Source organism: Taudactylus pleione, unplaced genomic scaffold (assembly GCF_031769625.1).
Source record: "Taudactylus pleione unplaced genomic scaffold, aTauple2 ptg000644l, whole genome shotgun sequence".
NCBI classification, from domain to species: domain Eukaryota; kingdom Metazoa; phylum Chordata; class Amphibia; order Anura; family Myobatrachidae; genus Taudactylus; species Taudactylus pleione.
The window spans coordinates 959,569-1,031,657 of record NW_028285046.1 but is presented as its reverse complement, the minus strand read 5'-3'; the positions used below and the strand labels follow the sequence as shown (position 1 = coordinate 1,031,657).

General features: G+C 43.8%; 1 protein-coding gene and 7 non-coding genes across 9 annotated transcripts; 4 read left to right on the top strand and 4 right to left on the bottom strand.

Annotated features, from left to right (window-relative positions):
- Nucleotides 1-20,639: 20,639 nt before the first annotated feature.
- TRNAK-CUU (transfer RNA lysine (anticodon CUU)) lies at nt 20,640-20,712 on the top strand. The gene has a single exon. It is a non-coding gene; the product is annotated as a tRNA-Lys (tRNA).
- Nucleotides 20,713-28,822: 8,110 nt separating this feature from the next.
- TRNAG-UCC (transfer RNA glycine (anticodon UCC)) lies at nt 28,823-28,894 on the top strand. The gene has a single exon. It is a non-coding gene; the product is annotated as a tRNA-Gly (tRNA).
- Nucleotides 28,895-35,218: 6,324 nt separating this feature from the next.
- On the top strand, nt 35,219-35,290 carry TRNAG-UCC (transfer RNA glycine (anticodon UCC)). The gene has a single exon. It is a non-coding gene; the product is annotated as a tRNA-Gly (tRNA).
- A 4,266-nt stretch (nt 35,291-39,556) lies between these two features.
- Nucleotides 39,557-39,628, bottom strand: TRNAE-UUC (transfer RNA glutamic acid (anticodon UUC)). Its single transcript has one exon. It is a non-coding gene; the product is annotated as a tRNA-Glu (tRNA).
- Nucleotides 39,629-39,856: 228 nt separating this feature from the next.
- Nucleotides 39,857-39,929, top strand: TRNAM-CAU (transfer RNA methionine (anticodon CAU)). Its single transcript has one exon. It is a non-coding gene; the product is annotated as a tRNA-Met (tRNA).
- A 710-nt stretch (nt 39,930-40,639) lies between these two features.
- Nucleotides 40,640-40,711, bottom strand: TRNAE-UUC (transfer RNA glutamic acid (anticodon UUC)). Its single transcript has one exon. It is a non-coding gene; the product is annotated as a tRNA-Glu (tRNA).
- A 456-nt stretch (nt 40,712-41,167) lies between these two features.
- Nucleotides 41,168-41,239, bottom strand: TRNAH-GUG (transfer RNA histidin (anticodon GUG)). The gene has a single exon. It is a non-coding gene; the product is annotated as a tRNA-His (tRNA).
- A 5,858-nt stretch (nt 41,240-47,097) lies between these two features.
- On the bottom strand, nt 47,098-59,246 carry UBL5 (ubiquitin like 5). Of its 2 annotated transcripts, none has more exons than XM_088455116.1 (5): nt 59,162-59,246; nt 58,268-58,331; nt 56,234-56,317; nt 53,919-53,956; nt 47,098-47,328 (listed from the first exon to the last, which is right to left on the bottom strand). In XM_088455116.1, the coding sequence occupies exons 2-5, from the start codon at nt 58,324-58,326 to the stop codon at nt 47,285-47,287; spliced, it is 225 nt and encodes a 74-aa protein (XP_088311242.1). In that variant the 5' UTR covers nt 58,327-58,331; nt 59,162-59,246; the 3' UTR covers nt 47,098-47,284. The 2 variants fall into 2 exon arrangements, with proteins under 2 accessions (XP_088311242.1, XP_088311244.1); XM_088455118.1 differs by lacking the exon at nt 59,162-59,246 and adding an exon at nt 59,120-59,142.
- Nucleotides 59,247-72,089: the final 12,843 nt, after the last annotated feature.

Sequence of the window (72,089 nt, the reverse complement as noted above, 5' to 3'; positions counted from 1 at the left end):
CTATCTCATATTCTATCTATCAATCTCTGACAAACAAGTGCGCTAATTTAGATCCATAAAATATAAAAATGGAACAGGCCCCAGAATTGATTGCTTTAGGTGTAAACAACTCTCTACTTCAGTTGAAACCACCGTATCAGTCCTAGCATGGACCAAAGAATTTTGTTGCTGGCATCTTTCCCAGTAATTTATCCGAATCCAATCGCCTCACAGGAACGTCACTGCTCCAAGCGTGACTTGGCGTTGTTGTGACGATCCTGTGACGTGTTTGCCCAGGGAAACCTGATGATTTTACGGTGGTATCTCTGGTTGCCTAACCCTGACCCCCTAACCCTCCCACTCACATACATTTCCCACAGCCTAAACCTAACCCTACATAGCCCCCCTCCCCCAGTAGCATAACCCTAGCCCTCCCCCCGCAGCCTAACCCTCCCCCTAGTGCCTAACCCTCAACCTTAAACCTAACCCCTAAACCTAATACTTACCATCTGGATTGTGGGGCTGGTATTATGAGCCCCGGCATCCTGACCCCCAGGATGTCATCTACATCCCCTCTGTATGAATCTACTATGCTACTTCTTGTGCTTCGATTTTTGAATATATATATATATATAATATATATATAATAGTTGCGTCCAACTCAGAATCAGGCTGTCAGAGGAGGAATCCCGCCCCCCTCGATAGTACCCAGTGGCGTAACTAGGGGGGGTCAGGCAGGGTGCGTGCCCTGGATGCCGTGGGACCGGCGGCAGGGGGGGGCGCCGCCGGCCACGGTCCGGCCCGCCCTAGTTAGCCACCAGTGTAGCGCCGACCGCAGTGAGTGCGGTCAGCGCTACACATTTACACAGGACCGGCGCTAGGCTTCCAGTGCCGGTCCTGTGCTGCACAGCTGAGCCCGTTCCCTCCCCCTGAGCGCTTGCCCAATATCGCTAGGAGGCAGGCTCAGGCTGTGCATAACACACGCATGCGTGTGTTAAACAGCAGCCAATGAGAGTCAGATAGACTCTCATTGACTGCTGCAGCACCCACTGCAAGAGCCGGGCTTCCGTCCGGCTCCTGCAGTGGGTAATGGGACAGACGTCATGACATCATGACGTCTCTCCCATAATGCTGAGCGCGCCAGCCCGGGAGGACTGGCGGGCGGCGGCGGGAGCGGTGTCACGGACTGGAGCAGCAGCAGCAGCAGCAGCGTGGATTCAGGTAAGTATATTTTTATATATATTTTTTTTAAACCTGTCTGCACTACTGGGGGCACAACGGGGGAGGGGGGTGGCTACTACTGGGGGGACCTCTACTGAGGGTGGGGGCACAACGGGGGAGCGGTGGCTACTACTGGGGGCACCATTATTGGGAGGACCTCTACTGGGGGCACTTAATCGGGAGGGGGAACCTCTACAGGGGACTACTACTTGGGGGGGGGAACTACCACTGGGGGCATTATAAAAGGGGCCTACTACTAGAGGCACTCCACTGGGGGGACCACTACTGGGGGCAATAATAGGAAGGGCCACTACAGGGGGCACTGGATAGGGGGGATCGCTACTGGGTGCCTGCATAAGGGGGACCACTACTGAGAAAACTGCATGGGCGGGACTACTGCGGGGGGCACTATATAAAGGGCACTGCATAGGGGGGGCTACTACTGGGGGCACTATATAAAGGGCACTGCATAGGGGGGGCTACTACTGGGGGCACTATATAAAGGGCACTGCATAAGGGGATACCGCTACTGGGCACACTGCATTGTGGGGACTGCTACTGGGGGCACTGCATAAGGGGGAACACTACATGGGGCATTGTATTTGGGGGGACACTACTGGGGGTACTGAGTAAGGGGAACTAATTGGGTTTCTGTATAAGGGGGACCACTACTGGGGATACTGTATAAGGGGCACTACTATGGGCCTGCATAAGAGGGACCACAACTGTATACTGGGGGTACTGGTATAAGGGGTACTACTGGGGTTAAGGTGCATATGGATAGTAATGTTCAGCGTGAAAATAAAGGGGTGTGTCATGTTGACACGCCCCATTTTTAAGTGACCACGCCCATTTTTTTGCGGCGCGCGCACATGGACGGGGGGGGCTCCCTTTTCAAATTTGCCCTGGGCTCCAAATACCCTAGTTACGCCACTGATAGTACCCGCTCCCTCATCAGGGCTGCTTCCAGAAATTTCCCGGGCTGGTTTTCCAACCCAATCCACCCCTGATCACGTGTTATGCTGTGACAAACCAGTCTCCAGCAACTCCATTCACATGATTCACCCAGCACCTGTCAGTGCAAATGGTGCCCAATTTATACCAGGAACTGCTGATATCTCATTGTTAGTACATTTTCTCTTTCTAAAGATCACTAGCTTAGCTTCAAGATCTATTTTGAATTCTGTTCCAATTACCTGCTCCAATATTTGCTTAACATCATTCTGTTTCATACTGTACCAGTTATCTGCTTCAGTGTTCTGCTTCAGCCTGTTCCAGTTTCCTGCTTCAGTATTGCTTCCCAGCATTCAGCTCTAATGCACTTCTACAGCCTGCCCTAATTGTGCTCCCAGCACCAAGGACCTCATTCAGAGCCGCTCGCTAGATGCGATCGCGCGCATCCAGCTTATGCAAATCTGTCAAAGTGACGACATGGGAAGCGATCGCTCGCCAAGGCATAGGCACACCCACTTTGGCTGTGCGAGCGATCGCTGTGTGTATGCAGACACCCATTAGCGAATGTAGAGATGACCGCTAGCGCACGTCATCTCCAGGAAGTGTATTAAAACATTGGTACATCGAGTACCATCGGTTGTGATCGCAGCGCTTGTGGTTGCCTTACCCTGCCGCAAGCACTGCGAGGACTTCAGTGTAAAAGACAGGCATGTGACGTGTACTGTGATGCTGCCTGTTAATTATGCATGCCATAAAAGCTGCGTTGAAACACTCAGGCACGCCTGCGTTCACACCTCCACACCCCCAGTTATTAGTGCCCTGCCCCTGTTACCACCCACAAATGGCTTCTCCTGTCACTCATTTCACTGGGCTGTCTTTGCTGGGTGAGCGAGCGGGCTGCGATCGCACAGAGTAGTTCGCACACGCGCAGAATAAAGCGTGCGCATGCACGTTCACAAACCATTGGGCCTCTTGCGAGCGACTCTGAATGAGGTCCCTAGTTCTAAAGGTTCCTGCAGACTGTTTATATTGTGCTACAGCACTCAGAGCCTGATTCAGAGCCGCTCGCACGATGTGTATGCAAATTGCGTCGGCAGTGCTGTGCACAGCAATGCATTAGCACGCCCAGTATTTCTTAGAGAGCGATCACATAGTTTATGCAGACAGACACCAGCCTGTTTTAGGACGCCCACTTGTGCACGTCATGTCCAGGAAGTGTATGCAACCATCAGTATATCGGATGCTATCGCAGCGCTTGAGGTTGACCATACCCTGCCGCAAGCACTTCAGTATAAAAACAAGCCAGGTGGCGTTTACTCTGATGCTGTCTTATAATTATGCACACCTCTAAAACGCTGTTGAGATGCTCAGACACGCCTGCATTTGCACCTCCACTCCCCCGTTTTTAATGGCCAGCCCTTGTCACCACCTACCAACAGCTTCCCCTGTTACTCACTCTGCTGGGCTGTCTATGTGCAGTGAGCGAATGCATTGTGAACTTTCGCTAAGGTATGCGCACGTGCACTGGGATGCATACCATCAGCAGCAGCGAGAGTATGCATCTTAGCGAGTGGGTCTGAATCAGGCCCTCAGTTCCTATATCTCCAACAGCCTGTTCTAGCACCCAGCTTCAGTATATTATTGTAGTTTGTTCCGGATTTACCAATATGCTACTAGTACTGCCACCACAGGCTATCTTGATAGCGTGCACCTAGGGGTATATTTACTAAAGTGCAAGTTTTTAGAAGTGGATTCTACTTAACATTTAACTAGCACCTTCTAGAAGATAATAACTAGAATCTGATTAGTTGCTATAGGCAATATATCTACTTATAAAAACTCTCATTTTAGTAAATTTACCCCCTAGTCTCAGAATCTGTCCCTTACCATTCTGCAGTATCAGTCTCTGCTACTAATAGTCTCTGGTCTGCATGAGGAACAGTACACTCAGGTTATCTATCTTCATGAGGTGTGGAAGATTTAGGATATGAACAGGTGATAGATGAAGGCCATCAGTCATGCCTGTCTTTGGTGCTATGAAACCCACTTAGAACATGTTATGTTCTGGGTTGTTTGTGGACCCGGGGTGGTAGCAGGAGCGATCACAGAAGCGGGTTTGAATTTAAAACTAGGTTTTATAATACGTGCTTGAGTAGACATAAAATATGGCAGTAAATAAAAGTCCAGGTATATATAAACGTGCACTAGAGTTCTGTGGTGGGAGTAATGGGTTAATGTCCAAGTAGAAACAATTAGAACTGTCCAGGTGTGCAGGTAGTGAGACTGGAATAATCAACCAGGTATGCAGGTAGTGATGCAGGAAAATAATAAGCCAGGTATGCAGGTAGTGAACTAAGGCAAATGAGCAGGATGTCAGCAGGCTCAGGCACTCAGGTATGGGCAAGGGTGGTGGAGGAAGCGGGGTAGTCCAGCGGAAGCTAGGAGCTGACAGGCAGACAGTGAATTCACAGGAACAGGATAAGCAGGAGAACTCCCTCTCAGCTAGGCTGAGATACACGTTGCACTGGCAAAGAAGGATGGCACTGACCCTTCCTAAACACCCCATGCCGTGCTGTTACTGGCCGGAGGGAACATGTGACTCACCAGCATTGGCCAGCCGCATCACATGGCCAGAAGGTAAAATGGCGGCGCCCATGCCAAACGGAACGGAGACGCCGCCAGACCTTGCCAGCGCAGAGTGACAACAGGCCCGCACAACAACGCGCGCAGCCAAAGCCCCCCGCCAGACACCAGCTCCACCACCAGACAGCCCGCGCCACAACCACCTCACAGGTAACACCCACCTAGCGCCATGCTGAAACACCCTGGCCGTGACAGAACGTAGCTGAATATATGGGGTCTCTCCATCTGTCCTTCACATTTCAGCATCCCCATAGATTTTCAAGTTTTTATTGTGAGCTCTAAAGGTGTTATGTCCTTTCAGTATTAGCAAACAGCGGTAAGCTTAGATTATCACTGTTTGTTATTGTACTGCTTACGCCATCAGGAGATGGCGATAGTGATATAGTCTCCATTCCCGACAATGGGGACCAGCATCAACCTTTCTAGCCTCATCATAGCCTTCTAGGCACTGCCGAGTCCCCACTGACTGAAAGTGTAATGCGCCTGCTCATACTGGCCATCACGCATGCACAAGACACAACAGCATGTCGCTGGCAGGGATAGGCTGCCAGCAAAAGTGTGGAGGATGCTGCCAAGGATGGGGATGTCGCTTGACCTCAATAGAAGAGTAAGTAATGTTACATAACAAAGGCAAATGTGTTAGTATCACTGTAATACTAAACAAAATATGCCATTGGTATAAGTATTATTGTTAAATGGGACTCATAGTTTTGTTAAGTAGTCTATTCGGGGGCATATCAAGCGAGGAGGGGGCCCATGTGCAGTCTCTGTCCAGGGCCCCCTCCTCTCTCTACAGCAGCTGGCAGCGTACTGAGCGCAGCTGTTATACCCTATACTATGGATTTATTCACAATGTAATCATACAATATAGTATAGCAGTAAAGATGGCAATAGTGAATCCTTTCTTATGTTTATTATACTTTGCAAGAACAAAGAAACACTTGGCATATATCAGCAATGCATTTCAGTAGACAGTAACACACACATTAACACTCTTGTTTATTTTATTTTTCCGGAACCTGCAGATCACTAGCGAACTCTGGACTTCGAACCTGCAAACTATAAATGGGTAAGTATGCTCTAGTGGCAATTATCAAATGACTGATTTTGCAATTCCCTTAATATCTCTAAAATATATACAAAAAACCCTCACATGAGTATGAATAATGGATAAGTTTACATCAAGAATACACTCACACTACTGCACTTTACATGTCTCATACAATGCTAGTTCAGCGCTGAAATAGTTAATAGGGTGCACCCTTCGTTGCCCGGGATATGAAGAATAGTTCTTAAACTAGCTACAGTACTTGTCTGTATTTAATGCAACACTGTAATCCTCTGTAAATGATCCTGCTGCGATGGTGTTGGTATTACAGTCAGTTCCCTCTCTGCTTAGCAACCTTAGTTCATACTCATAGTATTACAGGTGCTGGCACTGAAGTGTCGCCCTAATACTGCTGGTAACTGTTGTACCTAACATCCAATATGTGGTATCAGGGGGTTAATTTTACTATTATGATGCAGTCTATAAACCCCACGCTGATCTCTGAAGGGACTGCTGTGCATATGTAAAGGTGGACAGCTGTAGGCCTCCAGTTAATAGGCGCTAATGTCACTGAGTGTCTATTTGGGAGGTTGCAGCAGTTTCTTACCCCTCCAGTATCAGCTCTCAACCTCCGGCTCCTTTACAAGCTCAGTCTCTATATTTCTGCAGCTCCGCTTGAGGCTCTCCCTTAGGGGTCATCTGACACACCCCTCTTATGCTGATTGTTCTCAGGAACCTCCCCGGATGATCCCCACCTCAGAGACCTCCGCTTCTTGTCCCGGAGTACAGCTGCAGCCCTCAGGTAAGCATCAAGGCAGCGCAGCCCCTTCTCCAGTCCAGCTACCTCACCAACTGCTCACACCAACTGCCATTTTTCTCTAGGTCAAATCCTTGAGCCTGCTACAGTACTCACTGGTCCCCTGACGTCCACCACCACTGAGGGTGCAGTGCAAATAGTCCCTGAACCTTAATGAAACCAGTTAAATCATGTCCTATATTAGACAATGGCAGGAGTCACATTAATATTTTATATTTACATAGAGGCACATCAGTGTGGGTAGGAAAACAGGGTGTTGGTGGGGTGCCACATACTTCCCCACTAGAATGATGCGTGTCCTCACGCATCTTAGACCTCTATATACTCCTGAAGACATCCACTTTATACATCAGTATCTTTTCGGAATTATTTAAATACATATTAGATACATTCTTTCATTGCATGACGTAGATCACAATTAGTTACAATTACCAGGTAAGTCTAGAAAACTTTAGCTCCTTGCTATAATGTAACAATAGCATAACAGATTACTACATTTGTTACATATTAACAGAAAGTTTCTTCAAGTTATGTACTTTTGAACACTCTACCTCACAGGCTAGTGTCTACATTTAATATGCGGGGCATTCTTGTTTTCCTTTTTTGATTTTCCCAGAACTCTTTGCATAATTAATGCTATTTCACTTGAACTTAGTTCAGTATACTCATGGACTGGGAATTTATACTCTGATGGCATAGACAGTAAGGGCTCTTTGGATACAAGACATGGCTCCTCCACTGGGCACACCATAATAGTGTGCAGCACTGGGCAAACCATTGTACTGTGCAGCACTTGACACACCATAGTACTGTGCAGTATGGGCTTACCATAGTACTGGATACACAATAATACTGTGCAGCACTGAGCATATGATTTTGGTGTGCCAGTGCTGTGTCCTGTATTATACAGGATCGTTTTGTAATTGAAAGGGACATGCTGCATTCCGTATTGTTTCGACATGGGACATAGGGCCTGATGCAGACCCGCTCGCGAGCGCTGAGCGATCGCAAGCGGGTCGATGTTGCCCAAGTGCGCATGTGCACGATGGAGGCTGCTCCGTCGTGCGCATGAGTGAGACCCGGATAGCGACGAGGAAGCCGTCACTCCGGGTCTCGCACCAAAGGGGGCGTGCTGTCGAAGGTGAGTGACAGCAGGCCCCCTTTGGTGGGCGTGCCGGTGGGCATGGCTGCCCAGACGGAGGCGTTCCCATGGCTGATAGAGCCAAAAGCACTCCGGGCTTGCGGATAACGAGACCCTACTGCAAGGGTCTCATCGCAAGCCCGATGGTTGCGATGGTCTTGACCATCGCGACCATCTTTTTGGCCGCTCGCATAAGCTGTGGGTGGTCACCCACAGCTATGCGAACGGCCAGGAGGCCGCTCCAATTTTCGATAGGACGGCCCTGATGCAGAGCGAGCGCTCTTGTCAAAGCGTCCGGCTCTGAATCATGCCCATAGTTTGTCCTGTTTTAGGTCTGGTGATGTTTGAACTGCAATGCCAATGCCGGGTATTGACTGTGTGATTTGTCCAAGTCCAGATTGACAGGTGCTTCAGCCTACATGTGATGCTGCGTGCAAGGCGTCAGCGTGACTGGGAGAGTCAGAGACTGAGCACAGACAGTCATCCAAGCTGACTCAGATCTACTCCTTCCTATTCATGATATACTTTCCAGTTGTAGCAGATGAAGTTGCAGAGTAAGTTAGCCTTATGTTTACTTGTAAAAGTAACACACTGTATGCTTAAAATAAATGTGCACTAATTAAAATGTATATATAGTAAAGAAATGAAATGTATATATTGTGGAGAGTACATGAGTTAGTGCAGAGCAGCAGATGCTAATTGGCAGATAATAGCTGACAAGCATTAAATCAGACTGATTACTTGTGCCCAACTGAGACACACGCTACTGACAAAGGGCCTGATTCAGAGCCGGACGCAATTAGCGCTCGCTCATCCAGAAAATAGGGGTGGCTATTCAAATGAACCGTTCGCTCTTTGCGGTCTGTTCACGCCTCTAGGTCTGAACGAGCGTACAAAACTTGTGGTAGTTTTTTGGGAAACTATGCCCCCTGGCCGCTCGCATCCTACGTCATGTCCGCTATTTATTAGATTAATCGAGTACATCGACCAGGGTATGAACTGCTCGCTATTCTTGTGGTTGGTTTTTGCTACCACAATTTTGCGAGCAGTTCTGGCTATAAAATAACCCAGTGACGTGGTCAATGACGCTGCTGTTTTAATTATGCACACCCATAAAACGCCCGTTTTGACCTTTAAGCACGCCTGCGTTCGGATCTCCACTCCCCGTTTTCAAGCACCATCCCCTGTTACCACCCACATACGCCTCTTTCTGTCACTCAAATTATCAGGCATTCACTATTTTGCGAGCACATGAATTTCGACCACACTGACTGGTTCGCGCATGCGTATAATGATCCGTACGCAGGCGCAGTTGGGCAAACATCGCTCGGAGCGAACGAGCGGCCGCTTACGAACGGCTCTGAATCAGGCCCCAAGTCCCAGCCACTGAAAGAGAGCTGGGGCCATCTCCACTCCATCTCACACTTAGGGCTCTATTTATTAACATTATTTTTACTAAAATAAAGTGAAAAGGGGTGTTTTCACACCCTTTTCACATTATTTTAGTATCACCTATAGTTATTACAGGGCAATTGGAGTAGAATTCGTAAACTTCTACTCCAACCCCTAAGTATCACTTATTTTTAGTAAAGCAGATCGCATTTCCCATAACTGTAATGGGAAATGTGATCCGACCAGAGTTACTAAAAATAAATGTGAAAATTATACGGGGAAAGCCCTGTGATAATAACGCCACCTGGAGGTGGCGTTATCCAGGGTCTCCCCCGGTTACCGGACTCCTGGCCTGCTCTAACAGGGAGAGCAGAGCCGGGAGTCGGTCCCTGTAATCAGCTGTGTGGTCTAAACAGACTGCAAGCTGATTACTGTAAAAAAAAGAAAAAAAAAATAGTAAAAAAAAAATGACTTACCTGACTCCAGGGACCGGTGATCGGAGCTCCGGTGATGACTCCCCTCCCCCCCTCCCCCCCCCCGCGACCCCCCTCTCCCTTACTTACTTACCTGCATGCTCCAGGCCTCCGGTGATGTTCTCCATTTCTCCGGTCAGGTGATCTCCCATACTGCACTGGGACCCGATCACCTGATGACCGGGCAGCAGTGCACTGTGGGAGACCAGCTGACCGGAGGGGAGTCATCACCGGAGCTCCGATCACTGGTCCCTGGAGTCAGGTAAGTCATTTTTTTTTTACTATTTTTTTTTCCTTTTTTTTACAGTAATCAGCTTGCGGTCTGTTTAGACCACACAGCTGATTACAGGGACCCGTTATCCGCAAGCCCGGAGTGCTTTTGGCTCTATCAGCCATGGGAACGCCTCCGTCTGGGCAGCCATGCCCACCGGCACGCCCACCAAAGGGGGCCTGCTGTCACTCACCTTCGACAGCACGCCCCCTTTGGTGCGAGACCCGGAGTGACGGCTTCCTCGTCGCTATCCGGGTCTCACTCATGCGCACGATGGAGCAGCCTCCATCGTGCACATGCGCACTTGGGCAACATCGACCCGCTTGCGATCGCTCAGCGCTCGCGAGCGGGTCTGCATCAGGCCCTATGTCCCATGTCGAAACAATACGGAATGCAGCATGTCCCTTTCAATTACAAGACGATCCTGTATAATACAGGACACAGCACTGTCACACCAAAATCATATGCTCAGTGCTGCACAGTATTATTGTGTATCCAGTACTATGGTAAGCCCATACTGCACAGTACTATGGTGTGTCAAGTGCTGCACAGTACAATGGTTTGCCCAGTGCTGCACACTATTATGGTGTGCCCAGTGCTGCACAGTACAATGGTTTGCCCAGTGCTGCATAGTACTATGGTGTGCCCAGTGCTGCACAGTACTATGGTGGGCTCAGTGCTGCACAGGACTATGGTGTGCACAGTACTATGGTGTGCCCAGTGCTGCACAGTACTATGGTGGGCTCAGTGCTGCACAGTACTATGGTGTGCCCAGTGCTGCACAGTACTATGGTGTGCCCAGTGCTGCACAGTACTATGGTGCCTTGTGCTGAATCTTACCTACAGCTAATGTGCCTCTACTCCTCATGGGCTGCTCAGAGCTGGTGGCAGCAGCTACTGCTGGTAGCCGACTCCAACATCCACTGTGTGCAGCAGCTGCTGAGCATGGACCTAGCAGGATGAAATGTCCCTCTCCCTTTACATTCATAAGACAGCAGCAGTCAGTCTGAAGAAGGCATGGGCAGCAGGAGTCCCAACAGAGGCCCTGATTGAGAGCCGGACGCTCTGACAGAGCGCTCGCTCTGAATCAGGGCCGTCCTTCTTAATTTTTAGAGCGGCCTCCTGGCCGCTCGCATAGCTATGGGTGCCCACCCACAGCTATAGCGAGCGGTCAAAAAGATGGTCGCGATGGTCAAGACCATCACGACCATCGGGCTTGCGACGAGACCCTTGTGGTAGGGTCTCATTGCCGCAAGCCCTGGAGTGCTTTCAGCTCTATCAGAGCTGAGAGCACTCCCACTGACATCACTTGTGATGACAGTGGGGCCAGCCCCAGGCGGTAGGCGTTCCCATGGGAACGCCTCCGTCTGGGCAGCCACGCCCCCGGCACGCCCACCAAAGGGGGCGTGCTGTCACTCACCATCGACAGCACGCCCCCTTTGTAGCGAGACCCATAGCGACGGCTTGGCCGTCGCTATCCGGGTCTCGTGCATGCGCACGACGGAGCCGGCTCCCTCGTGCGCATGCGCACTGGGCCAACATCTACCCGCTTGCGAGCGCTCAGCACTCGTGAGCGGGTCTGAATTAGGCCCAGACTCCCCAGATAAGCCCTGCCCCCTTTTTCCACTCTCAAGCCCTTTGGATTCCAGTGAAAGAATACATGGTTCACCATTGGTCAACGGTGGCCATCTTTTTGTGGCCTGCCTTGGGGGCAGCCCTCTTCTGTTAGCCCCTGCTGCTTTTAAATGTTATCGTACAGAATGGCTAGGGAGCAGGAGTATCCTCTGCCTGCCTCCCACAGCCAGGCGGCACAGGATAGCTAAAATTGTGCTGGCCTAGGGAGCAGACAGCACCCCACTCCCTGGCCAAGCCCGGCCTTGGCCACCAGTTATAAGTTGTGGTTTTATACTTGGTCTTGGTGTTATCTTACACTCAGTAACCTACTGTTACTGACCACTCCTACTGGTGGCCCTCAAAACCCAGGCACTCATCAACTAAGTGTGCCGCTAGTTGTAGAGGAGTACTGGCTGTCACCACCAGGTTGTTGTTTATTTATCAGCACTTGGAACAACCTGCTTCTGGGTGTTTGGTATAGATGCTTCAGTTACTCTTTACAGGGCAGCGGTCAGGGCATTGATTTAAAGTGCTGGGTTCACAACTGTTAGGATGTATCACAAACTCATGGATGGATAGTGGATGCTAGCCCATATTTCGGGATTGGCGAGACTCAGTACTGAGGCACGGAGTCTAACGTGCCGGCAGTATTCACCAAGGACCCCGCAAGAAGATTTGGACTTAGCTGGCAGAGGAGTGCACCCAGGGACTTCCTTATATAGGGAGAGGCTTGAATTTGGCATCTCCTGTGACATCACCTATGGGAGTGTTTGTAACTTGAAATTTTTCTCAGGTCGTCACACGCGCCCCCACGGGAGCTGCGGCTGCCTGCACCTTGCTTCTGAATGCTAGGAGAAGGAGCAGCGGGCACCGGGGATTCCCTGCCAGCTACTCTGCTGCTGACCAGTGCTGCCGTCCCGGTAATTGCGTGCCTGGAGGCAGGACAAGTGATCACAGGCCGCAGTTAAGATGGGTAAGGATTGTGGTAATAGCACAGTGCTTGACAGTTTTCAAATAAAGATTAAGGGCCTGATTCAGACCCACTCGCGAGCACATAGCGCTCGCAAACGTGTCGATGGCTGGGCAGTCCGCACGCGTGGCATGCACACTGCGCATGCGCGAGCCCCAGAGCGAGTGAGAACTTCACTCGCTCGGGGCTACCAGCAAACGGGGCGGCTGTTGATGTTGATCGACAGCTCACCCCGTTTTGTAGGCAGGCCGGGGGGGTGGCTGCACAAACGGAGGCCTTCCCTTAGGAACGCCTGCCGTTTGTGGGCGGCCTTACTGACATCACTCGTGATGTCAGTAGTGAACTTCCTGCTCTATTAGAGAAGGAGGTTCACTGGGGCTTGCGGTGGACGAGACCCTACCACAAGTGTCTCGTCACAAGCCAGATGGTCAGGATAATCGCGACCATCGCCAGGCCGCCCGCTAAAGCTGTGGGTGGTCACCCACAGCTTAGCGAGCGGCCTGGAGGCCAGTGAAAAAAAAAAGACCCGCCCTGATTCAGAGCAAGCGCTCGCAAATGGCGAGCTCCTCTGAATCAGGGCCTAAGCCTGCTTGACATCCCCTCTCACCCAGCTCTGTTGTAAATATGGGGCATGTTGCACTTTACAAAGTTTGAAGTATATTCTGCTGTACTTTAGTGCCACTAAATGTGTCTCTTTGATGATGCTAGCTTTTCCAACCTATTCCCTAGAGAGTTATGGGCAGGTTAAGACAACCAGTCTCCTGTAGGTACCAAGGAGCACTTGTGCTGGAGCCAACAGAGCAGAGAGTCTGATTCAGAGCCGTACGCTATTTGCGGATGGTCGTTCTGAAAAAGGGGCCGGATATTTAAATTAAGCGCTCGCTCTTTGCGGTCTGTTGACGCCTTTATGTCTGAACGAGCGAACAAAACATGCGCTCGATATTTTGAAAAAAACGCCCCCTGGCTGCTCGCATCATACGTCATCTCCCCTATTTATTAGATTAATCGAGTACATCGAACGGCGTATGTACTGCTCTCTATTCTTGTGGTAGCATTTTCCTACCGCAATCATGCGAGCAGTTCAGGCTAAAAGACAACCAAATGACGTGGTCAATGACGCTTCTTTGTTAATTATGCACACCCTTAAAACGCCCGTTTTGACCGTTTGGCACGCCTGCGTTCGGATCTCCACTCCCCGTTTTCGAAGAACCTTCCCCTGTTACCACCCACAAACGCCTCATCCTGTCACTCAAATTAGCAGGCATTCTCTATTTTGCGAGCACACGATTTCTGATCGCACTGACTGGTTCGCGCATGCGTATTACAACCCATATGCATGCGCAGATGTGCGAACATCGCTCGGAATGAACGAGCGGCCGCTTACGAGCGGCTCTGAATCAGACCCCCAGTCTCTTACCATCTGTGCTGTAACTTGGGTTTTTGAGACTGGATAAGTGACAGCCTTTTCAATATGCAGGTACCAATCCACATAGGTTTGGCTATTAAAGGACTACCCTGCTGAAGCCACATTTCTGTTGGATTGGACCAGAAATAAATATCAGTAATGAGTGTCATATATCTTGATACTTATGACTAGAGGTTATGGATTCTGTTGAACTATTCGTGGATCATGCCATGGATTCTCACCATGGAAGCAGTTGATCTTGTTCCTTTGTAAATAATAATAATAATAATAATAATAATAATAATATTTTTTTTAGGGATGCAATCGGGAAACCGGCTGACGTGATCCCGACAGCTGGCCTCCCGACTGCTTTATCCCGGCGTGGGTTAAATGACAGGTGTCTATATCTAGACGCCTGTCATTTTCCCGACGCCGGGAGACAGGGGCTCAGCATCCCGATCCAAGGGATGCCGGGCGCCGCGAGCGGACAGCCGTGGGGGGGGAGGGTTAGGTTTAGCGTACCCGGGGGGGACTTAGAGTTAGACACCCCCCCGGGAGGGTTAGGGTTAGGCTAGGGGGAGGGAGGGTTAGGGTTAGGCACCCCCCAGGGGACTTAGGTTTAGGCTGTGGGGAAGGGGGGGGTTAGGGTTAGGCAATTACAGGGGGGATTAGGGTTAGGCACTTGTGGGGGAGGTTAGGGTTAGGCACCCCTAAGGAGGGTTAGGGGGGTTAGGTTAGGTTAGTTATTACTTACCTGAGGACGATCGGGATTTCCAGCGCTGTCGGCCTGCCGCTGCCAGGATCTGTTCATCTGTCGGGCTGCCGGGAAGGTATTTCATACCGATTCCTTTTTTTTATATAGTGCTTTTCTCCAATAAGACTCAAGGTGCTTTACAGATAATATGAACATAATACAGACGTTTAGATTTTCATAATAAACAGGAACCATTAAAATAATACAGAGGTTAAGATTTGCATTAAATACAGAAACCAAGAATATAATACAAAGTTGCAACAGCCATTTTGGGTCATCAGTTCCAAGTATTGTTCATCCTACCCATGGAGGATCCACGTGAAGCAGCCATTTTACATAAGATTACACTGGGCAGAATAGGCAACGCATGTAAGAGATGTCACATAATGGGGGAGATAACAATACTAGGTGAGATCCTTGTAAATATGTCAGACCCAAGCAATGTTCATTCTACACAATAGAGTACCAGATGAGGCAGCCATGTTGGGCACACTACATCGATTACAAGGTCCGATTAGCAATACATTATTACATTACATACAAGGATAAATTAAACAGGTCTAACAAGACATCCACTGTATAAATAGTTCCACGGGTTGTTAATGCTCCCCTTAAAAGTACAGTGTGAGGCAGCCATCTAGGGCACACTACATAGGTTACAGTGGGCAGGATGAGTACTTCATAGAAGTGTAACAAGCAGTGGGAAATTACAGAGAAAGGAAAAAGAACAGTAAAGGGGCAGAGATACTGGGTAAGTGGGTTTGGGAAGAAGGGGGGCAGGGGAAGAGTGGTAGAGCGATGCAGTAGTATGGAGAGACATACAAAGCAGTCTAACAAAAGCAGATAAACATTGGACTTGGGACCTCATTCAGACCCGCTCGCAAGTGCCTATGTGCTCGCAAGCGGGTCGATGGTGGGATATTCTCTCGCTCCAGGGCTCGCTACAAACGGGCGGTTGACAATTTTGACAGCTCGCCCCATTTTGTAGGCGGGAGGGGGGGTGGCTGGACAAACAGAGGCATTCCTTAAGGAACGCCTGCTGTTTGTAGGCGGCCCTACTGACATCAGCAGTGATGTCAGTAGGGAGCTTCCTGCTGTGTTAGAGCAGGAAGCTACCTGAGGCTTGCAGGAGATGAGACCCGACCCCAAGGGTCTCGTCGCAAGCCCCGATGGTCTCGACCATCGTGACCATCACCTGGTCACTCGCTAAAGCTGAGGGTGGTCACCCACAGCTTAGAGACCGGCCAGGAGGCCGGCTTTTATAGAAGAAGCGGCCGCCCTCATTCAGAGCGAGCGCTCGCATTTTGCGAGCAACTCTGAATGAGGTCCTTGGTCCCCACCTATTGGTTCTGTTTTCATTGACTGTATATTGTGCAATAAAGTACCCTACCGTTTGCCTTAGTGATTTGGAACATCTTGGTGATAGACAGTGTGTCAGGTTGGCAACTGATTAACCTTTTGCAGTTAAACTTCCTTGGCCCTATCATATGGACTGCAAGCCCTTGTCTCAAAATTAAAGTATAGAAGTAATTATGATTCTCTTCAGAACATCCATGCTGTGTAAATCAGGAAAGTATTATGCACATACATTAGAAGAGGGGTGGCCAACCCGTGGTTCTTTCTTTGTTGTGATGCGGCTCGGGGGCCATTGCTACGCCACTGCAACTGTGAATGCTGGCTTCTGAAGTGATCAGAGGATAAAGAAGCCTTTGATCGCTGCAGAGCCCAGCGTTCCCAGTGATGCAGTGTGTGGGCGATGTCATGATGTGACCCACGATGTGAGGAGCCTGCGCACCTGCTGGATCCAGTTAGATCCATCAGCGACAGTGGGAGCGGAGCCCTGATGACGTGGAGCCTGCGATGCCCAGAATGGTCGTACTGGGGGCACTGCATAAGGGGCACTACCACACTAAGCACTGCATAAGGGGCACAACTACAGGGGGTTCTGCACAAGGAGTACAACTTCAGGGAGCACTGCATATGGGGCACAACTACAGGGGTCACTGCATAAGGGGTACAACTACAGGAGGCACTGCATAATGTGCACTACTACAGGGGACATTGCATAAGGGGCACAACTACAGTAAGCAGGGGCGTATCTACCCATTGGCCAGGATGGCACTCACCAGGGGCGCCGACCAAAGGAGGGGCGCCACCCGGCAGTGCCACCAGTAGCCAAGGGGTAGACAAGTCCCTCGGCCCCACAAGTGTAGGGCAGACCGCAGTGATAGCGGTCTACCCTACACAGTTTACAAACAGACAGTCGCCAGTGGCAGCTGTGTGTTTGTAATAGCAGCCAGCTAATGAGAGTCAGACAGACTCTCATTAGCTGCTGCGTCGTCCGCGGAGGGAGCCGGCTGGAGCTCACTCATGAGCTCCGTGTTCCGGCTCCCCCCGCAGCATGTGACGGGAGAGACGTCATACGTCATGACGTCTCTCCCATGCAGGAGAAGAGCGGGCTTGTAGTCGGACAGCGGCGGTCGCGTCAGGAGCGGGGACATGTAAGTTGATTTTTTTTTGTTCTTTGTGTGTGTGTGTGTGTGTGTAAGCCTGGCACTACAGGGGGGAGGTGGGGGGGCACTAAAATAGGGGGTGTCCGCTACTGGGGCACTTTATGGGGGGTGCCCGCTACTGTATTGGGGTGGCCGCTACTGGGAGCAATTTATGGGGGGTGGCCACTACTGGGGGCAATTTATGTGAGGTGGCCACTACTGGGAGCACTGTATAGGGGTGGCCACTACTGGGAGCACTGTATAGGGGTGGCTACTACTGGGGGCACTGTATAGGGGTCTACAACTGGGGGCACTGTATAGGGGACTACTACTGGGGGCACTGTTTAGGGGGGCTACTACTGGGGGCAATGTATAGGGGGGACTACAACTGGGGGCACTGTATAGGGGGGACTACTACTGGGTACTATTACTGGGGGCACTGTATAGGGGGGACTACTACTGGCAGGGGCGTAACTAGGTATTTAAAGGCCCCATAGCAAAAGTTTGTAAGGGCCCCTATGTACCAGCCAATGGTGAAAAATGTATATAACACATGTAACTCTGACAAGAAAGATGGGGCCCCCCTAAGCCATGGGCCCCATAGCAGCTGCACCCCTTGCACCTATGGTAGTTACGCCCATGACTACTGGGTACTATTACTGGGGGCACTGTATAGGGGGGACTACTGCTGGGTACTATTACTGGGGGCACTGTATAGGGGACTACTACTGGGGTCTACTACTGTTGGCACTGTATAGGGGGGACTACTACTGGGGGCAATGCAGCATAGGGGGGATTACTACTGGGGCACTGTATAGGGGGGATACTACTGGGGGCAATGCAGAATAGGGGGATTACTACTGGGGGATTACTACTGGGGGCACTGCATAAGGGGGGTAGGGGGGCGCCAGTACATTACATTGCCAGGGGCGCTTGGATCCCTAGATACACCCCTGACAGTAAGCACTGCATAATGGGCACTACTTAAGGGGCAATACTCCAGGAAGCACTGCATAATGAGCACTACTACAAGGGGCATTGCATAAAGGGCACTACTACAAGGGGCAGTACATAACCGGCACTACTACAAGGGGCATTGCATAAGGGGCACCTCTCCAGGAAGCACTGCATAATGGGTACTACTACAGGGGGCATTGCATAAGGAGCACAACTACAGTAAGCACTGCATAATGGGCACTATTTCAGGGGGCATTGCATAAAGGGCACTACTACAAGGGGCATTGCATAAGGGGCACTACTCCAGGAAGCACTGCATAATGAGCACTACTACAAGGGGCATTGCATAAGGGGCACTAGTTCAGGAGGCATTGCATAATGGGCACTACTACAAGGAGCACTGCATAAGGGGCACTACTCCAGGAAGCACAGCATAATGAGCACTACTACAAGGGGCATTGCATAAGGGGCACTACTACGAGGGGGTGACACAAGGTCATGCTCCTGCAAATGTCATACCAAAGGTGTGCACACAAAAATGGGGCATGGCCTTGTGACAGCTAGGCCACGCCCCATTTCTGCACACGCGCCTTTGGCGTGCACATGATATCGTCTCTTTAACTTGACTACAGATATTTTTGGGCTTTTTGCCTCTGACTGGTTGGCCACCCCTGCATTGTGACATTATAACAAATAGAGCTTTTAAGAAAGTTGTATAACACACTTTTTCTTACACTGAACATGTAATCCATTCTAAAAATGTATTATTATTCCCAATTGGTGTTCAGTTGTTAATGTCCATATCTTTGATGTAATGTTTTCTTTTTATGTTTAATTACAAAAAGTTTAAAGTTTTTGTATGATTATTTTTATTATTATTATTATTATTACTATTATTTCTATTATTTAATTTTTTTTATTTTGGGCTCTATTTATAACCGTCTGTAGACATATATGTAGGAAAAAGTAGAAACGTGCTTCTATTTCCTATATTTTTACCTTAATTCACCTTTTGGGTGATCATTGTTTAGAATACTGAATAAACTGTTTTGATTTCATGATGTAAAATAAAATGAGCAAAATATCCATGGTGTGAAAGCACTACAGCATTTTGTTTATGCATAGTTTCATATTATGCTTATTATCAACATTTACTTGCAAGCTTGCAACCTATGGGAAACGTGTAATGTTGGTGGATGCAGGCTGCTGGCATTACAGTAGTTTTTCCAGCACATTGAATTGCCTGTTAAATGACAATAAAGAGGTGATTTAATTAGATTAAACATCCCATTGTATCATTCCTATAACTGTGGTTATAAACATGACACACAAATCTACTACAGAACCTCCCATCTAATTCAATCACCCCCTAGGACTTTGATACATGAGGTTAATTGCCATGTTGGCCTAGCCAGATTACAAGGGTAAACAGGGTTTATATGATATACCATAATACAGTAAAGCTGGGTACACACTAACAGATATATTGACCGATCAATTGATTGGCCAATATATCTGGCGCCCGTCGGTCAGTGTCTACTAGCGATACGTCTATGAATTACGTCGTTCACAGTTATATTGCGTCGGCTGTACTACACAGCCGATGGACAGATATAACTGCAGACATATCTGTCCATCGTGCTGTGTGTACTGGTGATCAGCTGATCTCCCATACACATGCAGCAGCAGTGGGGAGGGGGGCGGACCCAACCCATCCCCTGGCTAGTGGGACCTGCGGCTGCCTGGAAGATGATGGTCATTCGGTGTATATGAGCAACCATCCTCTATAGATATATCTGCAAATCACTCAATCTGCAGATATACCTGCTAGGTGTGTACCCACCTTAATACAGTGGTTCCCAAACTGGGTGCCGTGGCACTCTGGGGTGCCTCAGGGCTCTATCAGGGGTGCTTCGGGTTGGTGGTCCAGTACCAAATAAAATGATTTTTATTCAGTGTGATAGGCAAAACTAGTGCTAATGGCTGCCTATCAAAAAATATGTGGACAAAAAGAAGTGCAGTCCTGTCCCACACCACATAATTGACCATAGGGTGACAGGTAAGCACAATTTGGAAAAATGCTGACACTCTAGGGAGCCGTGATTCGAAAAAGTTTGGGAACCACTGCAGTAATACAAAGCTTTGTTTTATCAATAAATGTAGCTGTGTATTAAGCAAAAAGCAAAAAAGGAAATGACCTATAATGGAAAGGATCTTACAACCTCAAACAATACATGCAAACCTATACTGCTCAGAATAAAGAATAACACAATTCCCATAATGACCACACGGTGGCAGTGTTCCTTACAAGTTAATACCAATGTTCCCTTTCTGACTTTGTTTAATAATGAGCCAAAACAGGAGTTTAAAGATTACACATATAAGTAACTGCGGGGAATGGGCACAATTTTGTAACCTGTGGTGTTTAGATGACAAAGTTATATACACATACACATGATCATCAAAATATTTACTTTGCTAAAATTTCTAAATGAAAACTCTCCATGAGCCTGGCTAGCTCAGTCGGTAGAGCATGAGACTCTTAATCTCAGGGTCGTGGGTTCGAGCCCCACGTTGGGCGTCAGTGTTTTATTTACTACCTTACTGCTGTGGTTTTACTTTTAAGAAAACATTTGTATGGTTTTATGTTGTGATTTTTGTTTCTGGCTATCAGTTTGTAAAATGGTACATCTTATTGAATAAAAAATGACATTTTTAATTTAGGCCAAAAATATTTTATACTTGCAGCTCAGCTTAGTGTAGTAAATGTAGCAAAAGCATTGATGATAATAACTTTTCAGTTTGGTGTACAATTAAATGATAGAATGTACATTTAAAAAAAGGTAACCCCCAGTTACGGGGAGCGTGATGATGCCATTTGCTCCCCCCCAATGTGAGATGCTTCTATTTGACTTGCAGCATAGCAGTGTCCAGTAAGAAGATAATCCAGTGAGTGTACTTGGTCAGTGTGTGCTGACTCCTTTCCTGTCCCTTACACCCATCATTCCTTGACATTGGCCAGAACCAAGAACACCATGCAGAAGCTGCACCACTTTATCCAAGCTCTCTGCCAAAAACCCTTCCATGTAGGAAGTCTACAGGCATAGGCGTGCGCACGGGGCTGCCTGGTGTGCACAGGTACACTCTAATGTCCAGCACCCTCCCACACATGCCTGCAGTGATCGCCAAAAATTACTGTCCCCCCAATGGCACCCAGTCAGGACTGATTACTGACCGGGCTAATCATGGGCACTGTTGCTCTGCTTCCCAGTGTTTTCTTTAACCTAGGTGTGCGCTTTATGTGATGCAATGACGTCACGCTGCGCACCTGTCAGCCAGCTCTCTTTCCCGTGCCAAGCCATGAGGAGTATTACACATCAGTGGCGCACTGGCACGTACTTAGCAAGTGTCAGGCATTCGTTCTGGCAGCAGCTGGCACCAGTAGTGTGCTCTGTGTCAGGCTCTCATTGTGAGTGACTTCTATACTGCTGCAGCCTGCAGGGGGAGAGGGGGAGGATGCCAGGCAGGAAGAATATGTAATACCTCTTTTCCACCAAATTCCAGGTCCGACCTGGGTTTTCAAACATGGTTCCAACCCAGGTCAGACACCGTTTACACAGCACCATCGATCTGGGTTATTCTCAGGTCAGCCCCATTCACACTGAACCTGAGTCTGCCCTGCTAGACTTGTGAGGTCATAAAAAGTGGGAGGTGACTTCTCCACAGCCACCAATTAGCTCATTTTAGGCATGACCCAGGTCGGATAACCCGGATTGCGCCGTTTACACTGCACCATTACCCAGGTCCATCCTGGGTCCAACCCTGGTAGCTACCTGGGTTGGATTGCAGGGTCACTTGACCTGGGTGATTTTTCAGGGTCCCTTTTACACAGAGCTGCGACCCGGGTAGACCCAGCGAAAACCCAGGTTTTTGCCCTGGTGTAAAAGGGGTATAAGTAAAAATAATTCACTACATTTTTAGGAGGGTGGTATGATTATAAAATACATACATATTTTAACATAAAATATATGTAGTATAATATATATATATATATATATATAATCTGTTTAATATATTTTAAAACATGTATGTTTTTATAACCATATCACTCTCCTAAAAATGTATTGAATAATTTTTACATATTTAAACTGTACAGTAGATTATTTATACATACTTAAACCTCAACATTTTTAACGTTATTTTGTACTTCCTAAATACGGGGTGGTGGGGGTGTAGATTGATGACTTTAATGTAATGCTAGACTCGCACCCTGACTGGTTTTAGACACCCCCAAAAGCAGAGCTAGAAATGTTTTTCCGGTGGTGCACGCCTATGTCCACAGATTTTCATACCCTTTGGGTTTGGCTTTTGGGTGTAAAGTTTTGGAGTTTGTGCGGATAGCTGTGGCTGGGTGTTCTTTTGCAGGTCAATATGGAAGGAGCTGACAGTACCACAAACAAAAATACTGAAATATGAGATTTGCGACACTTTGACCCACACCCTCCACATAGAAATTGCGCTATTACGCCATGAGTGGGTGGGGCCTCATAACGCTAAGTGCTTGGCCAGGCCCCACCCCTATCAGTGACCCTCCGGGAGAAGATACATATGCGCAAGTATGTTGGGTGTGTGTTTGATATATGCATGTGACATAAATATACTATATATAGAGTAAGATTTAGGGTTAGGGTCAGACTTAGAGCCCGGAACAGCTGCATCACCACACCACTGAGTATCGACATTACCAATATCAACATGCTGAACGAAGACCAAGAAATAGAGTTACAGAGAGTCATGGATGCATTCACAATGTAGACATTATGTCAATGTCGACTATTGACATATTAACCTCCCATCCATGTCAATCTTCTGGTGTCGACATTCTGAATGTCAACATTTTATACCACATCCCTCGGTGTTTGTGTGCTTGGTGATGGCCTTTGTCTTCTTGGACAGAGCATGTATAGGGAGAAGATAAAGAAGAAGAAGAGGAAGAGGAGGAAGCGAAGAAGGGGAAGGAGAAGAAGAAGAAGGAGAAAAAGGAAGAGGAAGGGTAAGGAGAAGAATTATAGAGAACGTTGTGAATGCAAAGCTAAAAACTTGACCCCAGATGAAGGATGGGAGGTTCTAGGTGCCACTAATAGTCCTTCATCTGCAGATTGAGGTAAGCAAGCTGGAAAATAAGGAATCAGAAGCTGCTACAAGTACCTTGGACCCTAGTCACTAGTGTTTTGCTGTGGGACCCAGGTAGAAGGCATTGCAGCAGTTCAAGCTTGAGGATACACATAAGGGTTTGGAGAGGGAGGTGGGTGAGTACTAATTACTCAGGCACAGGCTTGTCTGGGGGAAGCATATTAGTTATAATTTTACTGTGAACAAGCATGTGTGGCCATGCCCCTGTATTTGGCCATGTCCCCAGGCACACAATGTCTCTGCGGCCCCTGATACAAATGCATGTTTTAGGAAGATTTTCTGATGAAATGAAGTGCATGATTCTGGCTATGTTCCTCATATGAAAGAATGACAATTTGAAAAATGGCTGTTTAAGTGTCATGCCATAATCCAGGACAACACCAAGATTCCACATATGTTCAGGGTATTGTAACTCTGAACCCCAAGTGTTAGTCAGATTGTTTGGAAAAGCTGCAGTCTTGTTCTTTGATGGTGAGGCACTTTAATAACAACTCATGTTTTATCAGGATTGTATCATAGCGAGCTAGCACTCATCCACTCCTGTAGCTCCGCAAGACAGACAGTTAGGGTTGTACAGGAAAAACAGAAGTCCTCTGGCGCTTCCTGTGGTATCCGTAAATAGTAAACAATAACACAATGCAATGTAATATTGCTATATAGTGATGAATTTAATATGTATCACAGTAAATATACAATGAAAAGCAAACTACTCCTACTGATTGGACTCCCAATACCACCCCCTTTTTGGATCTACTCTGAAAAAGGTGAGAATTTCTACATGATCACCCAGATCATTGACTTTTATTGGACTACATCCTGTGAAGAGGACATCCAATTATTACACATTTTGGACTTATCTATGTCTATATCCAGCCATAAGGAGACAGAGTAAAACGCTCAAAAGCGTATCTGTCCTTTTTCATTTATTAGCAGATCTCACAGACCCGCTGCACTGTATGTTTCATGTTCTTTGTTTTATTTTGTGAGTTTGTATTTCTTATTATTATATGAATATACCAGTATCAGCTGTTTTTATCAATATCCATTCATTGTATATTTACTGTGATACATATTAAATTCATCACTATATAGCAATATTACATTGTTTTATTGTTTACTATTTGCGGATACCACAGGAAGCGCCAGAGGACTTCTGGTTTTTCTGTATAGCTATTTAGGGAAGGTGAGCCCCTATTCTTTTCCCTCTTAGGCAGCATCCTGTGCCCTGTGATACTAGCGCTACCTTTAGACCCCTTCTTTCTCCAGCCAGTTAGGGTTGTATTGGCTTCTCAGTAACCAAAGTAAAGAATTGGTACAGTTAAGAATCATCTGTATAGCATTGTCAGACAAGGCCGTGACATCTGATTATTTCACCCAATGGTAGCATGTACATTGCAAATAGTCTGGCATGTGTAACTAATGACTAATGACAATGAGTATATTCCTGAAGACACTATTTGTGAACTGCTGGTGTGAAATTAATTTAATCAGATAAGTATTGTGCCAGAAAAATGTTGGGGCTCTGAGATGTCTGGTGGTGCTGGTTAGTCCTGGTCAGGCTGGATAGCATACTAGTAGTGGGGTCCTGGGTGTACACTGTCTGCTATAGCTCTATGGACTAGTGGGGCTGTAGGGAGCATTTACTACTGTATATACCAGAATCTAGTGACTTGGCTACTGTAGCAGGGTGTCCTCAAGGCTTACCTTCAACTCTATATTCTCCTCACACTGGGCCAGCCTGATAAGCTGGTTATAGCCCTTCTCTATTGTGGCCAGCCTCCCCAGCAAGCACTATTGGTAAGTGGGGAGGGTAGTATGGCACAGTGCTTCTAGACCACACATATGTCACCACAACTCCATTATTATTCGGAAAGATGGAACATGGGTAGCAGAGAGCTGCACAGTGCCAGTCTGCTAGTGCCAGTCTTTGCTGTGTTCTGTACCAGCACCATTTTTTAAAAATACATATTGAAAGATGGCGCCACCGGGAGCACTTACAGGGGGTTCTGCCATACAGATAATATCATGGGTGAAAGGTGTGCAGTGCGAGGGCCTGCACCCATTATGGATACACCACTGGTTATGGCACATAATTCGCCCATGGCATAGTATTTAATAAATCATCAATAAGCACAGACAGTCTATCTGTGTCTGGACAGTGTTAGTAATACAGTAAATACTAAGTGGCATTTACCATGTAAAATACAACTAAATCCAGAAGCAATATAAAAGTACTAATACAGGGCCTGATTCAGAGCCGGACGCTATTTGCGCTCGCTCGTTCAGAAAAAGGGGCCGGATATTTAAATAGAGCGCTTGCTCTTTGCGGTCTGTTGACGCCTCTATGTCTGAGCGAGCAAACGAAATATGCGCTCGCTATTTTGTAAAGACGCCCCCTGGCCGCTCGCATCATACGTCATCTCCGCTATTTATTAGATTAATCGAGTACATCGAAAGGCGTATGAACTGCTCGCTATTCTTGTGGTAGCATTTTTCTACCGCAATCATGCGAGCAGTTCAGGCTAAGAGACAACCAAGTGACGTGGTCAATGACGCTGCTTTGTTAATTATGCACACCCACTAAACGCCCATTTTGACCGTTTGGCACGCCTGCGTTCGGATCTCCACTCCCCATTTTCAAACACCTTCCCCTGTTCCCACCCACAAACGCCTCATTCTGTCACTCAAATTAGCAGGCACTCGCTATTTTGCGAGCACACGATTTCCGACCGCACTGACTGGTTGGCGCATGTGCACTACGACCCATACGCATGCGCAGATGTGCAAACATCGCTCGGAGCGAACGAGCGGCCGCTTACGAGCGGCTCTGAATCAGGCCCTAAGTTCAATGAAATAATAACATCTGTCTTTCCCTTTAAAAACAAAACAATTCTGAATCTGATTTTGTGCTGCAAACCAGTTTCAAATATGAAATAAATAATGTGAACAGGATCCGGCAACGACACTAATAATAGTAGTAATATTACTAGTGGGAGGAATCGGAAGACAATTGTCATCATCAGCAGAGCGTATGTTGTACCAAGGGCCAAAGTATTAATCTGCACACATATATACTCCTTTATAATGCAAATGAGCATTGTGAAAAAAATATAATTTTCAGTGAAAACACCCCACAAAATCTGTATGTGCTAAAGATGAGATCTTTAGTGAGAAATGTGTTGCATATGTTGTGGGGTAAAGTTAATCCCTTGTCTTGTCACTATCATAATATTCTATTGGCTCAGCTCAACTCATGGAAAAAAAGGGATATTCCCTCCAGCACACCGCAGCAATATCAACAAAAATACTTGAATCCTGCATGATAATAGAAATTCAGAGGTATTAGTTGCATACATTTGCAAATATATGATTAAGCGCCAGGCCAACGTCAAGGCTCCTCTATACCGGCGGTATAGAGGAGCCTTGATGTTGGCCCGGCGCTTAATCATATATTTGCAAATGTATGCAACTAATACCTCTGAATTTCTATTATCATGTAGGATTGAAGCATTTTTGTTGATATTGCTGCAGTGTGCTGGAGGGAATATCCTTTTTCTGTGGTTCAGTGTAAACCCCGCCCTTTACAAGCACCTGTGCAAAATCATTAAGCTGATGTGAGCGACCACCATACTTTTTATTTTCAGCTCAACTGATCCCATAGGCCTTTGTTCCTTTCTGTAAATACTTTTGTATTGCTCCCAAAACCTTGTACACTTTGACATAAATGTAGCCACAAAGCAAACACAAAACAATAATAATGCTAATTTCACAACCATTGGCGAAACATGATCAAATTTTACATTTTTCATTTATACATTTTGAAATGTAAAAAAAAAAAATATGATGTATTATACATGCGATACATTTCTAGTTCACCTGCAGCCCTTTCGACATTGGCGTATCTATAAAGAGTGCAGGGTGTGCAGTGCACATGGGCCCCTGGGTCCAGGGGTTCCTCACTGCACACCCTGCACCCATATTATATTATACATACTCCTCCGGAGTCCCATGTCAGCACTGCAGACAAAAATCACCTCTAAAAATGGCGAGGCAGACATTTTCCATGAGATTTGTGCATGCACAATAGAGAAGTCTCTGAGAAATAGTGCAGGTGCTGTGATACCGGAGACCTGTGCATGCACTGCTGGGGAGAAAGGGGCCCATATGGAGGCTGCACACAGCCTCTTCTACTGTTCATTTTTCTGACTCTGCCTCCTCTTCGTTACCTCTATCAGTTGGAGTACCGCAAGGCTCTTAGGTCCTTTGCTATTCTCAATGTATACTACCTCTCTTGGCAAATGAATCCGCTCTTTTGGATTTCAGTACCATCTGTATGCGGATGATACTCAAATCTACCTATCCTCCCCAGATTTATCACCATCTGTATTGGTCCGTGTCACTGAATGTATTTCTGCCATTTCATCTTGGATGTCATCTCGCCACCTGAAACTTAATATTTCTAAAACAGAACTAATTATATTTCAACCAGCCAATAACAGTTACCAACCTGATCTCTCTATCACTGTTGATAACTCGACAATCCACCCTGCCCTACAAGCTCGCTGCCTAGGTGTCATCCTTGACTCTGAGCTGTCCTTTGTTCCCCACATTCAATCTGTCTCAAAATCATGTTACATACATCGAAAAAACATATCCAAAATTCAACCATATCTCACACAAGATACTGCAAAAACTCTAAACCATGCACTCATTATTTCCTGCATTGACTATTGGTCTTCCCAAAAACAGGCTGTCGCCATTACAATCCATTATGAATGCAGCTGCAAGACTTATCTTCCTTGCCAAATGTTAATTGTCCACTGCTCCTCTAGTCTCTGATCCTTCAAGCGTTCCCTGAAAACTCACCTCTTCAGGCAAGCTTACCAGATTCTAGAACCACCTACATAACCTTCATAGCTTCCATGTCTAATTACTGTACATCCACTTTCACAGTCCACACATAACATCACACATTGTCTTTCTTTCACATCCTCCTGACATTTGGCCGACATTCCTGTTCGACTGGATCATGCAGCCTACCAAGAAACTCTGCATTCTGGCTGGACCAAAGGCAATATATAGCACCTATCCTTGTGTATCAATGCCTATTTCCCTATAGATTGTAACCTTGCGAGCAGGGCCTTCCTACCTATATATCTGTCTGTTATTACCCAGTTTTGTTCTATTAATGTTCCAATTGTTAAGTGCAATGGAATATGCTGCGCTATATAAGAAACTGTTAATAAATAAAAGCCCACTCCTCTCTTACACCACTCCTGCCTCTAGGAAACCACTCTAGCAGGAAATGATTGACAACTTCAAGATACTAAAACTTTTTTAATGGTGATGTTTGGTATTAACAAGAGATGATCATAAAGTTACAACAGTAATATACTTTCAGATAAACACAGAGATATAAAGAAAACTATAAAAGAGCATGTTATATCAGCTTGTATATCAGTACTTAGTGTGTGTTCTCAGCAGGCTGCAAACAGCAGGCGTTGGTGGTATAGTGGTGAGCATAGCTGCCTTCCAAGCAGTTGACCCGGGTTCGATTCCCGGCCAACGCAGCTTTATTTTAAGTAAAGTCTTCCATACCATAAGTTTTCTTAGTATGTTGTAATTAAGCAATATGTCCATTTTACTATCAAAATCATATCTGTATGTACATTTTATATAATATTGATAAAATTGTATGTGAATAATGCAATATTACATTAGTCGAGCTTATAAAACTTTAGGGTGCACACTTGCCTTCGGAGATGAATAGCGGGGGAATGTTACCAGACTTGATGACCCGCGGATTATAAGCCTGATTCAGAGTTGTACGGTATGCCGATATTTTCACAGTTGAGCAATTATCAGCCGTCTTTACGCATACATCTGAGTCTCACAAGATAAGCGTCATGATACATTACCACAGTAACTCGCAGCGAGTATTTATTTGCAGTGTGACTGACAGTCAGGGAGCATTTGGGTGTGGTTTATGGGAAGTAGCGCCTAAAATCGCAGGTGTGTTGCGACCATTTCACGGGCATTTCACATCCTGGGTCTGCGACCCCATAAGCAGTAAATATGGCTCCAGCATCTCATTACTTGGGTTACTTAAGACTGCTAACATCGAATGATCTCCAACCAGTGCTGTATCTTTGTAAGTAGATGCTTGGATTTGCAAAGACGCTGATGAGCTCAATACATATATAGCTGCGACAATTGCATATTTTCGCACAGCAACAATTACTTGCTGCAGATAGAGAAAAACACTATTGCAGGAATGTGTATGCAGTATCCAGTTCATATTAAATAAACATTTACGGAGGAAAAACAATAAAAATAAATGTATATATGTATATATAATTGATAGAAGAGTGCCTATTAGAGTACATTCATATATATTACCACACGATTCACTTGGTGAGTATAAAGTACAAGAGCATAATAAAGTGAAGAATATAAAAAAAAAATTCTGCATATCTTTTAGCGAGTTTCTTTGGTCACATGACCAATCATAGAAATTAGCATATAGAGGATAAATAGAAATAAAACATAGGGCCTGATTCAGAGCCGCTCCTAAGCGGCCGCTCGTTCGCTCCGAGCGATGTTTGCCCAACTGCGCATGCGTACGGATCGTTATACGCATGCGCGAACCAGTCAGTGCGGTCGAAATTCATGTGCTCGCAAAATAGCGAATGCCTGATAATTTGAGTGACAGAAAGAGGCATATGTGGGTGGTAACGGGGGAAGGTGCTTGAAAACGGGGAGTGAAGATCCGAACACAGGTGTGCTTAAAGGTCAAAACGGGTGTTTTATGGGTGTGCATAATTAAAACAGTAGCGTCATTGACCACGTCACTGGGTTATTTTATAGCCAGAACTGCTCGCAAGATTGTGGTAGGAAAAACCAACCACAAGAATAGCGAGCAGTTCATACGCTGGTCGATGTACTCGATTAATCTAATAAATAGCGGACATGACGTAGGATGCGAGCGGCCAGGGGGCGTATTTTTTCAAAAAACGACCGCAAGCTTTGTTCGCTCGTTCAGACCTAGAGGCATGAACAGACCGCAAAGAGCAAACGGTTCATTTGAATAGCCACCCCTATTTTCTGGACGAGCGAGCGCTAATTGCGTCCGGCTCTGAATCAGGCCCATAGTGTATACTGTTATTTAAAGTTACACTGTATTAAGAACTATTGAAAACCTTTAAAAAAAAACATAACCACCATTAGGGACATTATATTCCTAAAGAAGTATGACTACCACAGGTTGTTTAGGTTTTTAAAAAAGTTATTTATTTGACACATTGAAAAGTAAAACACGTATAAGAAACATGCAAATGAGTGCTTATCTGTCCATACGGAAATTTCATGTACAGCTGTGTAGTCTCAATGTGATTCGTCTACCAGAGAAACTTCATCATGGGGATAGTGTACATGAGCCCAAGAGCCATGATTATACCAGTCCTAACAAGCCATAATAATTATACCTGTGACATCATTACTGACCACTTCCTGTATGGGAAACCAGTTTTTACATCTGAAATAGCTTATATATACGCAGCAGATATGTTGCTCTATAGCTTAGAAAACCACATTCACCCGCAGGTGGAATGGTCACTTCCTGTTTCCAGGATCCATTACAGTCAAGGAAATCCTAGTTTCTATGGGTGGAAGGCATGGTGGCCATTTTGTTCCTCTCAGTGGAATGCATGTGAAGCGCATGCGTCACTTCTGGTTTCATGGTCTCTCAATACCAGCGCCAGAGCATAAACAATACATTAGTGTAAACATCTAGTTTCTGATGCTTGTATAGGGCGCACCTTCTGCTTTATACTTTGTTCCATATTCATAAATATGATGTTTATATCTTCTGAGGCACAATCACTGCTGTCTAGATGATGCACATGGTGGCAATTCTGGCTTGAATAGAGCGTTGCAGCCATTTTCCAGAAGATCCATATTTCCTAAGTAAGGGACTCCATATATAACCTGTGAATGTTGTTATGCAACATCAAACATACAATATTAGTATTTATCATAAAAGTACATCTGTATATGTATGTTTAATCGAAAAGATTATAATAATAGTTTAAATATATTTAAATTAGAGATATGTGAGTATTCAGATGCTTATATGCAGCAATTCATACTTACTGACTTCCTATGAATGCTTTCCAGGAGCAGTCCTCCTGCAGGTCGGTTCGGGGGGCATGGCCGGACTGGTGACTTAACTAGGCCCCTCCCCTTTATAGGGAAAGACCGCAAATCTACACCATTTAGCCCCGCAAAATTCCCCATTAAACCTCCCCACCCTGCCCGCTTCACTAGGAAGTGGGCAGCATGTGGGAGATATGCCTACACTTCTAGGGGTGCAGGGGGCTACCCAAAAAATCTGGAGCCTTGGAGGCAGGTATAAAGCAATTTTATTCTTTTTTTTCCCCCAGGTAAATTTATATTTTTGTATAAACTGCATAATGCATACACAGCCCTGCAACAGTGGTTCTCGCTAGATGGCATAGGGCACTAGCAGCCCGAAATGTTGCTGTATTAATTACACTATTTCCCTAAATAAACACTTTTGGTGTATAGAATCTGATCCTGGACTGACGTTTTCTTATATATATGTACAGCATGGAAGGCTGATTTAACCAAGTCCATGATGTGCATGGTGCGCTCTGATGAGCTCCACAGTAGCACATCTTTTATTCCCTATGCTTGATGCAACTATTATATTCTTATATTAGTCTGTAAGTAACAATTTATAGGATAGGATAATTCAATGTCACATGGTTGTGCCCTGCTCATAGAGTATGTAGGCCCTCCAACAATTGCTGTCGACTCTCAATATGAGATTCAAAGAGCTGTCACTATCAGTGAAGCAAGCCATCATTAGGCTGAAAAATCAAAACAAGCCCATCAGAGAGATAGCAAAAACATTAGGTGTGGCCAAATCAACTGTTGGGAACATTCTTAAAAAGAAAGAATGCACCGGAGAGCTCAGCAACACCAAAAGACCCGGAAGACCACGGAAAACAACTGTGGTGGATGACAGAAGAATTATTTCCCTGGTGAAGAAAAACCCCTTCACAACAGTTGGCCAAATCAAGAACACTCTCCAGGAGGTAGTTGTATATGTGTCAAAGTCAACAATCAAGAGAAGACTTCACAAGAGTGAATATAGAGGGTTCACCACAAGATGTAAACCATTGGTGAGCCACAAAAACAGGAAGACCAGATTAGAGTTTGCCAAACAACATCTAAAAAAGCCATTACATTTCTGGAACAACATCCTATAGATAGATGAAACAAAGATCAACTTGTACCAGAGTGATGGGAAGAGAAAAGTATGGAGAAGGAAAGGAACTGCTCATGATCCAAAACATACCACCTCATCAGTGAAGCATGGTGGTGGTAGTGTCATGGCGTGGGCATGTATGGCTGCCAATGGAACTGGTTCCCTTATATTTATTGATGATGTGACTGCTGACAAAAGCAGCAGAATTAATTCTGAAGTGTTTCAGGCAATATTATATGCTCATATTCAGTCAAATGCTTCAGAACTCATTGGACAGCGCTTCACAGTGCAGATGGACAATGACCCGAAGCATACTGCAAAAGCAACCAAAGAGTATTTTAAGGCTAAAAAGTGGAATGTTATGCAATGGCCAAGTCAATCCCCTGACCTGAATCCGATTGAGCATGCATTTCACTTGATGAAGACAAAACTGAAGGGAAAATGCCCCAAGAACAAGCAGGAACTGAAGACATTTGCAGTAGAGTCTTGGCAGAGCATTACCAGGGATGAAACCCAGCGTCTGGTGATGTCTATGCGTTCCAGACTTCAGGCTGTAATTGCCTGCAAAGGATTTGCAACAAAGTATTAAAAAGTGAAAATTAGATTTAGGATTGTTTAGTTTGTCCCATTACTTTTGGCCCCTTAAAAAGTGGGAGGCACATATAGAAACCATTGTAATTCCTACACCGTTCACCTGATTTGGATGTAATTACCCTCAAATTAAATCTGAAAGTCTGCAGTTAAAGCACATCTTGTTTGTTTCATTTCAAAGCCATTGTGGTGGTGAATAGAGGCCAAAATATGAAAATTCTGTCAATGTCCCAATATTTATGCACCTGACTGTATCTAACCAAGGAATCAGTATAACAAGATAATGTTTCTTATGCATATATGTGGGAAAAAAAGATGATTTAATGCAATATCTCTCATATGTTCCAAAAGTGAGTTATAATAATTACAGAACAGGTTATTAGCACTGTTTTGGACAAAGGTCTTTAGATGGTTGTCAAATAGTCACTTTCGTGAATCATCAACCCAAAAGAGTATGTTTGTGTACTACTTTTGTAGTTCTATTTCTGAATGTCAGAATTTTATCACCATTTTTAATCAACAAGCATTGTGACTTTTTCTCATTAAAGTTCTTAGAATAATGTTCTGTCTCTGCGTTCTTAAAGAATTAACATCAGGTTGTTTATTATAACCCTATGCTTATACAGGGAACAGTGGCAAAACTACTGGAGACAATGGAAGAGGTCGACTCTGGGCTCCAGCCCTGAAATGGGCACTGTGATATCCTCCAGTGTTTATGTTTCCATTTTATGAACCCCAGAGTAAGAAAAGCCAGGGAGCCCAGGAATCACGTGCCCCAGTCCTTCTTCTCCCAAGAGAGGGGTGTATGGGGGTACTGCTGGAGAGTTAGTAGTAGATGTGGAGTGGCAGTGTGTGTTTGGGTACTGCTTGGTTGTTGATAGTGAATGTGTGTTTGCGTGAGGGGGGTAGTGGGTGCTGTTGAGGTGTTAGTAGTGAATATGAGGTGGCATTGTGTGTTTGCATGTTGCATGAGTTAAACAGTGCAGTAATTAGTAATAAAAGAGATTAAAATCCTGCTCTTCTAGATGTCAAAGATTGCTTGCTAGTAAATACAGAGTTATTATAAAGGGAATATTTGGTTCTTTGTTTGAGGCAGTACCAGGAAGTGTAAAATTAGAGACAATTCTAATAACACCCCGTACTTCAAATAAAGCACAAAAAACACAAATAAAAAAAGTTTACAGTTGACCTAAGGTTATTTTTTATTATTTATGTTAGACAGAACTTTGCATGGATTTATAATACAGTAAAATAAAAACATTAAATGAAGGTTGGTATTTACAGTCCTACATAGGTTATGCGCAGTATTTTTGAATGTGTGGATTGCTAAAACATGAACATCAGTCAAAAAAACTATTTTTATAGCAATATTACTTTCATAACATTAGTTTGTACTATTGTTATCAAAATGAGTTGGCACCCATGGGAGTTCTGAATAACTAAAGCAAAAACAACTGGAGAGATGCAGAAGCACCTTTATTTTATATCACAAAATATTATATATCTGTGTACAAATCACACAGTCATATAAATACCAGATAAAAAGTTATGGTGTTCATTGCTTAAGAGAGCTACTAGACAATCCTAAACTAATCGGGCCTTAGTCATTGTTTCTATGGAGCACTAACCCGGCCACCGATTCACACCAATACCAAGCCCAGTGTTCTGCTTTTGAAGGTCCACAAAGCGACAAAGTCTTAACTTGGAGCACAAATCTAGACCAGTGCAACAGGAGCTATAAGTCTATAACCACTAGACAGCCTGTCTGAAGAAGGATGTAGAATTCTCTCAGGACAGCTGTGCTCCCTCCTTACAACTTATCCAATTGAAAAAGTGGTGAGACTGAGCTTAGATAGCACTTCCTTGCTAGATTGGGTTCCTGTATATTGGAGGGTGACCTATGAGCTTCCCCAAACTCCTTAGTATGCATCATGCACAACATAGGGATTAACTAAGGGATATCAACATAAAATGGACATAGTGTGTGTTCTTAGCCAGCTTCAAACAGCAGGCGTTGGTGGTATAGTGGTGAGCATAGCTGCCTTCCAAGCAGTTGACCCGGGTTCGATTCCCGGCCAACGCAGCTTTATTATTACATACCATAAGTTTTCTTAGTATGTTGTAATTAAGCTATGTGTCCATTTTACTATTAAAATCATATCTATATGTAAATTTTATAATATTGTATTAGTCGAGCTTCTAACTTTAGGGTGCACACTTGCAAGTTTCTGGTTAGTTCCTCAGTATCAGATCACCTTCGGAGATGAATAGCGGGAGAATGTTACCAGACTTGATGACCTGCGGATTATAAGCCTGATTCAGAGTTGTACGGTATGCCGATATTTTCACAGCTGAGCAATTATCAGTCGTCTACGCATACATCTGAGTCTCACAAGGCAAGAGTCATTGTACATTACCACAGTAACTCGCAGCGAGTATTTATTTGCAGTGTGACTGAAAGTCAGGGAGCATTTGGGGGATGGTTTACGGGAAGTATTGACTAAAATCGCAGGTGTTGTGACCATTTCGTGGGCATGTCACATCCTGGGTCTGCGATCCCATAAGCAGTAAATATGGCTCCAGCTTCTTATTATCATTTTCTCCCATTCCTTACCAGATTTACATTCCAAATACAGGAGTAGAGAAGCTTGTCTTTTCTGGTGCACTGAAATGAATAAAATATAATCTTTATTATTAACATTAAAATATACACATCAGAAGCACTTAGTGAAGAAGTGGAAATGCTTTTCAAAACCAAAATTTAGCACCGTACGTTCCACCAGAAGTATATATATATGTCTCCTTCACTTAATAATGTATCACTAAGTTTAATAAATTTAATTTCCAACTCCTATTACTGTGGATGGATGGAATAGTCATCTAATATAAGAGACATTGGGGTCTATTTACTAAGGTGCGGGTTTTTAGAAGTGGTTTTGTTGCCCATAGCAACCAATCAGATTCTAGCTATTACCTTCTAGAAGGTGCTAGATAAATGTTAAGTAGAATCTGATTGGGGTAAATATACCCCATTATTGCACATGACTGACCATATTAACTCTAACAAACTGAGTAGTCATCAGTGGCGTATCTATAATGGGTGCAGTGTATGTGGGGCAAACAGGCCCCCGAGTCCAGGGGGCCCAGCACCGCACACCCTGCACCCATATTATTTTAAATTGACCTGTCCATGGTCCCGCGTCGGGTGTCAGCGCCTTTTTTCCGGTGTTCTGGGCATGCGCAGTAGACTCCAGGCACACTCTAGTGTCCGGAGTCTACTAATGCTCCGGAGGCTGGCTAGCCGCGTCAGTTGGCTGCCGGCCACCGGGGAGAGAGGAGGGGGCCCCGCACGGGGAGTGCACACGGGCCCCCTCCTCTCGTAAGACGCCCCTGGTGGTCATACACTACCATTATAAGTGCAGGATATATATACACTCAGGATATATGTGTATTCGATCTGCCTTATTTATTTTAATAGACGGAGCAGTCATAACATTTTTAGACTAAAACAGTCATTGACCTGAATCCACAAAAATTATTGGCCAAATAAATGATGCATAGAAAATAATATTTGATGTAGTGGTAAACCACAATTAATATCCCCTCAGGAATTGTTCAACAGTGCTACTATAAATCAATGTTATTTATTCCTAAACTGGAAAGAAAACTAGAATTGCCAGAGAATATATGAACTGCTGAATAGACACAGTATCCATGTGAGAATTCTAATAAATGATATTTTGTATTATAATGCTGCATTCTGACAAATGTATCCATATTATAAGAAGACTTAAGTGATTCAACTCCCTGGGAATAATTTCACCTAGATATAACTGATTAACATAGAAGACAACATATAAAAAAAAAAAATATATAGGAATAAAATAGTCTAGGGTCAGAGGAGTTTTACCTTTATATTTATTAAACTTAGCGATACATAAGTAAGTGAAGGAGACATATATTCACAAAAATATTGAATCGGTGGACCGTACGGTACTAAATCTCGGTATTAAAACACATTTCCATTACTTTATTTCATATTTCTATAGTTTTAATATTTCACTAACTGTTTCTGATGTGTATAATTTAATGTTAATAATAAAGATTATATTTTATTCATTTGAGTGCACCAGAAAAGACAACCTTCTCTACTCCTGTATTTGTATTGCAAACTTTTTCATTGACCGATGTAGCACCCCCTACTGCTTATGAAACTATGGTAATATAAGGAATGTATTAGGTTTTTTTTCTAATAATAGAATACTTTAACTACAATATAACACGAGGAGACTTGTGGGGATGTATATCTTTTCCTTCTCTTTGTCCTCAGATTTTCATTCCAACCAGCCAACTAGCCGGGATTTCAACAGTCCCATTCTGGCGTCGGTATTTGAACTGACGGATGTTGAGCCGCTGAGATATCATACCCATCCCTTTATTTTCACTACCCTGCTTTTATCATAAAATTCTGATGCATATGCACTAACTCAATACCATCGTAAATGACTTTAATGGTGTAAATGGTGACTTTCACAAAAATACATTTTAAAATCTTAAGGTGCATACAAACAACAAATATTTTAACGATTATATTAAGGATATCGTTTATCGTTGAAAAAATCGTTCACTTTCTAAGTTAAAACGATTAACGATTATCATTCATGCGCGTTCACGTTTGTAGTTTGTAATTTGTAGTTCAGTCAGACTGACCAACTGAACGGTTTTCATTAAGGGAATATACAAAAATCGTTTGTAGTTTAAAAAAATCGTTCATTGCACTTTAAAAAATCTGAAAGATAATCTGACAGATAATCTGACAGAAAATCGTTCATAAAATCATTGGTAACAAAATCGTTGTGTGTGTGTATGCAGCTTGCTTGGAGCATACACACGGTCAGATTTGTCAGATCTGTCAGATTTGTCAGATCTGTCAGATGAAAGATTTGAACGATTTGAACGAATTGAACGATTGAACGATTTTTGACTGCATTAAAATGAATGGAAATCATCCAAGTCTGACTGCAAACACATCAGATGTCAGATATCGTTATCTGACCATCGGGAACGCGCATCGTTCATCTGACAGATCTGTCAGATATGTCAGATTTTCCTTCAGATATGAACGACTTAACGATTTTTAAATCATTATCGTTCAGATCTAAACGAAAAATCTGACCGTGTGTATGCACCATTAAGCTGCATACACACACAACGATTTTGTTACCAACGATTTTATGAACGATTTTATGAACGATTATCTGTCAGTTTATGTGTCAGATTTTTTAACGTGTAATGAACGATTTTTTGAACTGCAAACGATTTTTGCTTAATGAAAATCATTCGGTTGGTCAGTCTGACTGAACTACAAACTACAAACGTGAACACGCATGAACGATAATCTTTCTTCGTTTCAACTCAGAAGGTGAACGATTTTTTCATCGATTGAACGATAAACGATATCGTTATCAATTATTGTTCAAAAAATCATTGTGTGTGGACTAAAGGTGCTTTAGTGATACATTTAAAATGTGAAATGCCTATTCAACAATGTGCTTCTTTTATAATAGAAAGCATGTATTTATAAAGCTTTTTAACATCATAATAATGATGTATAGACAACACAAGAAAAAGTGTATAACATAAATAAAGCTAAAATGTATTTCAAAAAGCACATACAAAAACATCTACTGCTGAATACATTGTATTAAAAGACATTAATAACTAAACAGTCCTTAGGTTGGGTTGGGTTACGGGATGCCAGTGCTCGGGATCCCAGCGGTCAGAATCCAGATGCTGGCATCCCGATAGGGTTAGGATACCGACACCTGTTGGTGAGTGACCTAACCCTCCCTCTCTGCAGCCTAAACCTAACTCTTCCTTCCTGAAGCATAAACCTCCCCCTGTAGGGGTGTAATTTGGTATTTGAAGGCTCCATAGCAAAAGTTTGTAAGGGCCCCATATGTGCCACCCAATGGTGAAAAATGTATATAACATGTGTAACTTTGACAAGGAAGATGGGCCCCATAGCCCCTGAACCCAATGCACCTATGGTAGTTACGCCCATGGCTCTAACCCTCCCCCTAACTCCAATACTTACCGTTGAGATGCCGGCAGTCGTAATGTCAGCGCCGCGATAATGACAGGTGTCAGGATTCCGGCACCAACATTCTGATCGTCAGCATCCCAACAGACGGTATTCTATCTACGTACCCTTAGGACAAGATAACAGTAAAAAAGCATATGTTTGTTTATTAAATGTAAAATATAGCACATGTACCGCAGTAATCAAATGAAGTGCTTAGCAATTTATATTGTTGTTGTTTCTGTACAAGGGAGACAAAACATTTGCTTCCCATACCGGGAGTCGAACCCGGGCCGCCTGGGTGAAAACCAGGAATCCTAACCGCTAGACCATATGGGAACAGATAAGCACCATTCTATGTGATATCTCCCACATATATAGTACTATTACATTTCTTTAAGGTAGAATAACATTCTACGGAGTAGCAGATGAATAGGATGTAGTAAAGGGAGGGACAGTCACATACCAATACCAATCATCCACAAGTGAACGCTACCAACTTCCCAGGATGTAGACGAGTCATCTGGACGTATATGGATTGACCACATACTACTTACTTTTCAAGTTGCCTCGTTAGCGCAGTAGGTAGCGCGTCAGTCTCATAATCTGAAGGTCGTGAGTTCGATCCTCACACGGGGCAGTTTCCTTTTCTGAAAGGCAGACAATGAAAGTCCTTTAAAGCAGTGAACTCAGCAAGTTTATTTATTATACAATTTGCAAAGATAAATTTATACTTACAGTAAACACATTCATTTTCTGACATGTTTTCACTATCTATTGTAGTACGGCCAAAGCATAGTGACAGAATGGCCACAATGTTTTGTTTGTTTGGGTTTTTTTACATGCACAGTTCATACACACACAACGATTTTGTTACCAACGATTTTATTAACAATTTTCTGTCAGATTATCTGTCAGATTTCTTAAAGTGTAATGAACGATTTTTTTGAACTACAAACAATTTTTGCATATTCCCTTAATGAAAATCGTTGAGTTGACAAGTCTGACTGAACTACAAACATGAACGCGCATGAACGATAATCGTTCATCGTTTGACTCAAAAAGTGAACGATTTTTTAAACGATTATCGTTAAACAATATCGTTTGAAAAAATTGTTGTGTGTGTGTATGCAGCTTTACAAATAAGTAACATAGATCTTGATTTATTTTAGTAAGCAATTTTTTTGTTCACTTTTTTTATTAGCAAATAAAAGTGTATAGAAAAGAAATAGACTAAGAAATTTTTTTTTAATTTTCTCTAAATAAATTGTACAATCCTATAAATGTAATATTTCATATGCATAATTCTTATTTGAAAAAAAAAAAAAAAAATCCTATAAAAATCTGACATTCCCATACCGGGAGTCGAACCCGGGCCGCCTGGGTGAAAACCAGGAATCCTAACCGCTAGACCATATGGGAAATGTTATTAAGTCATTCTTCTATTAAGTCCTAGATCAGCACTACAGCAGAGCATTGTGGATAGTTGTAAACACTGGTTAAATAAACATGGTTTAAACATTAGTCACTGGATATGTCTTTATGACAAAACATGCATGTAACACATATGCTCAAATGACTAGTTCTATGCTGGACTGGAAAAACAGACTATACCATTTGTGCATTATACACTGACATGTTTAACCTTGATAAAATATATCATAAATATATACTACCTTAAAACATAATATAAATATATTGATAAAATTGCTGTAAAACTACTGCAGTCACTGATCCCAATGCCTTCACGATGTTCAAATATGTCCCATTGTATGTTATATCAAATAAAATACTAATTCCCTGAAACTGAAAAAAAGCATACGAATATACATTTACATTAAAAAAATTAAAACAAATATATGAAAAAAAAAACAAAAATGCCGTGACCCGGATTCGAACCGGGGTTGCTGCGGCCACAACGCAGAGTACTAACCACTATACGATCACGGCTGGCTATAGAAAGCTCTCGGACGGAGGAGGCTAATATGCTGTGCAGTGACGTCACAATGAAGAAGGCGGATTACCAGACGGACACACAGCACAGCGTTCTCTCAGCAAGGGCAGATATATACCACTCCCCACCCTGGCTAGCAATAAGTTCTTAATAACAAATAAAGGTACCAAGTATGTCGGCCAGTAAAAATATATTACTATTGGTTTAACTACACAAGTTATGCGTATAACATAATGATAGTAATATTAATACTCTAAGATGACATAAAGGAGGTAGTATACAGAAAAAGGACTTCTGGAGGATGGGTACATGCAATATAATGATCGGGTGTATAGTCTACTCTATAGTAATGGGATCAGGAGGAGTCGGAGGACACAGATCTCTTAACTTCATCCAAATGACTAGTGTATTGGTCCCAACAGCTAAAATGAATTACATTGCGATGTCTTTATAATGCAGGGTAAGTGCTGATTGTTTTATCAATAAAACTATTACATAAAATGTGTTATAATTCCTGTTACAGTATCAGTCATAGAGATGTGTGCTGAAGCTGATAATGCCATTATTATTATTATACAGACATATCCCTATGTATAAATGTTTAAAGCAATTATAACACTTTCCGATCACATTTTCTAACATTCAACCCAACCTTACCTGCACTACCACATGCTCCCTCCTCAGCCAGCAGGACTAGCAGCCTCATACCGGCCATCTGACACTCACACAAGGCAGAGGCCACCAGTAACAGATGTTTCTTCTCTAACAATCAGAGAGGACGGCTGCACGGGCTTCTTGATTAGAGGCAAAAATTCATTCTCAGGGATTTTGCTACATTTTGTAATAAAGTTAATTGTGTATCCAATACACTGATCAGTTTACTTTCGGATGAGCCCTTTTAGAGCCATGACAATCTGGGAAATATAGCAACAATTAGCTCTTGGTCATCTCTAATAATTCAGCGTGTATGTTGCACACCCTACTTAACTCCTTGGGGATCACCTGCATCTCAGTCTGGAGTAAACAGAGCATTTATGCCGCAGCAGTTACATTTACACCTATTAGATCATTGGGGGAAATGTATGAAGCCCAGAAACGGTATCAGCGCACGTTATGTGCGCTGATAGCGCTTCTCCCCAATGTATGATCGGGGGTCTGGGTGGTAAATGACAGGGGCGCTGCCGATAGCCTGGGCTATAGATGAACGGTCAGATGGCCTGACCGTACGGCCCGCTGTAGCTGTCGTTATCGACAGCTACAGCCTGGCGCTGCCCTATACCCACAGCAGGGACAGCGCTGTCCCTGCTGCGGTGGCTGCCGGCTCCAGGCTGCACGCGGGGATCTCGCGATACTTGCGAGATCCTGCGCATGCTCAGTGGAGCCGGCCGGGACAGAGACACATGGCATCAGCACTAGGCTGATGTGCTGCGGCCTCTAGCGGGTAGAGCCGGAGGGGGGAGTTAATGCTCCCCGTCTCCGGCCGATGAGATGTTCTTACATTACAGGTAGTGCTTCTTGCTTCGCCTCGGTAAAGAGGCGAAGTGGGAAGCGTTATAGCAGCACGTTAAGTGCCGCTATCATACATCTACACCAATGTGAGGTAAGCATGGTCATTGTGACATCATATAATGTAACACATAGGTCATGAAGTCATGTGACCTACCCAGCAATTTGGTGGTTACATTACAGTCACCACTGGGGTAATGAAATCTCTATAGAGAGAAATATATTTTTATTAAAAAAAAAACTTTATAAAATAAATAAAAAACAGTAAAAACATGATCATACACCAAGTATAAAACTATCCACAGTTACAATTAGCACATTAGTAGTAGTATACCCCAAATTATACTTTTCCAGAAAATAGTTACATGTAACTCTTCTTGAGAAGGTCCTACCTACTAACATTGCATTAGGTGTAAAACTATATATCATAGCATTTGTTTATACACCTTTCACATAAGGGCCTATTTATTAAGGACAAAAACAAAACACAATGGAGACTGTCCCTACAAAAATGGTGCTATATATAAAACAAATATGCACGTATACCATAAATCTCAATACGTCCCTTATTAGATGAACAATGTCATGAAGTTATTCTTCTTCTTGTATTTCGTGATGATTCACTCCATTCCAATGTATATCATATGAAAAAGATAAATAAAAAAGTCCAATGTGTTGTAATTTCTTAATAAAAGTGAAATTCCATATGCAGTGCGATTTGGTCTATAATTGCTGTGTATAGGCGTACCAAGCTCACAATGAAACACCGCTGTACGTGAATATAAAGGTTTATTTTTAGTCGCTAGATTCAGTGACGCGCTTGTGCCATCACCCAGCCGTTTATAGATGGATTTGCGAACCTCACTCACGTTAAGAGAGGTTAAAACCGGTGTGTAAAGGTTTCTTTATCAACACAATAGCTTCAGTCTCAAATGGATAGGCGTACCCCACTCACAATTTGCTGGATGTTCTCTTTCACATAAAGGTATCTTTACCCACTTATGTGTAATTACCTTCACCATGTATTCAGTGTATAGTATTCCTATAGTAGTCAGAGTCCACAGCATCCAAAATGTGTCAACGCGTTTCAGCCCAATCCTGGGCCTTTATCAAGACTATTTATTAACAATGGGCAGTTGCTATGGCAACTGGCTGACCCAGGTGTATGTGTTTTTGGATAGAAGACCATCTACATTGCATTGGCCAATGGGTCAGGGACTGATGTTAATGGTTCAAAAGTATTCTCTGTACAGCGCTGCATGCATAATATGATGGGCACTATATAAATAACTTTAGAGAAGAATAAATATGATTCTTTACCAGATTATAAGGGGGAATTCAAGCATATACCTATTCTGTCCCTATTACACCATGTGCACTGTGTCTGGAGCTCTGACTCAGCGTGACAGAATACCCACTGTATGTTTAGCTACTTAGGTCCATATCCAATTAGCCGCGAAAAGCCGATTACTCTTCGCATGCTGGACTTTTGCCGTCTTCGCTGGTTTTCTATGCAAAAAAGCATCACGTGCGTCATCGCTTATCCCCATATTCAATTAGAAAGCGGCAAAAACGGCACCCGGCAAGTTCAGAGCTAGCAAAAAGTCCTGTCTAAAATGGGGAAAACAGTCTGTACCCCCTGAAAAGCTGCACTAACATGGGGGAACACTATAGCGCTATTCTGGGTACTTTAGTTCTCTCAATTGCTTGCTATTAGCATCTTTGCATAAGTGGTGAAGAATGGCATTAAGCAGTATTTTTTCATCAAAATAACTAGTCCCAGCAAATTTGGGGTACATGAAAATGATTGCTAGCATATATTGAACTGCTAATGTGAAATTAAAAAAAAAAAAATCCACCTGCCGCAAGCACCTGCAATCTCAAAAACACCTGGGGCATACTTGGGAACCCCCCTGGAGTCTATTTCACTAGTTTTTAAGTTTGTCCCCAACTTTTTCACCCCCAAATTGAAAGTAAATTTTTGGGGTGTTCTTAAGGTGTTTTTAAACCTTTGACAGTTTACCTTTGGGGGGGGGGGGGGCTTTCACAAGGGTGCATGGTGGTCCCCACAAATTTGCACCCACAAACCTGCACTTTTTTCCGCCAGCTTTCATAGGCAAATCTTTTTCGCCTATTCCAAAGCATTGACTTTCTGCATCGGCGAAGTCTTTGGCGAAATGACGTCACCAGCGAAACTTTTTCGCACCTAACTGAATACGGCCTTTAGTGATTGTAGCCTTTCTACAGGACTGTTTTCATGGATAGCAGTCTTGGGCAGAGCGTCCCAAATGCCATTACATCAATGCTTGAGCACAGGTGACTTAAGTCAATTTGATTTAACCATCTGGGCCCAAGCACAGCTATCCTTAAAACCTGGACTGTAATGGCAGAGTTTGGTAACCTCTGGTCTAGGGCAGTGCTCGAAGTGTGGCGGTATGAAATGGTATGTCATACTGGTCACTTTACTTGGACACCCGGCTGGCACTGGGACTGTCACAGCACCAGTCAACAAGCGGCTGCGTGTTCAGCAGACCAGCTGCCGATCAGGGGTGGCCAGCAGCATATTGAATTTGGCGCTGTCCGCGAGCCAATCACTGCTTGCAGATGGGCAGCCAATCACGGGTGGTCGCCCCTAATTGGCTGCCAGTCCGCAAGCAAAATTTAATTTCAAAATGGCACAGAGGAGGGGAAGGGAGCGCCAAGGTCACTAGAGCGAAGTGCAGCACAGCAAGGGGAGGTATGGTGGGAGTGTGCTGTGAGGGGAGGAAGTGGGAGTTTGGAAATATAGGGCCTCATGATTTGGGTCTACCTAAGTAAAGCCCCCTTGATATTGCCATTTCCCCATTTCGACCAAACGACTAGGGGGAGATACTTACCCACACACTACTCAGGTAGGGGGGACAGACTGTAAAGAGATCGCAAATAAGTGCTGCATCTCCACCAGAGACTTCCCATTAGCCCGTGGTGCTATATGAGGGTTGGCACTACTGTAAATACCGGAAGGACAACCATCCATAACTATTACAGTTTCAACAGAAACTTCAAGATGTACATTACAATAAATTGCACATTTTAAGTGTAATACAACCAAATGTAAAAGAAACTATTAAAACACACAGAAGTGATGAGGTGTAATAGAGGGTATGCACTCGGGAAGCCGACGGAGGGAATCCCGACCGCCGGTATCCCGACTGTCTCTTACCGGCAAGGTTTAAATGACAGGCGGGGGGGCGCGGAGGTTAGGGTTAGGCACCCCTAAGGGAGGATTAGGGGGTAGAATAGGGTTAGGAAATACTTACCTTGGACGATCAGCATTTTCACCCCTGCCGGCCAGCCGCTGTCGGGATTTGCCATGCGGCCGGCATTAAATCTAAATTTAACTTCATGAAATGGATTATCCTAAATGGCAGGATGTAAGACTTCAATTGTCAGTAAAGAGTGTTCCCTGCAGGGCACATGGAAAGAGAGGCCGCTGATAGCATGACCGTGACCTAGGATAGAGGCCATGACAGTAACAGGACAGGAGCATTGTGTACTTCGGATTAATCCTGAAGATTTGGGTATAAAGACACCACTATCAAGGTGTTCCCTGTGTTTTAGGATACAAAATGTTATAGGGCGATTTACTTAACTCATTCATGAAAGAGCTTTAGATCGGTTGGCGATTTTCAGTTTAGTAAACTTACTTCTTTATTGGGATATTTGCTGGTATGTAAAATTACTTCCCCTCATCTGCAGTACTGGAGGCAGGAGACAGGCTGAAACGCGGCATGGTGAGTGCTGGCTTGGTATGTTAGGGGGAGATGTATCAAACCTCAGAGAAAGATAAAGTGGAGAGAGAAAGTACCAATCAGCTTCTGTCATTTTTTATTTTTTTATAAAATGACCGGAGATGATTGGTTGGTACTTTATCTCTCTACAAGGTTTGATCTCTCCAAGACCCCTAAGGGGAAATATAAGTGGATGTAGATAAAGTACCAACATATAAGCTCCTCTAATTTTTCAAACAGTCTGTAAAGTGACAGTTAGGAGCCGATTGGTTGGTACATTATCTCTGGCCACGGCTTAGTACATCTCCCCTTTAGCCTGTTAAATAACTCTGGGTGCACTCCATGCCAGTTGATACTGGTAAATAGCTTTTGGGTTCTGAGGCATCAGGACACAGGACCATTAGGCATATTTGTGCTTCAGTCTTACAGTTGATGCCAAGACACAATTGTGTGTATTAAACACCAGACACATGTACAAGATTGTTCTGTACAAGGTTTCTTTTATTATTTAAAACAAAATGGTTAAATAAATTTTTCCAAAAAATGAACTCCACAAAAACAAATTAGTCAAAATGGTCTGACTTTAACATATTTTAATAAGAAACTAATTAACAGAAAATAAATGTGCATGTCATGGATAAGGAATATAGTCTGTAATGTGGTTACAAGGTACTGATCCACCAATCCAAGTAGCAGTACTCCAGACCTTGTGTGTTCAACTCCATAAAACAGAAAAGACTGCGCCTGGTAGAGGAAAGAGGTCGGTTACTGATAGTACAGCTCCAGGTTCATTCCATCATGAATTTCATCTGAAGGGAATGCATTAAGGAACAAACCTTCAGATTCACTCCACAGTTGTAATACAAATTACAACATAATTGGCACATCAGCCAATTATGAAAACAGGTGCACAGGTAATTAAAAAAAAAAAAAAAAAATTACCGTACCACATACCAACGTATCAGATTTTCAGAATTTGCTCTAGAAAAATTACAATCAAAAAGGTCTTATACGTTTGGTGCCCAGGAGTATGTTGTTGTGACACACACCAGTGTTCATAAAAGTTATGAGATAAATAGGTAATGTTTTATAATGAACATCTGCAAAACACTACGTATTCAAGATCTAATTCATGAATTAAAACTTGGAAAACAAAATGATATTACATGGGTACTCTAAACACTAGATATCATGAACGATTTGGCCGATTCCGACGCATCGAAACAACAAATTGTTCATATCGTCCAGTGTGTACATTTGATCGTGTTCACGCCGGTCGTATCTTGAAATCTTCCCTACATGCAGGAAGATCTGTTAATCTCGTTAACATTTCGCGGCATATCGTACAGTGTGTACGCACTACTGAACAATATGTCGTTCCTACCCGAATGATGCAGACGTCACTTGACAGACAATTCCCTTATGACACAGATGCATGCACAGATCAGCGAGATCCGTACATGCATCTGAGTTTAAAAAAAAATTATTGTCAAATGTAAAATAAGAAATTATGTGGGGTCCCCCCCCAAAAGCACAACCAGCCCCGGACTTCTCATAGCCGGTCCTGGTTGTGAACTTACAGGAGACAAAAGCCGTCTAGGGTCCCCTGTATTTAGCACAACAAGCACTGGGCTTAACGAGCCAGTCCTGGTTTTTATATACAGCGGACAAAATGAGTAGGAGTTCCATGTATTATCCATAACCAGCACTAGACTCTTTCTAGCGGGGGTGTAATGCCACAGCCAGGGGAACCGGGTCCCCGGGCCAAAGAATTACACATGACCGCTAATCAGCCTGGGCCGGGGAGCCCTGGGGATAAGGGGACCACCTCCAATAAAGGGGTCCCGCTCTCTAGGGCACCCCAGGCCTGAGTGGATAGCCCAGGGCTATCCCAGGCAGCCCTGGGCGGTGGGTGCCGGGTTGATAGTGTAAAAATAGATGTTAAGTAGAATAGATGTTACAGTAGAATTACAGGTCCCAGCAAGCCTCCCTCACATGCTGGTACTTGGAGATCTTAAAAAAAAAAAAAAAAAAAGTCCCGACCCACGAACTTGGTACCGTCCTCTAAAGATGGTACTTCCCGAAATGACAGCTCATCCACTGCATTTCTCTATACCAGCGATTCCCAACCTCGGTCCTCAAGGCACACTAACAGTCCTGGTTTTAGTGATAGCCATGATTGTGCACAGATGGTTTAATCAAATTAACTGAGGCACTAATTAAGTCACCTGTGCTCAAGTATGGCTATCCCTAAAACCTGGACTGTTAGTGTGCCTTGAGGACCATGGTTGGGAATCCCTGCTCTAGACTAATATGGGTGCAGAGCGTTCATTGGTTGACAGAGGTGAGCCTCCGCCTCTCTCAGCCAATGAACGGTTCCCACTATTGACTTAAATGGTGGTACGGTACTAAGATCGTGGTTCGGGCCTTTGTTGTTTTTTTTAAGAAGACATGGATGCCTACTTGGACAAGAGGATTTGAAGGGGAGTATGTGTGTAATAAAACTTTACGTTCACGATGTGTGTGACTTGTCTTTTTATTTTTACTTTTGCAGGTGAACTAGCGGTATCAGCAGGCCCTTAATGCCCCACATGCTGGTACTTGTGGTTCTCCAAGTACCAGCATGCGAGGGAGGCTTGCTGGGAACCTGTAGTTCTACTGTAAAAGGCAATGTTTTAACATCTATTTTTACTCTACACTTTACACTATCAACCCGGCACCCACCGCCCAGGGCTGCTGTGGATAGCCCCGAGTTATCAGCTCAGGCCTCTTTATTGGAGGGGTTCCCATCTCCTCGGGGACCCCAGCCTGGGGTGACACGCTGTCAGGTGTAATGCGTTGGCCGGGGGACCCAGTGAAAAGGTTCCCTGGCTGTGGCATTACACCCCCGCTAGAAAGAGTCCTGTGCTGGTTATGGAAAATACAGGGGGACCCCTACTCATTTTGTCCCGTATTTCACTGATCTGTGCATGCATCTGTATCGCCTAACACAGCCCATTGTTTAAAATTTTATGAAATCTTAAAGATGGTCGTCAGGTCTTTGGGACATCAAACGACTTATCGTTAACGATCTGACGTTTTGGAAATAGTTAACGACGAACGATATATTGTTTGTTAGTAAATTTCACAGTGTGTATGCACTATATCATTAGTCCAGGAGTTCAAGGGAAATAGTTAACTATATCGGATCGTTTGCAAATAGTTTAATGTGTACCCAGCTTAAGGCTTCTACAAGACACCAATGAGCTGTTACCATACAAAGACCTGGGGTGAGGAATTCCGAGTCACGGCTATCAAATTCATGAAGCAATATTTTGCCAATTCACCACTGAGGGTTACAACCAACTTCACTGATTACTTACTACTTTACAGTGCCTATAGAATATCGTCATACTCTGTCACAATCCTTTCCTTTTGTCACATTTCACCCTTGAAAATACAATAAATGAAATCAACAGGAAAGTGAAAATAACATTTATACAAAAAGGTGTTTATTTACAAAGCAGAGGCTTCATATTGAATGCAGGTTCCGTTTAAATATTCACCTGCAACCTCCCGGGAAGCAGCGGCTTACAGAAGCTTCTGCTTTGTAAATAAACCCCAAAATCTTAATATCATTTAATAACTAAAATACCTGGTTTGGAAAAGTAATCATACCCTTAGAGTTATGCTTGCAATAACTGTCAGATCAATATATCCATCAGACAGCCAAACCCATTATCTCACATTGCCATACACTGTCCAATAACTGGCCTGTCTGACGTATATCAAAGCACCAATTATCACAACGGTCGAGCATGCTGAAGAGATTTTTCATTCCCAATAATGGGCTGATTGGACTGATAATTGCAGAGTGTATGGCCTCCTTAATCGTTACAACCTTGCTCAAGTACAGCCCAGATAACACATCAGACTAAGGGGCCTATGTATCAAAGCTGGGAGAGAGATAAATTGTAACAAATAAATTAGCAACCAATCAGCTCCCAGCTATCCTTTTTTAAACAAAGCCTACAAAATGTAAATTGGAAGCTGATTGGTTAGTACTTTATCTCTCACAATTTTCTCTCTCTCCTAGCTTTGATACATAGGCCCCTAAGTGGCCACCATCTGACATTAACTGTTGTGATTTTGATTACTTCTGAATAAACCTGGCTAGTTCTTGAGGATTCCACTACTACTTGTTCATGCTTATACAAAGATTTAATCATGGTTGGAAAGGCGATTTCAAAAGTGTTCCGGGATAAAGTTGTGTAAAGGCACAAGTTAGGGGAAGAAAACAAAATAAGATTTCAAAGGCTCTCCCTCAGAGTACCGTTCAAAGCAATATGATTATATATATTTTATTTATTTTTATTTTATATTTATGAATATGCAATTTTCAGCAGAAGTTTTAAACAGTAAGCAGTAGTCCTGACTTGCCATTTTAAAGTATTTTCTAATAAAGATTAGCAATTAATCAATTGGTAGACACAGCTACAACAATTAACTAGTGCAATCACCACAGTATAAATGAGAGCAACTACCCACAGCCTGGCTTCCTTGACAAAGTCAGTCACGTGGACGAAACGCGTTGGGGCCCTAACTACAGACAAGCCGCCGTCTGTTTCATTAATAGAGCTAACAGCCAGAGAGTTCGCCGGAGGCAAAGCGGAGATTGGAGTGGGCCTGAGCCGCAACCCCTGCTTGCAGACCGGGAGCGAGCTGCAGTACAAACACCATCCCTGCATTAAAAGACAAAGTACAGAGTCTGTCCAGCGTTGAGCACCGAATGTTCATCAGCATCATAGGACAACTCTGGCTCAGGGTAAGATAGGGACAGACACCCGCGTGCATTGCACCAAAGCAGCGGGCACCCATCATCCCCGCAAAAGAGCTTAAATATTTATTGCATATTCATTCATTTTTATTTTTTTTCATATTGTTTCTTTACCCATTTTTATTTATTATCATATATCATTTTTTCATTTCATTATTTCATTTCTCTTTTGTTTTTTTTTTCATTTTGAACATATTTATTTGTTTTAATTCTTTATTCATTTATTTTTTATCAACATTATTTTCCAGTGGATCTGCAGGTATTTATCAATACACATTATTATAAGCGCTTCTTACAGCATACAAAAAAATTTTCTTCCCTATTTTTTAAATAGTGAATATAGAAGCAGCTATACAACTTCAGGTGCGCTATCATATTATATATTTAAACCGTTCAAAGCATTATTAAGAAGAGGAAAGTGTATGGCACCACCATCACTTTGCCTAGATTGATCCATCGCTCCAAACTGGATGACCAAGCTAGGAGGGAAGCTACCGAGAGGCCACTGGCAACTTTGAAGGCCTTACAAGTCTTTATGGCCGAGACTGGTCAGGCTGTGCATGTGACAGTTATCTCACAAGCTTTATACAAAGCTGGCCTGTATGGCAGGATGACAATAAAAAAGTATTTTCTGAAAAAGTGTGCACTTTGCAAAAAAAACAAAAAAACAATTGGAAGATTCTGATGACATGTGGCAAAAGGTTGTATGGTCAGAGGGGAGATAAAGATAGAACTTTTTAGGACAGAAAAAAAAATTAACCCAGCGCACCACCCAAAACACACCATACCTAATGTGAAGAATGGTGGTGGCAGCATTATGGTGGGTTGGTGCGTTTCTTTAGCAGGGACTGGGCAATCGGTCAGGATTGAAGGGAAGATGAATGCACCCAAATACACAAAAATCCTTAAGAAAAAACTGTGGATCCTTGCTAGGCCACGGAAAATGTGCAGGTAAGTTCACCATATAGCACGACAACGACCCTAAACATACAGAAAACAACACAGTGGTTTAAGGATAGGAACGTGAATTTCCTTGAGTGGCCAACTCAGAGCCCTGTATTAAATCAAATACAAAATCTGTGGACAGAGTTAATCGCCATTCAGCACGAAATGTGACTGAACTTGAATAATTCTGCTAGGAAGAATGGGCAAATATTCCCCAATCTAGGTGCTCACAAGCTGGTAGAGACATATACGATCAGCCTGACCGCTGTATTTGCAGCAAAAGGTGACTCTGCAAAGTATTCAATAATGAAACTGATCACTTTTCCAAACCTGTATTTTTTTCATTTTTTTTATAATTTTTGGAACTGTTGAATGTTGTAGAACAAAAGCTGGAAAAAGTTTGATTTCATTTATTTTATTTTCCATTGTTTAATGCGACTAAAGATAAGGGCTTTGACTGGTTATGAGGATTTTTTTATAGGCACTGTATATAGCAAATCCTGCACAGAGCCTTAAACTTATTGTACCAAATGGAGGCGTGTAGCAAATCTATCCCTTAGTTTCCAATTGACAAAACAAAGTACTACATACATGGAGATTAAATCTCTATGAGCACACATTTAAAATTATTATTAGGGGAAAAAAAAAACAATATCTACCTCTTTTTTTGGTGAGGCATGGTAACACAGCATCCATGCTGAAGCCCCCACCCACTTTCTGTCAACCCCTGACTCAATGTTTTATTGTTATTAACAGTTTCTTATATAGTGCAGCATATTCTGTTACGCTTTACAATTGGAAACAGTAAAAGAACAAACTTGGTAATAAAAGACAGACAGGGGTAGGAAGTAGGGATGGGCAGATTGATTCACTGCACTGAGTTGAGCCTCATGGCTCAACTCAGTGAAGTGTCTCAAGACACAACTCTTTAGATAGAGTGAATCGCTGACAGCTCCGCCCCCCGCAGCCCAGCTCAAGCCTCTGCACTGACTCAGGAGAGTTAGTGCACTGCCCTGAGCCCTGGCAGTAGCTGCACCACTCATAATGAGTCGCTGACAGCTCCGCCCCCTATACACTGCTGATCTGACACAGTGGAGAAGTATGATCAGGTCGAATCAGCAGTGTAGGGGGCGGAGCTGCCATTCACTAGCTCCCACTGACAGAGAGGCTAGGGGAGGTTGAATCATTCGCTCATCTGAATGATTCGAGTCAGTTTGTTGAGACACTCACTCACTAGCCATCTCTAGTAGGAAGGCCCTGCTCGCAAACTTACATCTGTGCTGCCCTTTACCCAACAATCTCTGGCAAGACAGGATAACATTTAGTCCACCGTTTGTATACATCTATCTATATTCTCTCTTAGCACACTTAAGGATACCATGCACTTTATTACTATATGTGCCCTACACCTCAATGGACATCGTCATTGAAATACTTTGTATTGTAGATGATACATACATCAATATGACGGTTTTTAGCTTTCAGATGCTGCTTAAATATAATGTTATATAACCAAACTGCTTAAACTGGCAAAACAATTTGTCCTGTATACTGTGTGATATGATGTTCCCCAACTCCTCCCTCTTCCATGTTGTATTAATTTTAATATTGCCAATAAAATAGTTAAAAAAAGGATACAGTCACTGAGCGACACATGGTCCTTAAATATTGTGTACCTAGAACAGAATAAAAAAAAAACAAAGTTAAATTAGCACTCTTACGCATTGGTGCGCACATGCTAAGGGCACTACCCAACCCCCCTTCCCACCCAGGATATACACTACCCTGGGAGCCGGCTGAGATTCAGAGTGGAGCCGCTTATGGGATCCATGGGCGCACAACCTGCCCACCCCAAGCACATGCTCATGGGCAAAGTACACACGGACATTTGCAATGTTTTTTTGTTGCATTTTTTTTGCCACATGTTAAAATGTAAAACTAAAAAAACACAGAAACTGGATTGCATCTCAGGGTTTTTTTGTTTAAAAACAAAACATGCCTCTATGATTAAGTAGGATGTTATCTTGTTTAAGCCAAGTATAATTATCCCAGATTGTAATCCCTCACGGGCAGAACCCCCTTCCTCAGTCTCTCCCCTGAGTACTATTCGTGTCACCATCGTGCATCGGTTCCCATCTTCATTGTTCTCTCTGTGGGGAAGTGGGTTCATTATAAAAGGTTACACACAAATCAAATGTAGGTGGGCTCATCAACCAGATAGTATATCCTGATAAACAGGCTGCTCCTACAACAGCACCTGCTAAATAATGAGGTAAACAAGAAAGGTGTATGGAGCGCTAGTTAAATCAGGTGACCACAATCTATAATCATGTATTTATTAAAAACAAAAATGAGTCAATGAAAACATGCAAAAATATCACACAGGATACAAATAATCACTTAAACAAGTACAATATGTTAGGGATATGTGGATTAAGGAGCACCTACGACCACATTGAGATGAAATATGGAACTGCTAATGAAGTCCCTCTCCTGCAGTGTGTCCACAATGCCGGGCTCTACTAAAGTCCACTCCCTAATATAAAAATCATCTGGTCCGAGAGGTATATATCTCTATAGAAGGAATACATTTCCTTAAAGACATCAGTGAAGGGTAAAGAACTGCCCGGTTTACACAGAGAAATGAACAGTCACCTGTAATCCTCTCTGTCACTCCCGAATGTTTGCCGCTGTTAACAATCCTCGCAGTTAATGGGATGCCGCTTACGTGCGTCTTGTAGCTGAGGTGCCATCCGGTGTATATAGAGCAGGAAGCCTTCCGTCTCGGGCTGTGCTGATGTCCTTTGCGCATGGTACCCTTCAGCTGTCAGAGGAAGAAATTGTGTATCCAAATGCAATGAAAGTTCTTTTATACTTGACGCGTTTCTCCGGGTAATAACTCTGCCAGTTTCATCAGACGGTGCATCCTTTTATATTAGGGAGTGGACTTTAGTAGAGTCCGGCATTGTGGACACACTGCAGGAGAGGGACTTCATTAGCAGTCCCGTATTTCATCTCGATGTGGTCGTAGGTGCTCCTTAAGCCACATATCCCTAACATATTGCACTGGTTGTAACCTGTGTGATATTTATGCATGCAGTTTTTAAAAAATACATTCTAAATTGTGGTCACCTGATTTAACTAGCGCTCCATACACAGGTTGATGGGTATGGTCAGGCATTTTCCCAGTTTGCAATAATCCCTTCTTCTCAACGTAAAGTGTCCGCTCCAAGCAACATCCTATTAATTACAATAGACACTTACAGCAACCATAAATAGTCATACCCACTGATACAGGACGCTATATGAGGATTACATTTTACTTGTCAATGCTTTTAACCCCTTCAGCCATCTAAGCCAATATTTTGAAGTTTGCATTCATATTTAAAAGTATTTTAAATACACATTCTGCCGCGGGGAACCCAGCAACTCCTAACTGAGCCCATGCAATTTCCGTAGTCCCGCTCTGAATTCCACTTGAGGAGGAACATGGGAGCAATTAAGTTTGAGGCCCTGGGCATTTAGCTTTTAGTGTCCTTAACATAAAAGGGATCAAGGAAAGAGCGGCATGTGTAGAGCCCAGCAGAATGACCCTTGCTTGACATAGCCAATGAAACAGGCCAATCCCAGTAATCAAACCACTTCCATTGTTTTTTTTTTGTTTGTTTCTTACAAGCTTTATAGTTTTAGAGAAAAGGTCATTACAGGGGTGACCTGTCCAATGTCTCCTCTACATCTCTACAGCAATAGCCCACTTGTAATGGTAATATGATGCCCGACATCCCTGCAAGCATTGGATCACCCAGTCACTGATAGTCCGTTCACAACAAAAGCCAGTGACCCCCCCATATGCTATTTTGACCTCCACATCTCATACTTTGCAGAAATCATGTCCACTCTATTAATATGCGGTGGGAGCAAGTGTTTAATAAGAGATTGTCTCCAGTGCTCACCATTTCTTCAGGACTATCTTCTCCCATCGTGTTCCTGTCTGAGCAGCTATGAGTTTCTTTAAATCTTTGATAGTGTCTTCTGAGCTAAAACAGAAATAAGTCAAGGAAACACCATTTTGGATTAATAGATAACAAAACCCAACTATATCTATGTATACTACTAGTGACGTATACTCCATAGTTATGTGGAAGAATTGAATGACTAATTAAATGGTTTCACTTTGTTGATATTAAAGATGCAGTTGAAATTCGTAACTTTGTCTTTCAAACATTTTAAAGCTATAAGTGCTTATAAATATGTTACTCATACGTTCAAGTTGTTCTCCTTGGTTGCACAATGCTGCTGAATATGTTCTTACACAAGCATATGGTCAAGGCAAAATAAAAAAAATACATTACAGTTTAAACAATAAACAATATATTGATCAGACATCAGTTTCTAACATATTTCTGCTCAAGATAGTTTCAGAACTGTTGTTTCAAAGCCAAAGCTATAAACGGGCCAATGAATGAACACTGAATTTAGGCACAAAAATTCCTGAGCCATCATTTTTTATTTGTCCAGAGCAAGTTACACAAAGTAACTTGCTCTGGACAAAGATTGGTTGCTATGATTGCAATGTTCATAGATGAGCCCTTTATTACCTTCTATTTATAGTCCTAATATATTATATGCTGTACATTGAGGGGATTAAAATACAAATAAATAACATACAATGACATGAAACAGAACTTAAATATGGTCAGGTCACCTGTGAGTTCTGGTAATGTCAGAATATTTTGGTTCGGTTACATCTCTCATATGTAGAAGTACAGACAATCTACATGTAAAACAAACATTTTTATCTAATGCATATTAGCAGGTAGAGGAGATCTCTCCCATCTCCAGTTTGTCCTCAATGCTGCTGCTCAGCTCATCTTCCTCTCCAAACGCTCTGCATCTGCCTCCCCTATCCTACAAGCTTTCCACTGGCTCCCCTTCCCTTTCAGAACCCAATTTAAGGTTCTCAGACTAACTTACAAAGCCCTCACCCATTCCGCTCCCATTTACATCTCGAGCCTCATCTTCCTTCACTCTCCTGTCCGCCCTCTTCATTCTACTAATGCACGCCGCCTCTCATACCAAAAGATTACTTCCTCTCACTCCCGCCTCCAAGCTTTTGCCATCAATGCTCCCCACCTTTGGAACACTCTCCCTCTTCCCATCAGACTCTCCACCTCTCTACAATCCTTCAAACGGGTTCTCAAGACCCAATACTTCATCAAAGCCTTCCAGCTCTCAACTTAACTTGCTGATACACCTTCCTCCCTGCCAACCCATCTGTGTCACCCCTGTTTGCCTGCCCCTCCCATTTAGAATGTAAGCTCTTACGAGCAGGGCCCTCTACCCTCTTGTGCTTATCCTTCTCTACTTCTTACTCCCCACTAGGGCACCTAACACTTGGCTGCTTTGCTCTGTTGCTTATCTGGGTGTTATGGTCGCTAATGTAGCAATGAATATTATCCATGTTCCTTGACCTGTATTGTATTGTACTGTAAGTCAATGGTCAATTAATTTATTTATGTACTTTGTAAAGCGCTGCAGAACACTTGTGACGCCATATAAATAGATAATTTTGAAGATGCAAAAACTTGTAGAAGAGACTCAAGTAAATTATACATAAAGTGCAAGATACTTATTCATTTTGGTCTGCAAGTACTAGGTAATTTATGTCAATATATATATATATATATATATATATATATATATATATATATTTTTTTTTTTTTTGAGTCTGTAAAACACAACATTATTGGGCACTTGTCCTTTCTACAATCTTATTTACAAATTGAAACACCTGACCAGCAATCAGCCAATCAAAGGACTACTGCCACCATAATATACCTGCCTTTGAGGACTAGGACACTATACTTTCACTGTATTTTATGATTGTTCTATAGTATTATCTAGAATTTAAGGCTCAGCATCATATCCCCCTCACCACACTAGCACAATTTGTTCGTGTTTTGACATAATTCCACTTTTAAGGATACTTGCACTTTACGCGCACTTTCTTCCCCAAGCGGTCGTTGCAGACAACCTCGATCATCATCGTAGCTAGACGTAAACAAAACAAAGTGATCATCCAGGTACATGGCGGTTACAGAGGAATTACAGGCAGCGGCACAACAGCTACATGTACTGTATGTAATATATTGTATGTGTGTGTAAAGGTGGGTACACACTGGGCGATAAAGTGGACAAATGAACGATAACGGTATCGTTATCGTTCAGTCGTCCACTTTATCGTCCATTTTTAACCCCAAAACGATGAACAATAACGACGACGCGCGTTCCCGCGGGTCGTTCGTCATCATCGTTCATCGGGCTGACATGCAGGCCAACCTGACGATCTCGTCAGGTTGCTGCATGTTGGGGAATGCGGGAGAGAGCCCGGCGCTGAACGATATCGTTAATGATATCGTTCAGTGGGTGTGCTCAATGTCATGAACGACATTAAGCACAGCCTGCCGGGGACACACTACACGATATCGCCCAGGGAGCATATCGTGTAGTGTGTATGCACCATAAGTAGTACAGGAGAAGTAGTAGTGAGTGTCAATCTGTGGCTGCTGTGAAACTACAGGCACCAGCATGCCTGGTATTGCACAGTACATAGGCCTATAGAAATGCAGGGAGCAGATGTAGAGTTGAGTGACAGCAGTGTGGTAACCAGGACATGGTGACAGCCATAATACAGGGTCTTCTATGTACTAGAAACATGGCAGCTCCTCATTACACACAGACACTGAGCTTACACAGTTACCATGCAGATATATTAGTCCCACTCACTCCAGCAGTGACCACACAGACACATACACACACTGATGAAATAACAGCCTCACCGGAGGGTGCCTACTACATCTACAATACAATAATTATCTCACCGTCTCACGTATTGGCCACCGCACTCTATGGTAATATCCGGCGGAAGGGACATGCTTTAAACTAACAAATGCTAAGAAAAGGAGACACTCTGGTCTAGTGGAAGGCCGCTCTATGGTTTAATGTGTTGCTATGAAACGGATGGACACGAGGGGGCGAGCACGTCACAAAGTAGCAGCCAGGTACAAAAGTGCTGAAACGGATGGTCAGCCAGCTTGCCTTACATTTATATATATCAGCTTGTATTATTGTCTGTAAAGGCCGATCACTCCTCACAATGTAGCTGTTGTCCTGGTTTGTCTTTAATAATTGTAATACATTACAGTGTCAAGGGCATATTTATTATCATACACAGTGGTCGAAGTGGGAACTCTGAAGTGGGGTTATGGAAGGGTTGGCTATATTTCCCCTTCGTCCTAGGGACCTGGAAGTGACGTGAGTGAGGGCGGAAGTGCAGTTCCTGCCTATGACAGACAGCTAAAGAAGTAGTTTGTCCCCACTTCATCAAGTTTGTTGTCCCCGCTCGGGCTCGCCACGCTTCGGGCACGGTGGCTCGCTACGCTCGCCACAAGGTTGTACTCCCCCTCTATGCCCACTTGGATGGCAGGGAATGACGCTGGACACTGGCTGATGACGTCACGCTCCTCTCCGTGAAGGGCATTTAGACATTACCGTTATGGTTGGGTAATGTCTAAATCCCTTTCACGGAGAGGACCCTGATGTCATCAGTGTCCAACGTCATTCCTTACCATCCAAGTGGGCATAGAGGAGGAATATAACCTTGTGGCGAGCGCAGCAAGCCACCGAGCCTGAAGGGTGGCGAGCGGACAACTTTCTTCTTTAGGTGGGGACAACTTTCTTTAGGTGGCCTTAATGGGCATGGAACTGCACTTCCACCCTCATGTCACTTCCAGGTCCCTAGCATGAAGTGGAATTAAGCTCAACCGTTATGGAAGTAGCCTGTGCGCGTGCGGTAGTACATACCTAATCACCAGCACTCTGGAACATAAGAGGAAGCGATGCCCACTAAAGCATACACCCTTAGGCATTGAAATAGATAAAATACGTAGGGTCTGATTCAGAAGGTGGGTGCAATTGCATAAAGATATATACTGACATTCCGTATTGGTCATGATGGTGAAATGTGTTTGTGAGGACAGTAGTGCGTGGTTCTGTGCGGGCACATTGTCATTCAGTGCTGATCAGGCCTGGCGGTGTTTCTGTTCCGTTTGGCATGGTCACCGCCATCTTGCCTTCTGACCATGTGATTCAGCTGCCCAATCCTGGTGAATCATGTGTTCCCTCCAGCCAGTCATAGCGCGGCATGGGGTATTTAGGAAGGTCCAGAGCCTTCCTTCATTGCCAGTGCAACGTTTATCTCAACCTAGCTGAGAGGGAGGTCTCTGTGCTCACCTCTTGTCACCTGTGTAAACGCTACCTGCCAGCCTGCTTGTCAACTCCTAAAACCTGCTGGACTACCCTACATCCTCCACTACCTTTTCCCCTGCCTGAGTGCCTGAGCCTGCTGACACCCTACACCCTGCCTCCATTTCACTCCCAGCTGGACTCATTACCTCTGCCTGTATTTATTTCACTCCAAGCTGGACTCATCACCACTGCCTGTATTTATTTCAGCTCACTAACCTGCATACCGGACTGTTCTTATCTGCCACTTTCTGGACATTCTCCCATTATCCTCACTACAGTAATCAAGTGCACTTTAGTGCTAAACCTGGACTTTTTGCATTTGCCATTCCCATGTCTTCTAAGCCACTCATTAAAAATTCTACCTTTTTATTTAAATCTGCTTATGTGTTTGCTCCTGTCACCACCCCGGGCCCACAACTGAACCAGAACATTACAGGTTGATTTTTGGGTCGTCGGTCCTCTGGATTGCTTTGGTTGGGCTGCTTCGGGGCATCGCATTGACACATTTTTCTTTTTTTGCACTTTTATCACCTTTATTGTTTGTTTATTATATATGTAATTTTTTCACACCTCTATTTTTCACCTCACTTCTAACATATGCAGTAGCTGCTCCTATCTATCTAACACTCTTTTACACTTCACCTTTCTCACTAGAGTGATGCCCTAGGGTGGCTCAGCTGGGCTGGTTTGAGGGTGTCCTGCGCTCTGGACTTTAACCCCAGAATGTTAGGGACTTCCCTCAGAGGTTACCTGGACGTAGTGGGTATGCCCATAACCTGGCCATGAATTATGCTTGTAGAATGACACCATTTTTTTTTGTGGGATACCTTTTGAACATATGAACAGTTTTCCGAACATTTTTGACAAGTTAATTTATGTTTTGCTTATTATATGGGTGACAGATATTATTTTCGTTCAAAGCTGGAAGTACGGTTAAGACCACGTCTTTCAGCTGTGATATCACCTGCTGATTTAGTTGTGTCAGACTCATCACCATCACCATCATATTAGGCAGAGTTACATGATTGTCACCATCATCATTGACATTGTCTATACAAGAGAAGAATGGTTCAGCCATTGTTATGGATAGAGAGGCCTTTGTAGTTTGTGAATGTCCTTTTTGCAGAGAACATTACATACTGCATGGTGATGGCCGTGCACTAAGCACAACTGGTGTTCAGCAGCCTCAAGTTTTCTAACTCGTACCATTTCATTTGGGCCATATGTGATGATTGCGACAATATCATTTTCAAGCGTCACATTAACCTCCTTTAATTGTGTGTTTCAAAATTTTAAGACATTTTTCTGCAGTGATTGATCCATGAACCAGACTCACAGTCCAGAATTTGTTTTAGCCATGTAAGATAATATTCATATCTCTATTAAACTATTATTATTTGTGCAGAGGTTCATTCCTCAAATGCAGCAGAATATCCCACCCCCTCCCCCACCATTCTAAAATTACCTGTTTTCTGGATGACTTTTGATTTAATTTTCAGGGCATAATTCACAACTGTACGGCGGTCGGGTGGAGGCTAAACCAACAACCCCTTTAGCAATCAATAACTGCCTTAAATCCTTTGATGCAAAAAAAAAACCGTTGAACGCCAGACCGTCTAAAGCTGTCAGTTGCATCCAGCTATGTATTTTCTGAAGGCCTAAAATAATCAGGAAGTTTAGTTTCATAGTTGGTGGAGCTTCATCAGTCTATTCATTAAGATCTGTGATATAGAACTGTTACTTATCACTATAGATTGCATCACTTTGATGCAATCTATAGTTTATATAAGTAGCAATTCATGCACACTTACCTGTCTTGCGTAGCGTTATGTCAAGGTTCGTCTGTCCGGTCTTTTTTTTTTTTCTTCCTTATGCTTCTGCGCATGAGCCAGCGTCTGTGTAGATTCTCCACTTTTGGCCTGATTCAGCACAGGCGCAGGACCCAGCGATTGATAGTCTGCTGCCGTTTGTGGGCGGGGAGGGGGGCGGCGATGCCCTCCGTTCCCCGAAACAGAGGCATGATGTCACCGTTGTGGGGGAGGGAAGAAGCCAGAATCTTCGTCTGCTGACGGAGATTTCCTGGCCTCTTCCTCTAAAACGGCGGCCGGCTGCAGGACCCCATGGGTCACCGCAGCCGACCGATGTTACGCAGATTATCCGATGCTGCCTTGGACTACGCAGCTCGGATAAGTAATGCATAGGAGGCAGCTGTATTACCATATCTGCAAGGATTCAGTACTGGATATTGCTCGGAAGGTGGGAACCCAATTTCAATCTTTTTGGGATCCCCACTTTCTGAGCTTGGGGGTGGTTAATGTGATGGCAGGGAGACCCCCTGGCTGGTGTACCCCCTGCTATGGCATTAGCCCCCTGGCTGGTTCAGCCTGGTGCTGGTTACTGTTAAATTAGGGGAACCCTACACTATATATAGTTAATCAGCCAGTGTCTCCCCAGCCACTGACCACACCGCACGTATAGAACAATTTCCTCTCCAAAAACACAGCGGGGCGGTGCAGTCGCACCTTGTCAGCTGACTGCGTTTGCATCCCATACAACCAAGTCAGTTAAGTGGCTAATACTGTTCTTTGTAATTATATCCTTATGTCTATTCCAAGCATGTTTAAATTGCTGTCCTGTTGTGCCTCTACCACCTCTGATGGGAAGCTGTTCCTCTTATCCATTACATTTTCTGTGAAGTAATTTTTCCTCAGATTTCCCCTGAACCTACTTTCTTCCAGTTTCAGCGCATGTCCTTGAACGCCAATACTTCTCTTCATTTGAAGGATGTCTCATTTCTGTACCTTGTTAACACCAGTCACATATTTGAAAGTTTCTATCATGTCCCCCCTTTCCCTTCTCTGCTCCAAAAAATCATATTAGGATCTTTCAGTCTTTCTAGAAAAAGTTTTGTGATGTAGGCCATGCACCATTTTAGTTGCCCTTCTTAGTACAGTCTCTAATGTATTTATTTCCTTCTAGAGATATGGCCTCCAGAACACAGTATTCTAGATGGGGCCGTTCCAATGACCTATACATGGGCATTATTACTTCTTTCTTCCTGCTACTGATTCCTCTCCCTATGCAATAAAGCATCTGACTTGCCTTTCTAATTGCTTTGTCACATTGCTTACCTGCCTTTAAGTCACTTGAAATAGTGACTCCTAGATCCATTTCATCCTCTGTAGTTTCCATTACAGTGCTGTTAATACTATATTTAGGCTTTGGGTTTTTAAGACCCAAGTGTATGATTTTGCATTTTTTGCCATTAAACTCTAGTTGCCACATTTTTGCCCATTCCTTTAGTCTACCCAGATCCTCAATCATTTTTTTCACCCCTCCTGGTGTGTCTACCCTGTTGCATAACTTTGTGTCATCTGCAAAAAGGCATACTATCCCTTCAATAAAATTTGCAATTTCACCAATAAAGATAAAAAAAATACTGGTCCAAGTACAGATCCCTGGGGTACTCCATTGGTAACCTTTCCCTCTTGTGAATGCTCTCCATTTACTACAGCTCTCTGTTTCCTATCCTGCTACCAAGATCTTATCCATTCAACCATATTAGAATCCAATCCCACACTTTCAAGTTTTTTAGCAGTCTGTGATGTAGGACAGTTTCGAAAACCTTACTAAAGTATACCTCCCACCTGCCCCGATTTTAGCAGCCAGTCCCACTTTTTGGGCACTGACCCACTGTCCACCTGTGGGCAGCAGCGCCTTGTGGGCAGGGGGGGAGGCTGGGAGTGCACTCTGTCACCGCTGTTCTGCTTAGCAGAATAGCGGCAAAGATTTCAAAGCAGAGTGGGGTTTCAAGATCAAGCTCTTTTGAAGAAGCACAAAGAAATGGGCAACGTTGAGAACCATAGACACAGTGGTCGGACAAGGAAACTTAGTGCATCAGATGAAGAAGACATCATGCTTCCCTTCGAAATCGGAAGATGTCCAGCAGTGTAGTGTTCACTCTAGCTCCGGCGCGAGGCAGGGCGCCGGAGCTAGAGAGGGCACGTTCGTGCGTGCGCGCGACCGACCAAGAAGGGGGCGTGGTCACCATCAAGGGGGCGTGTCTATAAGACGCGTCCCCTTTTCGTCACTCTTGGGGGCGTGCCCAGCACTTACGGACACGCCGGGCAGCCCCCAAGCCCTGCAGACAGGGAGAATAGATGCCGGGTGCATGCGCCCGGCGTCTATTCTCCGGCGGTGACCGGGTCGCCGCACATTTCTTCACCCGCGGGACACTGCGACCCGCGGGTGAAGACGGCTCCCGCAGGCTGTTAGAGCAGGGCGCTTTTTGCCCTCCTTCTGGAGGGCAGGGCGCTTTTTGCCTTCCAGAAGGAGGGCAGGGCGCTTGCCTCGCTAGAACAGCCTAGCGGGAACGCTAGCAGTGCCATCAGCTCAGAACTATCAGAAACCAGTGAGACCCAGGTACACCCATCTACTGTTCAGAGAAGTCTGGCCAAAAGTGACCTTCATGGAAGAATTCAACGTGGAAACAAAGCCAATCGACTCAACTATGGACAAAAACATAGGAACTGGGGTGCAGAAAAATGGCAGCAGGGGCTCTGGACTGGTGAGTCAAAATTTTTAATATTTGGCTGTAACAGAAGGCAGTTTGTTTGCTGAAGGGCTGGAGAGCGGCACAATAGTGAGTGTCTGCATGCAGCAGTGACACATGGTGGAGGTTCCTTGCAAGTTTTGGCTGCATTTCAGCAAATGGAGTTGGGGATTTGGTCTGGATTAATGGTGTTCCCAATGATAAGAAATACAGGCAGGTACTTATCCATCATGCAATAGCATCAGGGAGGCATCTGATTGCCTACAAATGTATTCTGCAGCAGGAACATTGACCCCAAACATACAGCCAATGTCATTAAGAACTATCTTCAGCATAAAGAAGAACAAGGAGTCCTGGAAGTGATGATATGGCCCCCACCCTGATCTCATCATCGAGTCTGTCTCGGATTAAATGAAGAGATAGAAGGATCTGAGCAAGCCTAAATATACAGAAGATATAAAGTTTGTTCTGCAAGATGTTTGGAAAAACCTCCCTGCCAAGTTCCTTCAAAAACTGTGTGCAAGTGTACCTAGAAGAATTTATGCTGTTTTGAAAGCAAAGGGTGGTCACACCAAATATTGATATGATTTAGATTTCTTTTCTGTTCATTCACTTTGTATCTTGTTAATTGATAAAAAAAAAACACTTCTATTTTTGCACCGTACTGTATATACCAAAATAAAACCACTGGGAGGGTGCACAAGTAAAATTATAATACTTAATCTGAGTTGTACTAAATTATAAGGGAACTCTTTAATGGAGATTAATTATAAATAACACTAATAATTCCAAAGGGAATAAAGAACTGATGCCTGTAGTCTAGTGTGTATGATATATTGTAAAATTGAACCTCTAGGTACAATGAAGACACCCAGTCAGGTTGAGGCTCACAGCCGCCATACAAATATTAATACAAATTTAATTCTTAAAACTTATTGAGAAAATACAATTTCACAGAACATGGTTTAACACGATTGTAGATAAGGGGAGGGGAGCTAATGTGTTCTAAATGTGACAGGTAAGTGTTAGCTAGTATTTTTAGTGTAAGGATGAGTATGTGGAAATGAATAACCCTTAGTATATAATTTCGCCAAGCAGGAACATATGGGTTATATACTTCTGATGAAGGACTAAAGGAGGTCTGTAGCGCAATAAGTGTGGCTCTGTATTTGGACTCTCTAAAGGGGACTGCTGGTAATGGTGGGCATTCCCCTGAGGCGGGTACAGTTTCCGGAATCCAGGTTCTGACTAGTTCCAGTTTATGCATCCATGTGAGATTACCAGAGATGACCTATATACATACTTGCCTACTTTTGAAAAAGCATGTCAGGGAGATTGTGAAAGCACCTATGAGGGCGTGTTACAGTGGGCGTGTACTGATAAATCTGAGAGGCGTGTCCTAATACTGACTTACATCCAAATGTAACCAGCCCAAAAGCAGTTAGTAAGATCTGTTTGTTGATGAAAACACACTAATACTTTTCAGAAATTCATAGGGATCATTGTGCCTTATAATAACCAATGCAAGGAAGTGACACTAATGATCCCATTTGAATGTATATATCTCTGTTTTATTATATAACAGCTTCATAATGGGGGTAAGGATGAAATGAGGGAGATTACTAGACTCTTCAGGGAGACAGGGAGATTGCTGCTATTTCAGGGAGTCTCCCTGACAATGAGGGAGAGTTGGCAAGCATGCCTATATATATTTCTATTTACTATGTTTTGGAAAGGAGACACATGTTGTTTCAGATATACCAAGAAGGATGAAGGAGGAAAATACCTATCCTGTACTTGTGCTAATTGATTGGACACAATTACAAACACGGATCAACATCAGTGTATCAGTGGACTTCTATAGGGTGATTAACCTCATTTCTGTGTCTTGTTGGTGAAAAGGACACTATATTTGTTTATATGACACTTGGGTGTGTTTTAAGTCCTATATGAAACGTGTTAACAAGGATAGCACTTTTTTATTGCATATAATCTCAAATTTATTGTTACTTCTGTTGAGTGTTTTGGATGAATGAAGCAATTGTAGCTGCATTTCTTGTTTTTATTGTGCATCATTCTCAGTATCTGTTTATTGTGTAACATCATCTCCAGATAGGTATTTTTTTTTTACAATTTATTTTAGTAAATCCGAAACAGATCATTTCCCTAACAAGTAGGGGAGATGTAATCTGCTTACTAAAAAAAGTGTGACTTTTACAAAAACTGCTCTAAAAGCCCTTTGGTACATTTAAGTGATACTAAAATAATGTGAAAATGGTGTGTATATTATTTTAGTAAAAATATAATTATTAATAAATAGACCCCCATACAGTGTTGCACCACGAGTGCAGCCAAATCACTTGTACCTTATTCTCTCTCGCTCTCTCTCTCGCGCTCTCTCTCTCTCTCTCTGCTGATTGGCTGCCGGTCCGCGAGCACTGTTTGGACTGAGACCGGCACCACATTACACTGACGGTGTCTCTGTGCCTCTCAAGGCCGAGATGCGGGATGCGATATGTGTGTGACCAATGTCATTCACAGACATATCTTCTGTACACACGTACAGATGGAGTATGCGATATATCGATCGTCGGCTGATTGATCAACATATTGCATAGTGTATACAAGGCATTAATCTCCTTCTATCCCTCTTTATCTCTTCACCCCTCCTTCCTCTATACATCCCACTCTATTTCCCCCTGACTCTCTCTCCTTCTCCCTCTTTATCACTCTTTTCCCTTCTCTCTCTCTCTCTCAATATTGGTATCTCCCTCTTCCTTTCTCCTCCCATTCCCCTTCTCTTTCTCTCCCCCTCTTTCCCTATCTGCTCTATCACTCAAGCCCAGCCCTTGCCTTACCTTGTCCAAATTCAGGTCTGAGCCCATCTGATACAGTGATTACAAGATGTATTTCGGTTCCCTGACAAAGTTTGCCACATATCAGGAAGCACGTTCCCCTGACATTTAGCTGAACCCACTTAAATACACTCCTCACCAAGCTACCCCTGTCCCAAGGAGCCGCACACTATGGCCCTGGAGCCGTTCAACACAAAGATATTCTCCGCCATGTCCATCTCTGGTCCGCCACTGTCAGCTCCAGACTTTCAGACCTCTTCAAACTGTTGTTGTTTTTTTAATGTTCGCCAACTGACTGTGTCATCACCTTGGCACATACTGTGCATGTTAGGTCTCACATGCATGTTTGCACCAAGGCGATGACATTATCATCACTCCAGAAAAATATAATACAGATAAACAAACATTACATATTTCATCCACTGCCTCACATAAAACTGATTGCTTCCGTGTAAATGATCTCACAGTATGTAGCCTGTCTGCTGGATACAACCGTTGAATACTCAAGAACAGATGACATCCGCAGTGTCTCATAATGCAGGGTTTTGTTTTCTATCCAGGGTGTAATTATACATAACTATGCACCAGCCAGGAGTTTCACTATACAGTGACTCAGTAATAGTCATTCATTCTAAACAATCCCTTATTATATCATGTCATTGAGTTTATTTACTAAATCTCTTTGTTCTGTTACTTAAAAGGACGCTATGCGGAAACACAACATTTGAAAACAATGCATATATGTTGAATAGGAATGCTTTTGCTAATCAGGCAGTCATCCATGTCATGGAGGGTTTTATTTAAGTAATTGCATAATTAAATTATTCATGTAGCAATTTAGTGGCCTGAACTTACTTTCATGGGTATAGAAACATAGAATTTGATGGCAGATAAGAACCACTTGGCCCATCTAGTCTGCCCCATTTCATGTATCCTTCAGGCAACTTCAACCCTATTTACTCCTTATGCCTATCCCAAGCGTGTTTAAATTGCAGCCTATCAATCCACTAACAAGCAATGACAACACCGAGCCACAAGGTTCACCATGAGAATGTAGCCCATCCATAACAGAGGAATTTGGGGGTAAGGTGTGTGAGCTCACTAGGATCTGCGTGTTTTTTGAAGTTCATGTCTTATGCTGGCCATACACGCTACAATTATCGGGGCGATCCGCCTGATATTGGCGGATTGCCCCGATAATTGTAGCGTGTGGGGGGGGGGCAACTGAGGGTTAAATATTGCTCGGTCAGGCATACCGGATTGTCCAGCATGCCCGTCCGATGTGATATTTCCAGGTAAACTGTCGGCCGCATCGGGCAGTGTATGCCCAGCCGTGGCCGACAGACAGACATTTCCCATGGAAGGAACAGGGAAATGTCTCCTCCCCCGGGGGCGGAGCGCGGATGTCGGGCTATACACTGTGAGATTTCTCTCACAGTGTATGCCGGCGACATCTGCGGCTGGCAGCCGGCCAGATAAAATGTCTATCGGTCTGACAGACATTTTATCTGGCCGTGTATGCCCAGCATTAGTGATGTCATCAGTTCTTAGTGAATTGGCTGCATTCTCATGATATCGGATCAGAAGATAAAGGGGACGGGAGCACTTTATTAAAAACAAAAATGTGAGTTAGTAAGATTTTCTTATAGAGAAAATCTCATATCTCTAGTTTACTGAACATTAACTGATCAAAAAAATCTCTTAAGGGGCCAATTTTTTAAATATTATTAAAGGATCCCCAGGATTTAAGAAAGAGGGATTTCTGACTGCTTAGTAGCCCCCATAGGCTGACGTAATGGACAATCTGCATTGGTTTTGAAGAAACAGTTTTCTTCTGAAGTCTCATCCATGCAGATCATTTCGTGTACTTAGGGCCTAATTTAGATATGTACGCTATGCCGATATTTACGCAGATTGAGCCATTGTTTTCCATTGCAAATGCGTTTAAGCCGCACTGTGCACGCGCAATTGCTTTGCGATTACTCTCGCATAGAGGATTCAATGGCAAAGTGAGTGACAGGTAGTCAGCATTTGGGGGAGCGATCGGGGTGTGGCTAGGCAAACGCAGGCATTTAATGGGCGTGCATAACTTAGCCATGGCATTCTCCTTCGCAGCTTGAGAGCTCTCTGTGTGTCAGGAGAGGCGCTGTGTTTGAGGCTCATGATTGCCGGTTGCCCGATCTGTGTCGATGTTACCGATGTTTATGCTGGTGCATGACGTTGGACGGATATGACAAGGCAGCAGTGGACGTCCCTATGCTCGGGTAAGCTTTGGAAACATTTGCATATTTTAGCAATTGAATCAGGCCCTTAGCTCCTTTCTGCAGGTCCGCTGCAATCATATTTGGGTCCTGTTTCTTCATTAAATTATTACCAGGTGTTTTCTATCCAGAAGCGGAGCATTCCCCTGATTTGTATACATGCCCACTCCCCAGGACGGTTGAGAGGCACCCAAAAATCAAGTGGCGTTCCTGGCCGTCCGGAAAAGGAGGCAAATCTCCCAGCCAGCAGCCACCCGCTTGCATCCACATACACAGCCCCCGCAGCAGCGGAGGGGGTGGGCGATGGTGCGTTTTGCGTCATTGTGGCCCCGCCTCTGTTTTACAATGCCGTTAATCTTGACATTTTGAAGAGGGGGTGGGGACACAATGAAGCGACCACGCAGTCATGCCCCCTGCTCCACCTCCAATATTTCAACATCTCCCCACCACACCCCCCCTCCCCCTATTGCCGCGGCACCCCCCTGCCATAGAAGCCAGGTTGCCCCCTCCCGGAAAGAGGGAGATAATTGCCGGCAAGTATACAATTATGTTTATTTTCAAATCTGTCAGTTTAGAAGGGTCCAAGTATTTCTTCAACTGTGAAATGGGGCCAAATGTAATAGGGGGAGAGTTTAGAAAATGTGAGAATTTTTTAGCAGTAAATTCTCACATTGGCCGATTTTTATCTTAAAAATGGGAAAACATCTGGATGGGAGGTTTTCTTTTAGTCTAAAAACATGAGGGTTTGCATGTTCTCAGACTGTATTACATTGGCCAAGTTTAAAAAGTCTGAGAGTTTACTGCTAAACTCACATTTTCTAAACTCTCACCATATTACATTTGGCCCATCTGGCTTAATATGTTTAATATGTCATTTAGGGGCCTATGTATCAAAGCTTGATGAGATATAAATTTGTGAGATATAATGAATAAACAGAAAAGGGACGGGATGTACTATCCTTTATTATATGGTCATTATCATGGGGTTTGACCACATTTCCTCAATGCACCAAGCTTTGGAAAGCAAAGCTACTTATCGCATTTTGTACAATAGAAGCCTATGGAGTTCTTATGGCAGTCTGGACTGAGATGGATCCAATCGGATCCCTTCCTGTGCCCCCTGCAGCCGCGTGTCATTCTGCGCATACGCAGAAGGACGCCAGAGGGACTTTTGCGCCATAAACCCTGAAGTCCCTCTATCGCAAAGGACGGCACTTATCGGGAGAGCTGTCCTCTGCGCTTTTCTTCATGAATACCGGTGTTATTAATGCTGCCATGCATGTGATGAGTGACGAGAGGTATCACATGCAGAATGCAATGCTGGATGCAGCCCGGCCAGGGTGTTTAAACTTTGGATACATGCCACATTCCATGGGGGTTTTTTCAGTCTTTTAAATTCTACAACTAAACAGGAATTGTGCAATAAAATATGAAGACTTGTGCATGCCTCTCGCTAGTCCCAATTTACCTGACAATCCAGATTCTGGCTAAGGACTGTTCCACCAGAATCCAGTTTATCCTGACTGCCAGAGTAGGTGGGAGAGGTACACATTGGGCAGGTGTGTGCAGCACTGCTAGAATATTGTTAGGGGTGGGGGTGGGGACACATGCCCAGGGAACGTGGGACAATTACCCAATTTAAAATTTTGGAAAGGCTGAATTTGTCATGTTTACATTTGAACCCTACAGAATCAGTGTGACATGCAATTCTCTTCCCTCCTATCTTATTTATTTCCAGTTAGCCAACCAGTCATACATCGACTGCCTTAGTCTGTAAAACATGCAGGGCCCTCCGCCCCTTGTTCTCTGCATGACATATGCATGTCTCCAGCGC

What these genes read in the sequence shown, in the direction of transcription:
- UBL5 (XM_088455116.1), bottom strand. Translation starts at nt 58,326, where the DNA reads ATGATGATCGAGGTTGTCTGCAACGACCGCTTGGGGAAGAAAGTGCGC. An exon ending in AAGATAGTCCTGAAGAAATG is followed by an intron (nt 53,957 to 56,233) that starts GTGAGCACTGGA and finishes ATTCTGTTCTAG; the next exon opens with GTACACAATATTTAAGGACC. An exon ending in CCATGTGTCGCTCAGTGACT is followed by an intron (nt 47,329 to 53,918) that starts GTATCCTTTTTT and finishes CATTCCCTTCAG; the next exon opens with ATGAAATTCATGATGGAATG.